Consider the following 72,089-nt stretch of genomic DNA (forward strand, 5'->3'; position numbering starts at 1 on the left):
AACTTTTTTAATTTATCAATATCTCATTCATTTGAAGGGCCCCGCCAGGGGCACCTTCATAAAAAAATGTATATAATTAAGGTCTCCACCTAGCTAGTCGAAAAAAAAAATTAAAAAAAATCACTGATGACGTGGCAGTGGACTTTTGTTTTTTGAATTTTTTTTTTGACTAGCTAGGAAGAGACTAGTTTTATATACATTTTTTACATTGGGTACCCACTAGTTTGATATTTAGATTAGCCAAAATATGATAAATTAAGGAAGTTCTCACGGTTCTCATTTTAAGAAGTTCTCACTGGAGTAACCCTCTATATATATATATATATATATATATATATATATATATATATATATATATATATATATATATATATATATATATCACGTTGCCTGTTGCTAACTGAATGTGCTTTACCTGCACCATAGTGTATATGTTAATCAAAGACATAATGCATTCACTTCTAATATTTTAGTTCAGCATTGATGCACAATCACAAGTGATATTAACATATTATCATTGCAAAAAATCTCTAATTGAGCATACAATTTGTTGTTTTCTCTTTTAACATTACAATCTAAGAGGCAGGTGATCTATTTTGATAACGATAAACCGTGTCAGTCATGCAACTCCCACCATCCATGACCAGGTTCGGATCAAGACAAATGGGATATTGACTTGGCAAAGTGTTGCAGCATTAAGTATATACGACCTGCCAAAGAATTTTAACAGTTCTTTCTTGTTCATAAATGTAGCAGCCACTCTTGAACATGTCCAATAAGCTTAACGAACTTAATAAGTACGTGGGTCGACCAAACTCTAGCTGCAACATAGTGTCCAAGCCAAAAGGCAGCTGAAACTTCCTAGGCATCATTAGAAGATGAACAAAGCATGTAGCAGGTTTTATGGGCAAAATAAGATGTAAAGTTAAAAAGGATATTATTTTAGTGATGTGACTCAATTTAAACCTTTTATATGTTGTTTGTAATTTAGAGTATATAAGGAATCGCTCTATGCCGAGGATCAAGGGCTCACTTCTCTTCTTTCTGCTATACGAATAAATAATTTGATTTTGATTTTATAACTAATCTAAATATTAATCTAATAAAAATTATTTTAAAAGTAATTAAATAAAAATGTTGGAAAGCATGAAGATCAACCCCTAAATGACACAATTCTGAATTCTTTGATATGTTAAAGAAAGATACTTATAAAGAACTTGTCATGGACTGCATAGACACAAAATCCGCTATTCGCATAATCTCATGGACCACATAAAAAGCTAAAACGAATTACACACTTATACAATTAATCCCAAGGACCACATAGAAAGATTAATTGACTTTGAAGATATAACAATCACATAACATATTGGGATGTCCGCATACCCTAGTTAATTCAAGCATCTTTACAAGCATTGACGTATATATAAGCAGAATCAAAACATATCTCCATAACTCAAAACTATATAATTATAATAAGGTTCAGGGTTACAAAACAGCCCTCCAACAATAGAGGTTTAGCCAACCATAATCAACATAATACAAGTAAGAACCACGAAGAGATTATGATACAACGCAAAGCATAGAAGTTGAAGAATTATCCCTATGTTGTTGAACTTGCAATCTCCAAGCACAAGTTCCTTCTCCTCCTCCTCTTGGCTTCTCCTCTTGGTGGCTCTCTCATGGCCCTAAATCTCAAATATTGTTGAAGTAATGCCCAAAATAACAGAGTTGGAAAAAATGGCCACAAATACCAGTTAGAGACGCTTAGCGTTTTCAATTTTGGGATGAAAACGCTAGATAGTGTGGCGTTTTGCTGGAACAGCAAAACGCTACACCGTGTAGCGTCTATTAGGGTTAACCTAATTAGACACTACACGATGTAGCGTTCTAATTAGGGTTAACCTAATTGATGCTTTCTGTTAGGGTAACCTAACAGAACGCTACATCATCTAGCGTTTTTGGTAAATAACCAAGACGCTAGACGATGTAGTGTTACTAAATGGTATTTGGGGGTCATTTTTCTGAATCTGCGTATTTAGGGCATTAATGATGAATATACGGGTATTCAGGGTCAACACCCTCCCGATAATATGCATGTAATATCTTATCTAGTAATAACCTAATATAAAGTGTTTAATTCCAATAGTAACATACAAAGAAATTCCAAAACTAAATAGGTTTCCAAAGTCAAAATTTGTAGTTGACTTCCTCCTTTGTTCCTAGGCTGTTTAGTTGGCTTTTTGGTACTCGGGCTCAATAAGAATAACAGAAAATTAAAATATCTTTGTGTGGGCTGTTGAATCGCCCAAATCCGACTTCTAGAACTCAGGATATGGCCCAAACAATAATTATTGCACGGTGAGCCAACAAATCTGAATTTTCTTCTAATTTATCCTAAATCCTTTCCAATTCAGAATTCCTTGCTCCGTACAATAAAATATTAAATCTAGTCAATAAATATCAAAATAAGTGCAAATCATAACTAATATGGAATAATAATCATCTAAAAAATATATATAGATATTTACTCTATCAGTTAATTTTTCAGATTTAACAAAATACAAACGAGATGCTAGTTTTCCTGAACAGTAACACTTTAAATCTCACCCTAGTTCAAAGTAGGAGCAACCCAGAGCCTGAGTGAATCAAAAATGTGAGGGGCATATCACATCGAGTCGTCATCATATTGCACACGTATTTGCCACACGGGGAAGCAAAAACCTAGATCTGCGGTTTTTCAATGACCATTAATGCAGTTTGCAGCAATTCTCTAGCCTTCCTATCTGGCGTACATCCGGCTGACTCCATTTCTTTATATATCAAAGGTACCTGACGGCAATCAAGAGAGTATAAACCTTTTAGCACAGACAGCCAAAGAAAAGAATATGCAGGGTTGCATGTCGGTGGCATATCTCTCGTAGAATATTAACCCGGTATGGTGTTGTATAATCAGTCCCTTTCAAATGCACACAATAATGTATATTTTATTTATTGATACATCGATTTTATGAATTAATGGAGTTCTATACAGTGAATATTGTGATCTACGTCACTTAGAGTATCAGACTCAGAAATTTTTCAAAGTATCAGATACAAGCTAAGATATTGCATACCTTATCGAACTTTTTTGACCTTATAAATGCCTTCATAAGTGTAGTGAAGGTAACCACATCTGGACTAATACCCTTTAAAATTAGTTAAAGCTAGTTAGTAGGATGAAATTACACACACACACAACATACGCCTAAATGAGAATTTCCTACACTTTCTTTGATATGTTGATAAACTGACAGTGCCTCCAAATGCCTTTGAGCAATAGCAAACGCATTGATCAAGACGTTTAGCATGATAAGGTTCGGTTCAATTCCTTCTGCTTCCATGAGCTTAAGAACCTTAACTGTCTGCTTACATAATCCCTGGGAAATAAAGAACAAGATGAAGCATATTTCAGGGAAAAGGAGGCAATCAAATATTTTTAAGATGGGATGCATAACATTACTAGTTCATGATTGTCTAAAACTTCGGATGAATTTGATTGCATACCATTCTATTAGCTGAAGCATTGTTTTAAATGCAATGAAGTAATCAACTTGAAAATTTTAACTTCATCAGCAGAACAAAATTCTTTCCTAGTAATAGCTCAGAAAGTATCTCATTTTTTTTAAAAATTTAAATGTAGAGGAATATGAATTCCGAACAAATAGTATAGAACCGAGACCTATGACCTATTCCGCAAAATATTTCGGAAGTTCCAAACAGTTAAAACTCAAAAAAACACATCTTGTAGTCTAGGATATATGGCTATAATCAAGACTAATTTGAGCTTAAAATTTTGTTCAAGTTTGACTTGTTACAACTTACAAAACGAGCTATTTACCAGACACTTGTTTGATTTGTAAATAAGTTCTGTCCCCGAGCAACTCGTGTGCGTGCTCATTTATATCTTTCATAAACTGTCTTGATGAGTATAATATTCAGGAGGATTTTCTTAAATTTGTTCGCAAGCTTATAGAGAGGTTTTTGTGAACAGCTTACTATGTTCATGAGTTCGGAAACTAAGCAAAAAAAAAAAAGTTTTTAAACATCAATACATTAATGAATTTCGATCTTTAGAACTCACCATATGTATTTGAGTGCAGAGAATACTCAAATCAAATGTTCATACATGTAAGCACTAATGGTATTCTATCTGGTCCAATATAAATAATTTTTTAAGGATTTGTTTTTTTTTAATTATAAACAGGCATTTTGTTGTTCATAGGAGATATTAAAAGCTCAATGATTTCTTGGTTGGTGCACATCACTATAAGCAAATACAGATTTTAATGTGGGTAGTCCTATAAGTTATTACAATTATATTTGTTTACAATCTATAAGTTGGTGAGATATTGGTCTGTGTGCAAAACTCTAAACATGCTATAATTGAAAAACAGGGAGCATTCAAATACGAGACTAAAAATCATGTGCTCAAGATTGTTTGAGCATTCCAAAACAACCACTATGTTTAAGGCTATATGGTTTGACGAGCCCAAGATCATTTATATTCGGGGCCACAAAATTGTGCTCAAGCTGGGGTTAGTTATAAATGAGCCAATCTATATCGAGGCAAACACTGTAACACTCATGAATGAATTGAAACTTATTTCTGGAGGAAGACATGCTAGACCAGAGAGTTAAAAAATTCTACCTTATGCTTAAATTGTTATCAATAAATAATAAAAACTGAATAGTTATCATGATGTGACACACACATACCCAAAACAGGGGATCCAGGAGATGGGGATTTCTAGAGAAAAGGATAATGGTATTCACAAAATTCTGCGAATGCATGTAAACTCAGCAATTAATATGAAAAGAATGCAGTTAATATGAAAAGAGTGATAATACTTTACCTGTTGTGCATAGGCATTTGCTAGCACACAAAACAGGCTAGCCGAAAGTTGTACACCTTCGGACCTTAAAGCATTTATACACTCTTCTGCATCCTGAAATCTACCATACTGCCCATAAATATCAACTAGAACTGCATATACAGCTCCACTTCTTTGATGTCCCCAACCTTTCAGTTTCTCAAAGTTTTTCTTTATAACGTCCCATTTACCCTGCTCCCCCAAACAACTTATTATTGTGACGAAGATCTTTACATCAGGATATAGCCCTTGCTGCTGCATTTTAGTAAACAACTCGAGAGCATTAGAAACTTTGCCATGCTTGCAATGCCACTGGATCAAAGAATTCCATGTCGTGATGTCTGGACTTATTCCTTCTTGTTGCATTTTATCAAACACTTCTAAAGCTTCTCCTAGCTCACCAAATTTCCCTAATGTATCAATAATACTATTATAAATCCGCTTATCAGGCACTAACCCAATTTCTCTCATCTCTCTCACAATACCTAAAGCTTTGTTCCACATCCCATTGTCCCTATAAAGGCCAATAACCTTGCTACAAACAAATGAATCAAGGCGAAAACCCTCGCGCTTCATCATAGCAATGACTGACCATGTATCTTCCAACCGCCCCGCAGAAACATAATAATCAAGAAGGATCTCGTATGTTTCCCGATTTTTCTTCAAATTGAAATAATCCATTTGCAATAAAAGCTGATATGCCAGTCCTAAAAGACCTTTCCTCAAGAAACTTGAAAGTAACAAATTACACAATTTACGTCTAGGCTTGAACCCAATTTGTAACATTTCTTGAAAGATTGCCTCAGCTTCGCAGGTTCTGCCATGACTTGCAAGACTAGTTACCAAGCAAGAATACGTTACGGAGTTTGGACGAAAGCCTAAAGCTTCCATCTCCGAAACAACATTCATAGCATCATCAACATCCCCTTCTTTACAAAAGGTGCATATCAAGTCATTATATAATTCAAAAGACATTTCCATCGTATTGGTGTCATACTTAAAATTCTCAATGGCATTATAACAGCTGCTTGTACTAAAATCTTCAAATGTTTTCGGAATAATGGAACAGCAAGAAACATTCGATTTCTTAAATTTTAGGTGGGCATAGTAACAGTAGGCTCTAAAACAAGCAGCAGACAAATGGGCAGGAGGATAAAGATACGGATTCAAGCCTAAAGACAACCTCAGATTCATAGTACCAAGATGCAAGAACCTGGGATTTGCTGTCGCACCATAATCAAAGCAAAAAATAAACAAATAAAAACAATCCCAAATAGCTAGCACAAGATTGAAGAAGACATATAAACACAATATTATTATTATTCACCTGAACATTTGCGCCTTGAAATTATAATTTGATTGTGCAGAATTGAAGATTAGTTGTAAGTATCTATGTATCCAATTCCACGGCGCAGAAATTTAACTAATCCCCTTCGGCTCTTACTGCACAAGTAGCTGCTCTGTTTCACTTTCATCTCCTTGCTCTTATATCAAAACGGCACTCTAAATGTTATATAAGAGAAAAATAGACAAAATTGATATTTTGTTTTGTTTTCAAGTCAATTATATTTTTATATCTTCAGTATTAAATAGTTCAAAATAACTACTAGCAAGAATAATTATATTATTGAGTAGTTTGAAAATCAATTATTTTCTTCAAATATTAGGTGTTGAATAATTTATAATTTATAAATATAATATTCATATTAAAAGATACGAGTCTAGGTTCTATGGAGACTATAAAATCTTGGAGTATTGGAGTCCAAGATCTCTACTGTCCATTTAATTGTCATCCAATGGTTGACATGTTTTGACATTTTGTTTAGTATATCTACATATACATATTTTACGGTATTATATACATATAGGTTGTTGGCAATCACATCTAAACTTAAATCACAAAACTAAATCACAGGCTTTCGGTTACGTTATACAATCATGTATAGCTCGCAACATGTTACTTCGTTGAGTGCTCATGTTTTTTATTTTGTCCTGTATTTTTATCATGTTCTGCACTTTATCTTGTATTTCCAAAAAATGTGTGTTTTCTGTAATTTTCCGCCCATATTAGTGTTTGATGTCAGTAAATCATCAGCAGCTTATTTAGTGAACACGTATGATTATCTTGCTGAACGAATATACCTCTAGTCAGTTCATAGTACATCAACTCTCTTAATTAGCACTCTTGTGCTAAATAATGAACTTTCTTAGATTTAGACTCAAACTATCCCTCACAAGCATTCCGATAATTTAATTACAGATATTTCATTATTTTAACTATTTTAAGAAATTCGAAGTACATACAGGAATTCATGTTCTGCATATGACAACTAAGTCTTGCATTCTTCAAGCCAAACTTTTTGAGTGCTTTCAATTTCTCGGGAAGAACAATGTCCTTCATTTGCTGCTTAAAAGATAAATATTGTTCTCGATGTAACAATTAACTGGTTAATCAAAGTGCGGGATATGCTTGCACTTAATCACAATTTAAGTCACGTATGTACTTTTTTTTTGTTATAGGTATACTTCAGTTTTTCAATAAAAAAACAAATAATCTTAATTAATTTTTAATCCTGACCATTGATTGATATATCTTGATTGATATATCTTTTTAATGGTGGATGTTCTGGTCTCTAAAGACTCCAAATTTTGGGGTCTCCATAGAACTCAACTCGACTTTTCTAACATACATATATCACCGAAACAAAACTGAATACAAAAATAAGCCAGAAGCTGACTTAAAGTCAGAAGTCAGTTTGTACTTTTTTCAGTGACTAATTATTTTTTTGATAAAAAATATTCCTAAATCATAACTTATTCATAAATCATTTTTATTATTATTATTATTATTATAATTTTAATAAATCATAAGTCATTAATAAATCAAAATTACTCAAACAGACATTTTAAACTCTCAGTTTATCAAATAAGTCGGGTTAAGTCATAAGTCACGTTAAGTCCTAAGTCATAATCTCAGCCAAACAAACTACCAGTATATGTATAAAAACTAAAATCAGACGGCATTTTTACAAAATAAGAAATAATGCAAAGATTTATGAATTAGAATTGTTAAAAAAATCTTTGTTTCACGTTAATATAAAATCCACATGTATACATATCACCCAATTTAGTGGAATTAGATAGCTGCCTGCCATTCCTTACGCCATCAATCTAAATGCAAAATTATTAAAATAGAATGTCTGAAATCCGAGGAGAACAAACAAACTAGTCTGATGAAACAATGGCTTAAATCAACTACTGTATCACATTATGTTACAAGCTATTAGAGATTTGATCAGAATTTACATCTGTCAAAACCGACGTACCATCAGTATGTAGTGAAAATGATTCAGCTAACCGCACAGCATCTTGAACCCTCAGACGGGTTCCCTGCTGTCCAACAACTACAGAGGCGACCCTAGCCGCTAGAGTTCCCATGCCTTTTACATCTGACAAACCACGTAATATACCATATAGGATACCTGAAGCATATGCATCACCAGCACCACAAGTATCCACTGGCACGCATGGAGAATAAGGAGGTATACATACAGCTTCCCCTTTTACACCAATGTAAGAACCTCTTGGACCATCTGTAACGGATACTAGTGGGATAAAGTGACTAAGGTATCTCGTCGAAGTTATAGGGCTTTCCTCCGAGGAGAAATGACACAAAGCCCTTGCTTCATCACTATTTGTGAAGACGATATCCGCATAATTTTCAATGATTTCCCTTCAAAAGAAAATATAAAATTTTAAGGTGCAGGGTAATGTAAAAGTTCACTATTTAATCATCTTGAAATTCCGTTTTACAATACTGTACACTAGGTTCTGAGATTATCTATGCTAGGTTTCTTTCACATCCTATGAGTTATGAGAAGTCGCAGGTTTTCTGTAGTTACTTTTCTTATTTTAGATGATATAGTCTGCAACCCCAATTGAACTGTGGAGCATATATAAAATTCTAGATCTTACATAAAATGTTATCAACATAATAGGAATTTTTTTAAAATCCGATAGAAAATTATGATAGAAAATTTTATTAGGATTGAAAATTTAGCTTTGTGTAGGCAAGAAATCTAGGTGCATGCTTGTGCAGAATAATCAAGATGGTAAAGCATAGCATATATGTATGTAAGAACTTCACCAGAAATTATCATAATGTATGTATGTATGTAAAAACTTCACCAGAAATTATCATAATGTCTCTCAATGCAGGAGACATCTGATGCTGTGACAGCAACAATCACACCACTTCTCCGAGCAAGTTCACATGCTTTGGTAATTGTCTTAATCGTGTCAGGAAGTTCGAATAGATATCCTTCAACTACTAATATATTTGTTTTGGAAATTATGCTAGCCAAGCAGGGATCGTAATCAATCCTTGAAGATGTCCCCTGACATCACAAAGTAGGAAAACCTTATCATGGTTGCATCCCAAAATTTAAGAGCCAAAAATTGAGTATCAGGAACAAAAGAAGAAATAAAATAGTACTACCTCCGTCCCCTTTTACATGTCCATTTCGACTTTTGACCAGTCAAATTGAATATATTTTGACTGATATTTTCATGTATCATATAATTGAAAAAAACAATAAAAATTATATCATTAGAAAGTATATCTAGTCTATTTTCATATACAACTTTCAGATTTCAAAAATAATGATTAGATAATTTATAATGTTTAGTCAAAAATTGGTCAATTTGACTCCTTCAAAACCAAAATGGACATGTAAAGGGGACGAAGGGAGTAGCACTCAGGAATGGATAACTACAACATTTCTAGAATTCAAGAAATCCAGGATAGGGCTATTGCAAGAAGAAGAGCAGCTAAATAACATATACTTAAAATGAAAATTCACAGAGATTAAAAAGTAGTATTTTGAGTTTTCATCAGCAGAACGCATCAATATCGCCAGCGTAAATAGCAATTTTTTGACTAATAAGCAATCCAGTACGTAGAGGCCGTAGTTTCCACATACACATAAACATTGGGTTATATATCAAACTAACCACCCATTACATCAAAATGTCTCACTTTACCCACCCATCTCATCGGAGACTCGTTTAAGCCACTATAAACCAAATATATATCATTTTACTCACATCCCTATTTATACCTATTTACTTAATCATTTATAAAAAATCAACCGTTTGTTTTTTTACTACAAAACCACCTTGAGTACCTTCATAATTGTCTCTATCATTTATCAAAATAATTTAAAAATTTCCAAGGCAACATACTTAGGGTGACCACATAAATATATATATTTATTTCTAAATATTTTTTTTAATAAATAGCTATGTTGCTTTATTAATTTCCAAATTATTTTGATAAATACTAGAGACAATTATGAAGGTACTAGAGGTGGTTTTGTAGCAAAAAAACAAATGATTAATTTTTGATAAATGATTAAATAAAAAAGTATGAATAGTATTGTGGGTAAAATAATATATATTTTGTTTACGGTGGCTCAAACGAGTCCCCGATGGGATGGGTGGGTAAAGTGAGACATTTTGACGTAATGGGTGGCCAGTTTGATATAAAACCCCATAAACATTTCAGTTGCTACTACGATTCTCTAATAGCTTATCACTCGCATGAATTTACACAGTGAAGTGATAAAGTTATCTTCCCTCTTGATATCCTGAAACATAAGAGTCCCATATATTTTTTTTTCTTCAAATTACTAACTATAGCACAACGTAAACAACCAAACTTGGGTATAACTGAGAGCAATATTAAACGTACCTAGTTCCACATATAATACTACTTGTACTTGACAATGAATGCCCAAGTAGCATAACTTATATTCCCTCCGTCACACCATCTGTTTACATTTAAGTGGGGCGCTAAGTTTAAGGAAATTTTGTGAAGTGGTGAGAAAAGTAAAAGAAGTGGGTAAAGTGGTGGAATCCATTTATATTTCATGGATAGATTTGTAGAAGTGGATGTAAGGAAAAAAGGGTGAGTAATTTTTATATTACAAAAGTTTAGTAGTTTTGGATAATTTTGAATTGTAAAGAATTGAGAGAGACGTCTGAAAAAGGGAAATGTCGAGAAATGGTCGGGACAAAGGGAGTATTAATTAATTTTTTAAAGCAGTTATGAGTACTGAACAACATGAAGCTTTCAAGTGAATAACATCAGGAGGGTAAAACCAATAAAACTAATACCACTTGGAAGTAACAAAATCACATTTTTACCTGATATGCAAGCATTGTCCGCTGAGCATCAGGAGTTGTAAGAACTATAACCGTCCCTGTTGTGCCATCTTTAACTGCTTCAGACAGAAAATTTACATTTGCCCGACGCAGTTTTGTTCTGCAAAATACATTTGAAGTTGAAACTCAAAAAAACTTGCAATGGTGTACATATTTTTTAATTACATGTATAAAAGTATATTTCAGATTAGATAATTTTAGAAATCATGAAGACAAAATCTACAATGTAAGCAATGAGCTAGCTATGCAAGAGGTCACAGAAACCTTAATTAAAGACATAATTCAAGCACAACTTTCTAGTGCAAACCAAGTTCCTTTCCTTCAATAAAATGAAGAAAAATACAAGAGTTACCTGTAAAATCCACCAAGTGGGTCGCTTCCAACACTGCCTGCCATGGCTACATTCAAAGGAGGCCCCCCAATTGGTTGACCACCAAGCCTGGCCAACGCGACTAGGCTGTTAGAAAGAGATCCACCAGCTGCAGCTTTATAGCTGCATCCATCCATTGCACGCAATACCCTTCCTCTCTCTTCATGATTAACGAGCTTTCTAGTACCCTTCTCAATCCCCAGTCTCTCCAAAAATTCATCATCAACCATGCCAGAAAAATCTACCTACGAGGTTGTAAAACATAAATTTTGTGATGATTAAATGAAGAGTGGATAGTAATCTTGCTGAGAAGTTAAATATTCCTATAGGTATGCCATATAACCTAGTGGCAGTACATTACAAAGAAAGAAAATGGTATATGTGTATAATACTGTCACCACATTCTTTGTGATTTCAGGTTCACATAAGAAGGCATGAGAAAATCCAAAGTCTTGTTGATCTAAAAATATAAGTTATTAGTTAAATATAGTATACAATTTAGTTAAGTATTTCTCATAACACCTTAAGGTCTGGAGACAATTGGTTTACCTAACATGTTATTAGAGCTCGGTTCAGGGAGGGATCCCAGGCTCAAGTTCCCCCACCCCCAGTTATTTATATTTAATTGCTTTTTAGTGCTGTGTGTATAGCTGTCCACTCACAGGGGAGTGTTCAATATAGTGCATTCTAATTAAGGCATCTTACTAACAGCTTAGGGTTTCTGGAGAATTGGTCAATTAGAATTACAAAGAAGGAAAAATGAACCTTGTTATACACCGTGACTCACCGGTAAGTATGACTATCATATACACAATCTACATAAAAATGTGTGAATATTTATACATGACTATATATATATGTGGCTTCAAGTTTCTAAAGGCCTCCATTAAAATCATTTTGTCGATGCGTCTCAAATCCATCTTATACAATCATTTAATTGACAATTCAACCTTACTGATGTGGATATTACATAAAAATATATCTTGAAAACAATTTAGTGGCATGGGTCACTCATTTCTTAATATTATATATATAGATATACATCTCTACGTTGAGTTAAACAGGAAAAATAATATTGTCATAAATCAATACTTTACTTATTAAAGACGCATGAAATTCATTATACAACGATATTTCGCCAAAATCCTCACATCTGTACAATCTGATCATCATAATTAATACATACCATAAAATTATCATCAAATAATCATCGTACGCGGCATTAATACAAAAATTAATTTCCCATATATATAATGTCTCCACTCTGACTTTTTCAAACTTAGCTACAATTCAAATTTCTAATTATTTTGGTGTTATTTAATATACTATGAAGTAGAGATGCACAACAGCCAGTTATGTCGGGCCTTCCGGGAAATTTTCCGGCTTTTTGTGCATCTCTTCTACTAAGTATAATTTTTTTTTATATGATACCAAACAATATAAATTTTCCAACTACATTGTACCATATTTGTAAAAACACTGTTATAACTTATATGTACAAACTTTATTACCTTGACTCTTCGATTTTGGCCTTATGCTCGGGTCGATCAGACATGACGTAGGTGTGGGTACTAGGTATAGGATATGAGTCGATCTTTTATATGAAAACGAGAGACTTCATCTCGCAACAACATAAGTTCAAAATATATAAAAGGCCTTATGACAACTTATTCGTAGAGAGGTCCAGAGAAGTCCATGGAGAAGTTCGTCTTCATTACTTGGATATGACACATAGAATCATGTTTATAAGTTTAATCGGTAGAAGACAGTACTCACACTACTTTTTACTCCCTTCGTCTCATCCGAGTTTTCACACTTCCTTTTTGGAATGTCCTTCTCAATTTTACACTTCACCACTTTCTAAAAGTAGTAGATCTTTATAATACAAAAACTAATCCGCCCACTATTTTCATCTACTTTTTCTAATTTATCAATTAAATATTAACGAGTCCCAACATTTTATTCGCTTTTTTACTCCTTAACACTACTTTAAACATTCTTTTAAACATTTGTGCTCATCTCTAATATAAAGAATTTATGTGAGTAGTAAAACAACATTGTGATTTGGATTCTATCTCAATAAAGTGATACATCAATAAGAAATTATATATTCATCCACTTTTTCTAATCTATCAATTAAATATTAATGAATGAGTCCCAACACTTTACCCGCTTTTCTTACTTCTTCACACTACTTTAAACATTTTTTTTTAACATTTGTGCCCAACACCAATGTAAAGAATTTGGATGAGTAGTAGGAAAACAACATTGTGATTTGGATTTTATCTCAATGAAGTGATATATCAATAAGAAATTAATTCAATAATCACTTTTGTTTTACAAAAATATTATGGAAAAGAGCGAAATCCTATCCTTTTTGGTAAATTTAAATAAAAGTCATTTTGTTGCAGCCATAATTTATAATCAATTTCTTCATAAATGTAAGTTAACACTAAAACAGAATATATTCTGCCACGTGATATATTCTGTCATGTGTCGCTTCTCTCTTTTCCTCATATTCCTCGGCATTCATTTCTTTGCATGTTTTAAATGATATAAATTTTCATTTATTTTTATAATGGATATTTAAAATATGTTTATGAATAAATACATTTATTTTAACAAATACAAGTGAACATACTAAAAGTTTTTAACATGTTTATAGTATAACATTAAAATGTGTTAAAGTGTAGTTATTCACAATACTTTCTAGTTTCTATAATAAAAAAAATAATATACTACTTTTAGTCAGATTACTAAAATAATAAATAAATAACTTTAACCAAAAAAAAATTTGAATTAAGAAAGATATAGTAAATTATGAATATTATTACATAATATATATTATTAACATAATTATATTTGTTTATATTGTATTCAATCATTTTTTGATTAAAGATATAACATCAACCAATGTTTTGGAGCTAATCTACTAGCAATATAAAATAACTATTTCTTACTCTTTTATTCTTCGACCCACGGCCCCCCCGAACTTACGAGGCATAATGGCATGGAATTTAAACGTTATAGCAATTTCAATAGCTGTGTATGGTTTCTCTTTATTTTCCCAGTAGTCATTGAATATACAAGCAACGCCCCTTCTCACACAATGCCTTTTATCTAAAACAATTTAGCACCTATGACTATTTTAACTAAAGTCTCAGTATCCCCTATGACCTTTTTAACTGAAGTCTTTCACTTGTCTTTCCATAGACTGATAAACAAAGATAATATGGACTTTTAAAGGTTTTTTAACTAAAGAGAGTCTAAGTTATCAAAGAATAATTATTAAGCAGGTGGCACCTAATAAATCAGTATGGTTACCACTTACCAGATACTATATGAATCAAGTTAAAACAAACATATGCTAAAGATTATAGACAGCAACTTATGATGTGTTTGTTTTTAAGTTGATAAATATACAATATTAATACAAATTCATTGTGTACAGATATTAGAATTCATATATGAGTTGTCCATCGCACGAGCATGAGCTGGTCTTCATTAAGTGAGAGATCCATTAATAAAACCCATTATGTTTTTTGTGCCGAATTTACGTCTTGGCGATGATAAAGAACTGATAATTCTTCCAGAGTTTGATAATCACAAGTTCTATGACTTGTTTATTTGATTTTTTTTTTTTCATTTATATGGTCGATTTTAATGAGATACTTGTTTGAAAAAGTTTGCAGAAAACTGAAAAGAAGTTTGAATTGCAGAGATAAATTGAAGCTTCAATTGAAAGCTTAAGAAGAGAAATTAAAAATTGTTAAACAATGAGAGTAAATTGCTTTCTTATCATGTTTTTGGAGATTTTTGAGCTCACGTGATAAAGCACATGGAAAAGCCCAAATTGCAGATTAATCTAAATATGTAAATTGTTTACCTAACGAAAAAAGGGCTTTTTTCAAAAATACCCAAGGTACAATTTATTTACTTTTTAAATTAGGGCGCAACTTGAAAAGCAACTGCTTTTTAACCGGTGTTGCAACGTCATATGCAACTTTGACCGATTTCAGAAAATAAAGGTGAAAACATGGGTATTTTTGCCAAAAAAAACAAAAGCTTTATACCCTGTATATAATCTGAGTCACTAGTCAAACCAGCTAGCTGAAAGACAATGTTCTTCATGACCAATAACTACTAACCAATAATCAAGTGACTAACTAAACTCTAATCAGCTAACCGAAACATATATACGAATAACGACATGTTCATAGCACGAGTAATTTCCAGTATGGTATAATCAAATGGCATTATCATTACAAGTGCTTATGAAAATGTTTGGTTCAATTTTGGCAAAAATAGAAGGCTACTCAGAGTAACTCTGAGAGCCTCTAAGTGTAATCCTAAATAATATTATAAACAGCATTAATACGTAGCAATAAGGAACCAATAGAGGGGGTGAATGAGAATACCATAGCTTGGCCGAGACCTAACACATCCCAGCGGTCAGGCAAGCGGGAATTCCACGTGTTGGCGGTGTCGGCAACATACTCCACCACTCCTTGTCCATCTTCGTCATCGTCATCGCTATCGTGGGATAGTTGTTGCTCATTGCTGCAATTACACGGAAAAGAAGAAGAGAGGGGTTTGTTCAAGGTAAAATTGAAATGGATTGGGGAATGGAATTGGCGGTGATTGAATATAGTGAGTGGTTGATGCCAACAGGGGGAAGAAGAACAAGTCGTGATTGGTGGACCAACGGGAGAGAGTCGAGGAGAGAGAGGAGGAGAGAGGAGAGATAAATACACCATTCTCTCTCCGAGAGACCAAATTGATATATAGATAGATAGATTGATTGATTGCAAAACCTCCCTCCCACCCCGCCTATACAATCTCTCTCTCTCTCTCTGGTTGTTATCTCTTTCGTTCCGCTGTTCTTCTCCGACGGATAATTACTTGTTCGCTTTCCTCCCGGAAAGAAGATATATGTAATGTAATAATAGTAAGAGATAAAAGAATTAGAACCAAGGCATCTATCTACGTGTTTCATGCCTCATCCATACCTAGCGCCGGCATGTTTTAACACTCTCTCCTTTTACCTTTTCTACCTCTTCCGATCTGCACTTATTTTTTTCATTTACATTAACTAGTTGAAAATCCGCACGTTGCGGCGGCCTATAAAATTATATTAATGATTCAATATTAATATTTGTAGAATGCAATAATTTTGTGGCTATTTATAAAAAGTATATTAATGATTAAAAATTAATATTTGTAGGATAAAATAAATTTTATATTATAAAAATCTTGATGTAGTACCAATACTAATACATAAAATTGCAAAATTGGACTATAATTCATGGTGAAAAAAATGAAAAATATTCTACACATAATTAACAATAAAGCACGACGAATCTTAATTTTATTTGTGTTTTTTTTAAAAAGTAATCATGTTCTTACATTGTCACATTCCTCCAATTTTTTTTTGGATTGATTGTGCACAAAAACATCTAACTTAAAACCGTGAGATAGCGGTCTATAACTACCTTTGCTTGTAACAACCTTTATTTTTTAATACCTTATGAACAGTCTTCACTTAAAAATTGCTTGAATGGAGCAAATAGATATGAATAATATTTTCCTATGTACAAAGTAAATCATATAAAAATTAACAATAACAAACATGTTCGATGAACAAAACAAATATTATAATAGAATAACCAACAAACATACATAACTAATAGTTAATTTATTGATATCATCCATTAATATCATGTCAAGACTATATTCTTCTCCCGTGTTTGGATTTGTCGACTCCCACATAACGGTCTATAACTACCTTTGCTTGCAACAACCTTTATTTTTTTATAATACCGTATAAACAGCCTTCACTTATTGTTGCAGAAGAACGTCATCACCGATCTAGAAGTTGAGCAAGAGAACTATCACCACAGAGAGGTGAGAGGTAGGGTTGTGGTGTTGAGAGAGTAGGTCGTGTTTAGATGATCCAAAACCCTACAATCTATAGGGGTATTTATAAGTGTAGAAAGACTTGTGTGCTACTCTTTACCATAATTAAAAAATCTGAAATAAAATTTGATTAAAACTTTCAAGCTGTTATATTCCATAAATAATCTGAAACAAAATCAGATTCTGAAACTTGTTTCTAATATATCCTAAAGTAAAAAAGGTAGTTCTAATTTTTGATATTTTTCATCCAAAAATTCCAGAAAATTAGAAAAATAGAACGGAACGATGTGAGAGGCGCCACCTACACGCCCCTCGCTTCTCCTTTATATAAGTATATTTCTATAGGGGTATTTATAAGTGTAGAAAGACTTGTGTGCTACTCTTTACCATAATTAAAAAATCTGAAATAAAATTGGGAAAATAGATTTTTTTGCCACCCAACTTATTATTTGTTTAGAAACCTACCACTGAACTATAATTTTTTTCTTTTTTGCCACTAATATTAGGTTCGGATTTTTTTTTTGTCACTAACGTTAGGTTCGGATTTGATTATTAACACTATGTTACTCTTTTAAGAGTTAATTGCATTTGACACCCCTTTAATTTCAGCATGTTGCACATTGCACCTAATATTTTTGGAATAAACACTATGCAGCCCCTTATTTTTAACCCGTAGACACTTTGCACTCTTTCCGTTATCTTCTGCTGTTACCGTTAACTTTTGAAGGGGCATTTTGGGAAATGCCCTAAATGTGTCATAGGTAGTTTATCTTAGAGGACGAGAGTACGGATTTTTTTACTCAGAAAGGAAATCTCAAAATTAACTTATGGAACTATATTTATAAAAAGTGGGAACCTTAAAATACGTGACAAGTAGTGGTAAAGAACTATAAAGTCAAGTGATACCATATATTTGTGGAGTCTTAAAATAATTCATAAAACTAAATTTTTTAGGTTTTTAAAATACCTGTTAAACTCTCATACTTCAAGGTAAACTAGCTAAGGAACACATAGATGACTGTATATAATGTTATAGCACATATCATATCACCTTAATATTGCAGACTACCACTATATTTTTATAATGCTAAAAAAATGACATATTGTTAATAATCAAATTAAAACATAACGTCAGTGACAAGAAAAAATCCAACGTTTTCTTAAGGAAAAAAAACCAACATTAAATTTTATTCAGAAAAAACAAAATAAAATAATTTTTGAAATTTTTTGGAGTCTCAAAATGGGTGTCCAACTCTGGTCCTCCAAGGTAAACTACCTGGGACACAACATAAAGATATAGACACTTATCAGATCGTCATTATATTGCAGACTAACACTATATTTTAATAATACTAAAAAAATAACATAGTGTTAATAATCAAATCCGAACCTAATGTTAGTGACAAAAAAAAGTCCGAACCTAACATTAGGGACAAAAAAGAAAAAAATTATAGTTCAGTGGTAGATTTCTAAACAAATAATAAGTTGGGTGGCAAAAAAATCTATTTTCCCAATAAAATTTGATTAAAACTTTCAAGCTGCTATATTCCATAAATAATCTGAAACAAAATCAGATTCTGAGCTACTATATTCCATAAATAATCTGGAGGATGCGGGCGTCTCTAGAATTGCTCGATTCAGTCTTCTGATTTTTCTTGAATTTCGGAGAGAAAATATAGTTATAATTCAAAAAATCAGGTTCAAAAATTCTAAAAGTGATACAATTCTTTTCTTATTGAATTCTAAAAATGATACAATTCTTTTCCTTTTTATTTAGTATTTCTTATTAAATTCTAAACATGACACAATTTTTTTCTTATTTAGTAATAATCCTAAAACAAATAGGATTATATTTAAAAAATCAGGTTCAAGGATTTCAAAAGTTAATACAATTCTTTTCTTTTTGGATTTTAAAAATAATACAATTCTTTTCTTATTTAAGAATCCTAAAAAGAGTAGGATTATATTTATTTAAACTAACAAACATAGATAAAATACAATTTATATTTAAGATTTGTAAGGTAATACGTACAAATTTTATTTTCAATTTAGTCTTATAATTTTTTTTTAAAATTTTGTATAGAAAATAAAGATTGTAAAGATAATAATCATTAAAAAAAACTAATAGCAAAAAAATTAGAAACACAAAAGAATAATAATTTTTAAGTAATAAATAGGAATCATAAAATAAATATAATTAACAAAAAAATAGGATATATAAAATAGGAATCATATATTGATTTTATAAAAATGTAAATGATTCTTGATTAGTATTTTGTTTGACGGGCACAGACGCGGCCCAAACCAATTTTTATCTAAATAATAATAAATTTTCTATTAGTATTATATTTGACCTAAAAGTGGCTAATATATTTTTTTTCAATGTTATGATATTTTTTTGTTAAAACGGTACCACAGTTCAAAATAATTTTTATCCAATTATAATTATAATTTAAAAAATCAAGCTGAAAGATTCCAAAAATTAATATAATCCTTTTTTTTTCTGAATTCTAAATGCAATTTTTTTCTTATTTAAGATTGCCAAAAGGAATAGGATTATATTTATTTAAAATAATAATCATAGATAAAATACAATTTATATTTAAGATTTGTAAGGTAATACGTACAATTTTTATTTCCAATTTAGTTTTATAATTTTCTTAAATTTCGAATAAAAAATAAACGATTGTAAAGATAATAATCATTAAAAAACTAATAGCAAAAAATTAGAACCATAAAAGAATAATAATTTTAAATTAATAAATGGGAATCATAAAATAAAAATAATTAACAAATAAAATAGGAATCATATATTTATTTTATGATAACGTAAATGATTCTCGATTAGTATTGTGTTTGACGGGCACGGGAGGCGGCCCAAACTAATTTTTATCTAAATAATAATAATTTTTTTATTAGTATTATGTTTGACGGAAAAGTGGCTAAAATAATTATTTATTTATTTTATAATATATATTTTTGTTAAGACGGGACCACAGTTCAAAATACTTTTTATCCAATTATAATCTTTAATTTTATCATAATTAGAATAGTTATTATTAGTATTGTGTTTGACAGTAAGGCGACTCAAACTAATATCTAAATTATAATGTTTTGTTATTGGTTTCGTGTTTGACAAGAGAGCGGCTCAAACTAATTTTGATCTAAATTAAAATATTTAATTTCATCCTAAAAATAATAATTATGAATTAATATTGTTTTTGATGGGAGTAGTGTTCGAACTAATTTTATTATTAGTATTGTGTTTGACAAGATGACCACTTCAACAAATTTTCATACTAATTATAATATTTTTTATTTGTGATATGTTTAACGGGAAGATAACTCAAAATAATTTTTATGCTATTATAATACTGATTCATATCAAAATTTATCACGCGGCCGCCGCGAAGCGCGGCTTTTTTCACTAGTTATAAATAAGGAGCAGATAATTTCAATACTTTTACTCAAAGCAGTCTTCTTTCAAGTCCGACAGTATTTTTTCTTTCAAGACAGAAAATAAACAAAATTAAACAAACACCGTCTCTAAAGCACTCTCTTTAGGGTTTGGTAGACATAATTACTCTCTTTAGGGTTTGAATAAAAACAAAGAAGAAACTGACGGGATTTATAATTAAATCATTCAAGTCGAGATATGAGACTACATTGATACCAGAACGGACACGAGAAATAATCATAAAATTGGATACGAAAGCGGATATGAGGATTTGTGGATAATCAAATTATTATACAATTTCCTTGGTAAAACTTCAACTTTTCAGGCTAGGTCTCACCAGAGAGAAGTTCAGGAAAATTCCCCAAAGGAATACACTCCAGCAACTGGAAAGAATCTATATTTCCAAGGGAGCTGAGTCCTGGGATCACAAGAATAATAAATTAATGCAGGCGCACTGGAAGTGCATTTGCTTTAAACAGGGCCGGCTCTATGTATAGGCCATTTAGGCGACCGCCTAAGGCCCCCAAATTTTTAAGGCCCAAAAATTTAAAATTATCTATTATAGGCATCTATATGTGTGAAAAAAACTGAAAATTGAAAATTAATATATAAATCTGGTAAAAAATTGTGATATAAATAATAATTTATATATGATCGTTGTTTTTTTATAAAAATAAATAATTATAGTTGTATTTATTTTTTGTGCTCACATAACGATTTGTCTATTTATATCTATAACCTAATAAATGTCAATCAATAATTATTTTTTTGGAAATGTAATCTAAATAGAGGTCACAATTATCATAAAATGAGATATTGAACATTATATGTATTTTTATATCAATTCATTTTTATTTGAATTCATTTGATTTCTAAACTCTTCTTTTATGCTAACTTTTAGTTTTAATAGTACACTCCTGTACACTAAAATTTTCAAATAATAATAAATTATTTGGTAATAAAGTATAGATTAAAATCATTTAAATACCAAACCAAACCAAACAAACCCAGTATATCCCGCTTAGAGCAGGGTCTGGGGAGGGTAAACTGTACGCAGACCATGCCCCTACTCATTTAGAGTAAGGAGGCTGTTTCCGTGAGACCCCCGGCTTAGTGCAAGACAAAGTTTTGTGTGAAATATAAGTAGATTGTACCTTGGCCCATGATTGCTAACACATGGGACTCACCTCCATCGGCAATGCATCTGTGCATGAATGATCTGAGCCGTTGCACCTGCGCCTTGTCCTAAAAGCATAACACCAGAACACTCAAAACCCCTGTAAGCCACTAAACCGAGTCTCAACTACTCTAATACGCCTTCGCCAATCATTCTTATCTAATGTCATATCTCCCGTTAGATTTAGGGCTCCCAAGTCCAAACTCAATTGATCAGACCACGTCCGACGGGGCCGACCTCTCTTTCTCTTTCCCCGAACCGATATGCGTTCAACCCTTCGAACCGGGGCTGAGTTACATTTACGCCGAACATGTCCATACCAACGTAAACGCCCCTCCCTTATTTTCTTAGAGATAGACTCAACCCCTAAAAGGCGTCTAAAAGTAACATTCGGTATATGATCTGTCATAGTCTTACCACAAATCCAACGCAACATACGCAATTCTGCTGTCTCTAGGCGACGTTCCTGAGCCTTTCTCAATGGCCAACACTCAGAACCATATAGTAATGACGGTCTGATTGCCACTCGATAAAATTTACCCTTAAACTTCAAAGGTACACTTTTATCACACAACACACCAGAAGCAGCCCTCCAACGAAGCCATCCCGTCAAAATACGATGAGTCACATCCGCTGAAATATCACCATTACTTTGAATGATAGAACCCAAGTATTTAAATGTATTTGTTTGTGGTACACGGGCTTGCCCGATACATACAACTACATCCTCCTCATGAACCTCCTCACTGAAATTGGCACATAAGTACTCAGTTTTAGAACGGCTCAGACGCAACCCATAACCCTCCAGCGATGTACGCCACCGTTCTAGGTTTATATTAACATCGTTTCGAGACTCAGCGATTAATACAATATCATCGGCAAAAAGCATACACCAAGGTATAGGAGCCTGAATATCACGAGTAATCACATCCAAAACCATTATAAAAAGCAAAGGACTTAATACCGACCCTTGATGAAGCCCTACCTCAACTGGAAAATACTGAGTATCCCCAACAGGTGTCCGAACACATGTTCCCGCCGCTGAATACATATCCTGTATGGTTCGAATATACACCGCTGGAACCCCGCGCGCTGCTAAACATCTCCAAAGAACAGCCCGTGGTACACTGTCATAAGCCTTTTCAAGATCTATAAATACCATATGAAGATCCTTACGACGCTCTCGATATTTCTCCATAAGACAACGAATGAGATAAATTGCTTCAATGGTTGACCTCCCAGGCATAAAACCAAATTGATTCTCCGAAATGGAAACAATTCTTCTAATCCTGCACTCAATAACTCGTTCCCATAGTTTCATTGTATGACTAAGCAACTTAATACCACGATAATTACTACAACTTTGAGCATCACCTTTATTTTTATATATGGGGACAACAACACTCAACCGCCACTCACTCGGCATCCTGGATGTCCGAAAAATAACATTAAAAAGAGCCGTCAACCAGCGTACACCCTGTTCCGACAAGCACTGCCACACCTCAATCGGAATCTCATCTAACCCAACTGTCTTACCTTTACCCATCATGCTTAAGGCTGCGCGTACCTCTGCCACAGTAATATCTTGACTCGCACCAGCATCACCGTCAGGAACATGAACAATCTCTTGGTCAAATACAATCTCCCTTCCTCGGGCTGCATTAAATAACTCCGAAAAATACCTACCCCATCTCGCTGTAATATCCCCATCATGAAGTAAAACACGATCATCCTCATCCTTGATATATCGAATCGAACAGATATCTTGACGTCTCTTGTTACGTGCCTTTGCAAGTTTAAAAATACCATTCACTCCCTCCTTAGTACCTAGACGCCTATACATTTCCTTATACGCCTTAGCTTTTGCTTCCGCGACTGCCTGTTTAGCCATTCTTTTCGCAACTTTAAATATTAATATTAAATTTAAAATATCTATTATTTAAAGATATTTTATTTACCTGAAAATAATAAGCATCTTCATACTAAACTATACATATACTTTATATTTTTATAATAGAAATACTAATATAAAGTAACATAATTTTTACGTAATGATGTTATATAAATTAACATTTAAATATACAACATGAAATAATGTGTTGGCCGCTTATAGAAAAAGTATTTTGAGATCGTTTCCTTCTCAAGAAAAAATAATACGAAGAGATTGTAATGTTTAAATGATGTATTAATATTTTTATTAATATAAAATTTATTTTTCAAAGAATTAAGGCCTCATTTTAATTTTCGCCTAAGGCCCCAAAAGATCTTGAGCCGGCCCTGGCTTTAAACTGAGCAACCATGCAAGTCTCTGAACAAACGGACACATCGGAGCATCTCCAAAGTTGGCACCCTTGAGGGATGCCAATTTTGCCGCATAATTGAATACAATTGTTTTTATGTTCTCTGTCTTATAATACATCATTCTTAACACTTTTTAGAAAAACTGATATATCAAGTTGGCACCCATACCACTTCACAAATTAAAGCACTCAAACAACATCACTACACTCTGACCAAATGCTAACAAGAGACGTACTTTGTCATGTCATGTGACATTGACATCACTCTTGGCACCCATTGTTGGAGAGTTGCAATTAATCCTGTTGCTTATAATACATGATGATCGTGAGAGTAATTGCGTCATGTATTACTTCTGACATGAAAGTCATTCCCTATTCCAACCTATATAACATCATTTTCCTATATTGTTCAAAACTGTTTAAGTTACATATATATTCTGTATAGACCCAATTATATATAGTTTAAGAGTTTATAAGGATCATCTTCATATTAAATTAATTAGAGTTCGCTTTTCTTATTTAAGCTGCAAATATATTCCGCATAGACACAATTATATACAATTTAAAAGCTAAGAATCATATTCGTATTGAATAAGACATTTGAGCCATGTTTGTTCGAAAGATTTATACTCTCGGAATATCTACATTATTTCCTTCATATTTAAGAGATTATAATCCCGCAATCATATTTTTGATGCAATTTCATAAAAGATATTATAATACCATAAAAATAGACTAAAACAATGATTGAAATATAAACTCATGAGATTATGTGGCCAATTTGATAACCTTATTTTTTAGAAAAAGAATTTATTTCCGGAGAAAAATACATAAAACTCTATTTTTTTTGAAACAAATCATTATTGTTTGGTTAAATAACGAATATAAAACACCTTTTTAACATTTATATTTTAAAAAAATTCTAAAAATTAAGATAAATAATATAATGATGTGGGTATTATAACCCTTCCAAATAAACATGATCTTAAAGCAAATAAATTATCATGGACAACATTCTTGGAATTACGTGAATAAATGAGGAGCAAATTATTTCAATGCTTTTACCTAAAGCAGTCTTCTTTCAGGTCCAACATTACTTTTTTTTTTCTTTAAAGCATTTTCAAGTAACTTGTAAAAAAATCTCAATAAAATACTTTAACTACAGCATGGTGTTTGGATTTTGGGATACATGATGAATCAAATGAAAAGAAAAGAACGAAGAATATGATCTGTAAAGTAAAGGTGAACTCAGTCGTAAGAATTTACTTTGGATTTTTGCTTTTGTTTTTGAGAAGCGAACAGTGAAATTGGCTTGTTTAAATTGTGTAGTGCTGAGACATAAAGAAGTGCTCATTTCTCTTTCAAAAATTGTTCTAAAAATCCACTGATGGCAACAACTAGTGAGCTTTATAATCTTAGTCATCATGAGTTTGTTCATGTTAGCCATCATCATCCATTGATACTCATCGATGATTTCGACAGTAGTCGCGTTGCAGCACCACTCGTGTGCTGTATATGCGAAACTCCGATAATAGGAGTCTCTCCTGCATACACATGCTCTCTTAAGCATTCTCCTTGTTCTTTTTTCCTGCACAAAAGATGTGCAGAATCATCACCCAAACGTATCGTACACCATATGCATCCACAACACCAGCTTGACCTCTTTGAACGTAGTTATTACCTCAGAGAAATCAAGGGCAGAGTTTGCATTGAGCTTGCCGATGTCTATTGTGCAGCTTGTACCCGCCAGATCTATCCAGACATTCTGGCTTACAATTGTAGATTATGTGAGTTGGATTGGGTAAGACAAGAATCTGCAACAATTGTAGATCCATTTGCATTGTGCGCAAGATGTGCTTTGATGGAGTCGGTGCTGGATCACGAGGGACACCACCACTCGCTAACATTACTGCACAGGACAGCTTGTTTCTCGTGTGATGCTTGTGGAATTAAAGCTGAAGAATTTGGTTCTTATATATGTCATTCTTGTCACTTCTGGATCCACAGCAGCTGCGCTGCATACCCTCGCACCATCAAACTCCGAATTCACGAGGACGATACTCTGCAGCTCATTTATTCTATTCCAGAAATGTACAGGAGATTCATTAGGCATTGCCCCATCTGCAGCCAAGGGCTCGAGCCAAAGAACTGGGCCTATTTCTGTGAGGAGTCGGGATATTTTGTTCACATCAAGTGTGCTGCTGAATTATTAGCGTAAGCTCTACATTCTCTATGCTTTAGTATATGATATCTTTTAAGCACTTAATGTATTTTTCTCTGTATTTAATTCACACCATCTCATGTTCTAATGGACGCATAGACTTGTTTTAAGTATTCTCATTCATATTTCCTTGTTACAGGTCAGGGAAAAATGTGATTGAAACTGAAGATGATAATGAGCAAACATATTCTGATCTGTTGCAATTTCCACTCCCAAGAATAGAATCTTTGGTGCAGAATTTAATAGCAGCTCACCGATCAGGCAAATGGACTCATCAAAGGAACGCAATAGAAGATGAAGTTGATAAGTTGTTTCTTTTTGAAGAACTTGAAGATGCTGATCATAACAGTGATGATGATGACAATGATACTAACAATCTTATTGATAATGGCAAGGAGAGTCCACTAATCAATCACCGGAGTACTCATCCAGAGCGTAAGTTGTTTCTTTTGGAAGAACTTGAAGATGCTGATCATAAAAGTGATGATGATGATGAGACGGACACTAACAATCATATTGATGATGGCAAGGAAAGTCCCCTAATCAATCACCGGAGTCATCCAGAGCATAAGTTGTTTCTTTTGGAAGAACTTGAAGATGCTGATCATAACAGTGATAATGATGAGAGGGATACTGACGACCGTATTGATGAGATGTTGGTGTGTGATGGATGTGTCCAACCAATCTCAACAGCTTCGAATAAACGTTACTATGGCTGCATCGGATGCAATTATTTCCTCCACACTACTTGTGCCAATCACTTGCCCTTGCAGTCCCGTCCAGGAGATTGTCCACAGGATCCTCAACACATATTAAAGCTTCATAATTACAATACTAGTCCATTAGAAACTACTCTCTGCTGTCGATGCAATGCACGTACCAATGGATTCACATATCGCTGCTCCCCATGTAAGAATTCTATTTGCATTTCCTGTTATCTAACACCTCACAAAATTAAACATGAGTATCATAAGCACCCCTTAGTTCAGCGTGAAGCCACGTGGAACAAAACTTGCAACGCTTGTTTACAGAAAAGAAGCGTTGAGTACGGATGTGAAAGTTGCAGTGACATCCAGATTCATCTAAGTTGCGCTGTGTCATTCCCAAAAACAATACATCACAGATGGGATTCTCATTCTATTTCGTTGATATATCCTCCAATATATTACAAGGGCTTAAGATACTGTGAGAAATGCGAGCTGGAAGTAAATCCAGAAGCCTGGTTGTATCGTTGCAGCGAATGTGATCAATTTTTTCATCCCTTATGCATTCGACAACCTCATCTGAAGCTCGGCCATACGATAGATCCATCAATTACTCATACTTTTCACCCGCACCCCTTAACGTTAAAGATGATATACAAAAACAGGTATCCTCAACGTCTACATAAATCTTTGTCCTGTAGAGAAAGAATTTGTTTAGGGAACATTCTTGATGAACCTCAACAACTAGTCTTAGAATGTGCTGGTTGTAATTATATAATGTGTCTATATTGTTCCTCCCGGCAAATCAGTTTAAAGCCTTTAAAACTATGAAAAGAACTCATCCGGTGTTCTTGAGCCTGGAGTCATGGAATCAAATGGAGTGCGCAGAATGTTCGAACCTCGAGTTGTTGATTTCCTTGTGCATCTTTACAAGTTCTTTGTCCTTATTGCTTTAGAGGTATTCAATTACGATTTTAAAGATTTTTTTTTTTCATTTTGAAATCCGGGTGTATTCAACTCATATTTTAAAATATGTATCAGAATCTTGGGGTATTCAATTAGGATTTTACTTTGGATTTTTGTTTTTATTTTTGAGAAGCGAACAGTGAAATTGGCTTGTTTAAATTGTGTAGTGCTGATACAGAAACAAGTGCTCATTTCTCTTTCGAAAATTGTTTAGACTTGAGTTGCTTAGAAATCATCTTGTAGTAGCATTGCGGAATCCGAGATCTTTTATTTTAGTCATGATCATCCACTGATGCTCTTCGAAAATTTCGACAAGTAGTAGCATTGCAGCACCAGTTGTGTGCTGTATATGCAAAACTCCGATAATAGGACTCTCTCCTGCATACACATGCTCTCTTGATCAGCTTGTTCATTTCTCCTGCACAAAGGATGTGCAGAATCACCCGATTATATCATACACCATATGCATCCACAACACCTGCAGCTTGAGCTTTGTAATTATTATTATTACATGAGTCTTGTGTCTGTTGGTATCGCTTGTGCAGCTTGTACCCGCGTGATCAATAAAGATATATATATGGGCTTACAGTTGTACATTGTGTCAGTTGTATAGGCACTACAATAAAACAGGGCAAAACCGACCGACAAGATATAGTTCGGGATAAAACCGACGGGCAAAAGTCGGTCGGTTTTAACAAGAACGACTTCGTTCTGCCTTGCTGGCAAGACTTCGACTTATTTTAACCGACCGAAAAGAGCTTGGTCGGTTTTAGAGCCGACCAATATATCTGTCGATTACGTGTTTGTGTAATTTTAATCAATTTTTTAATAAATTGTTAGACAAAACGATGTTGTTTTCTTTCTAAAAGGCAAAACTGACTATTCGTCGGTCAGTTTGAACCCTATTTTATAAATTTAAACATGTTTATTTATTTGGAAAATGGATTAAATATACTCATCACGTAATGGGTTACAATACAAAAGAACCCATCCTCTCCTGTCCTAAACCCGACTAGCTCAATTAAACCGACCATATATGTTCGGTTTATTATGCTCGAAAAAAATTTGACCATTTTTGGTCAAACATTTTAACCAACCGACAGTGGTCGGTTATAGTTACATACGTGGCACTTGCGTTCACATGACACCTGATGGCAATGGAGGGCTCGAACCAGCAAGTTGCGTTGAAACTGACAAAACCGACCACCTCTGTGGTCGGTTTTAAACCCTAAACACGAACAATCTGTCAAAACCGACAATCATTGTTGGTCGGTTCTAGGTCTAAAACCGATTGTTTTTCGACTTAATTAACCGACCGTATTTTACGGTCGACTTTATCTAGTTTCTTTGTAGTGAGGGTAAGACAAGAATCTTTCAAAACTCCATTTGCATTGTAGGCAAGATGTGTGTGATGGAGTCAGAGGAAATCCACGCAAGGCCAGGTTACCCACATACTAGCACTACAAGAAAAACAGGCTCAGACAACACCTTTCAGACAACGCTACGAAAAAAAACCGTTGCAAAAAAGAAACACACAACGGTCGTTTTCTGGACCTCAACTAACCATTGTCTAAACGAGGATCATACTACTGTTTTTAAAAGCGTTGTTAAAAAGTATGCCAGAAAGTGTGCTTGACACAACAGTTTATAAAGACCATTGTTTTTTAGACATTCACACAACGGTGTGTAAAACTGTTGTTAAAAAATATACAACGGGTTTCCTAAACCATTGTAATTAGAAAAGTCATACAACAGGGACGAGTAACCGTTGTTATGTAATAAACAACGGTTGGGGAAACAGTTGTGTTTTCAGATATTACACAATACTCTGTTGAACCGTTGTAAAGAGTTTACAACGGTTTATAATTCTATTGTGTATTCTTTGTTAGACAACCTTTCTTGGTAGCATTGTTCTTTAGACCTCACACAATAGTTTATCTTATATTATGTCTTGTCTTTGATTTGTTAAGACATGTGCTTTTTCGTAAAACCGTTGTCTATATCACTGTAAATTTTTAAAAAAGATGAGCAGAAAGAGTGAAGCCCCTGCATTACCAAACAACTACCAAAACAATAAAGAGTAAATTTTGACCATCATCAAACTTTCAAAATTTCACATAAAAACAACAATCAAACCGAAGACCAAATATTTGAATTGTGCATTACAACAATGTGAAATATGTTAAAAAAAGGCATCATTCTAGTTGAATTCGTTCATCTACATCACGCATGTAACTAGCATCCTCGTGCAAATCATCATCTGGTAAATCGGGCATAAAAAACTCAGACTCAAGCTCAACTTCAACGGATCCTTCATTTTCATCTTCAATATCATCGTAGTGTTTTCTCTCGGGAAACTTCAATACCACTGACCATGATTTCTCGAGGGGGTCATCAATATAACAAACCTGCTTAACATGTGTTGCTAATACAAATGGATCATTCAAAAAACCAGACTTGTTCAAATTGACTAATACATATCCTAGTTCATCAGTCTTGATCCCTCTATTCATATCAACCCATTTGCATAAAAAAAGAGGGATCCTAAAGCTGTTATAGTCCAACTCCCATATATTATTTATAACTCCATTGTATGTATGTGACGTATGATTAATATTTCTGTCAGTAGCTTGCACAACCATTGTTTCAGCATCTACACACACTCCACTACATTGAACTTGACGTGCATCATCCCGAGACTTGGTGCTAAATGGAACCCCATGTACCTTATAACCACTGAATGTAGGCACATCGCTGTTAGGCCCATCTGCAATCCATCTTATCTCGTGTGGTATCTCCTTCCCATCTAGTAAATCTGATGCAATCTGTACAAAAATAAAGATACATACAATTTGAACGTTTATAATAATAGATGTAAATGGTTGAATATAAACAATAAAGCATTCATAATACCTTTTCTTTAAACCATTTCGGAAAAGTTTCATTTTGCTTGTTCTTTAACCACATATCATCATTTCCATGTTCTGGGAATTCGTCCATCAAGAATGACATGTGTTCACTATAATTAAAACAATGACATAAAAATTAGGATAGCTTTGTAATTGATATTTTACTTCTTATATGATGATATTAAAAACAACTTACTCAAAATATGGCACAACATCCGTGCTATTTTGTAGGACGCACAAATGTGCAAGGTTTAAATCTTTGATGCTCGGGGTGATCATTGTGGCACCAGATAGTGGTCTGCAAATTAAATCCTTTGTACGCCTTCCATTTTCTGGAACTCCGACAGTTGCTTCTTCAAAATTAACTAAACACTCAACTGCCTCCTCTGCAATATATGCCTCTGCAATACAACCCTCTGGCCGAGCCCTGTTTCTTACATATCCTTTGAATGTTTTCATGTATCTTTCGAATGGATACATCCACCTAAGGAAAATTGGTCCGCACAGCTCAACCTCTCGCACAAGATGAATTGAAAGGTGAATCATTATGTCAAACAAGGAAGGGGGGAAATATTTTTCAAGTTGGCATATTGTTATAACCAATTGAGACTGCATTTTCTCCAATTTATCAACTTCAATGACTTTACTACAAATAGCCTTAAAGAAGAGACAAAATCTAATAACAGTGTCCCTGACCTTCTTATGCAGTGATGACCGAATCGCAATTGGGAGTAAGTGATGTAAAATCATATGGCAGTCATGAGATTTCATTTTGGTGAGTCGGAGAGTTTCCATTGATACTAGACTTCTAATATTAGAACAAAATCCATCAGGCAACTTCGTTCCTAAAAATGATGAGCAAACAATTTTCTTTTCCTGATGGGTCAAATTCCAAGATGCCAAAGGCAATTTCTCCTTTTTCCCTGCCGTTTCTGGCCTGAGATTCAATCTTATTCCCATTGCAGCCATGTCAAGACGAACAGATTCCTTATCTTTTGTCTTTTTTGGTATATTGAGCAAAGTACCTAATAAAGCTTCACATACGTTTTTCTCGATATGCATGACATCGAGAATATGCCTCACCGGCAAGAACTTCCAGTACTCGAGTTGGAAAAAAATAGAATGCTTCTTCCAAACAGGACGAGGATCATTTTTATTTCGCTTTCGTTTTCGTTGTGTCTTACCATAGACATGGCCTCGCAAATGTTGTACTCTTTCAAAAACTTCCTCCCCTGTTAAAGGAATAGGTGCAGAACCTTTTTCAACCGTGTTATCAAACGCTGCTTTCTGTTTTCGATATGGGTGGTCACGTGGTAACCACCTTCGATGCCTCATAACCACTGTCTTCTTGTAATTAGGAAGCCTTGTAGCTTTTGTCTCATCAACACATACCACACAACCGTTATAGCCTTTGACAATGTTGCCCGATAAGCTACCAAATGCTGGATAGTCGCTGATTGTCCACAATAATATGCCCCTGAGTAGGAAAGACTCCTGCTTGTATGCATCATACACTTGCTTTCCATGCCATAATTTCTGCAGATCTTCTATTAGTGGTTGAAGAAATACATCAATGTCATTTCCGGGCTGATTTGGTCCGGATATCAGTAGACATAGCATTATATACTTTCTTTTCATACAAATCCACGGTGGAAGATTGTAAATTGATAGCAAAACAGGCCAACAAGAGTGATCGGTACCTTTGCCGTGGAAAGGATTAAAACCATCAGATGATAAAGCCAACCGAAGGTTTCTAGGTTCAGAAGCAAATTCAGGCCACTTCTCATCGACGTCCTTCCATGTTTTTGAATCTGCAGGATGACGTATTTTATTATCCTTCACTCTCTCTGTGTGGTGCCAGGTTAGGTCCTTTGCCGTTTGAGGTGAATTAAACAAATTTCTCAATCGTGGCAATAACGGAAAATACCAAAGAACCTTGGCTGGAATGCCTTCAATGTCCTCTCCTTTTTTGTTCTTCTTCCATCTTGAGGCATGACAAATGCGGCAACTAGACTCATCTTCATCTATATCACCACGATATAAAAGGCAGTCATTCGGACACACATGTATTTTTTCGTACTCCATTCCTAAAGAACACAAGGCCTTCTTAGCTTCACCAAAGGAAGAAGGAAGAGAGTTACCTTCTGGAAGCATAGTGCCAACCAGAAGTAGGAGTTCAGAGAAACAATTATCGGACATCTCGAATTTTGCTTTCAAGTTATATAACTTCACTAAAGCTGTCATCTTGGTAAACCCTTCACATCCTGAATACAGAGGTTCATTTTCAGATTGTAGATGCCTTAACAAATCTGAGGAATCCAGGGAAAGATCATCGTCTCCATCTGTTTTGATGGGGATTTGTTCCACAGATTGTGAACTATCAGTATGTTCAGTGGCCATTGGACTTTGGTCTGTATCATTCTCTCCATGCCAAATCCAACATGTGTAGGTCTCATCAATACCATTCTGAAAAAGATGATCTTTCACCATTTGAGCGTTCCATGATTTACTGTGTGCACATTTTATACAAGGACAACTAATTTTGTTTGCATCACACCCATTTTGTACTGCAAAATTCAACAATTCATTCACACCCAATTGAAACTCCCGTGTTCTCCTATCAGCCCTCAACCATGATCTATCCATATTTGAGAACAGCCAACAAACCTAACAATTGAATAATAAAACATATGTTATAAACCTGAACAACATGTCATTCGTATATAAATTCTGTTTAAATTGAGTTATAAACAAATCAAACTAGTACAAATAGGAGAACAACAAGAATTCGAGAATCTACTACATGTATTCAAAAATGCCAAAATGCAACTGATTCTAGAGGAACTCAAATAGAACTGATGCCTCACTGAAGTAGAACATGTGGTTTGAATGCTTAAGTTTGAATCTCCAAGATACACAAAACCCCCAAGATACACAAAACCCACAAACCCCCAAGATACACAAAACCCACAAACCCCCAAGATACAAAAAACGCACACACCCACAAGATACACACAACCCACAAACCACAAACAAGAATGCATAAAGTTTGAATCTAACACTACATACTACAATTCCTGGACAGCAGAGAGAAATAATTGATAATAGAGACATGAACAACAAGAATGATTTGAATATAAGAGAGCAAATAGATACAAAATCCACAATCAAGAGAATTGAGCCTTTATACACAATAGGATGATAACGTTTGTAATTTGGGGGAAATGCTAAGAACCCTAAAAACAAACTCGTTTGAAGAATACCTCAGCTCTTCTTGGAGATGAAAGCGAGCGCTGCTTGTAGTGACGAGGGCAGCTAATCTTTGTCGAGGAAATCCAGAATGAAGAAGCAATTAAGAATGAAGTTATAGTTCGGACAAAGATTCATCTATGATTCGTTCATTTCAATTTGTTAATATCGTAACAATCTTTCGTTAATAACGTAGCAATCTTTCGTTTAAATTCGTTAAAATTGTAACAATCTTTCGTTAAAATTGTTAATATTATATTTTTGGTTCGTTCATTTAAATTTGTTAATATCGTAACAATCTTTCGTTAAAATTCGTTAATATTATATTTTTGGTCGTTAAAATTCTACAACAAAGGTCGAGAAACTCTTGTATCAATATTTATAGGACAATAGTTTACTGCAAATAGGATGATAAGCCATTGTATTAACTAGTGTTAAACAACGGTTTATTCACTAAAGATTGCTAACGTATTGTGTAACTAACTTTCCAACAACGGTTTTGGGGGGAAAATCCGTTGTTGGTAATAGAACAACGGTTTACGATCTATAAACCATTGTGCTAATGATTATAAGGCAACAGTTTCACCTTTGCACTAATTAAGCACAAACTTTTGACACCGATTATAAAAATAAATATTTAATCACTATATATATATATGTATAACCTATAATACCTATCTAATGAGAAATATTATTTGTACCCATGTACAACTATAAATAACTTATAATATCTTTTGAGAGTGATATTGTAGATATCTGATAACAACACAGTGACTAGCCGGGATATGTACTTACAACATATGTTATACTCACCAGATATATTTAGATGTTGATTCGTATATTTACATATATACCACATATGTTATACTCACCGGATATATTTAGATGTTGATTGGCATATATCTACATATATACTACATAAGTTGAAAGCACCTTGTACTGATCATACGAAGATTCGTATCCATTCATGTATTTAATTTATCACATATTTAGACTATTTGTTAAAAACTGAAAATATTTAGGTTTAGGCCCACATGTGTCATCTTTTTTTCTTTACTCATTTCAACATTTTTCTCTAAAAATATTAAATATAAATTATTTAAAAAAATAATACTACTTATTGAACGATTATTATTTAATTATCGACTCAATAATAATATATTTGAACTAAAAATATTATATTTTTCTTACAACAATTTCTTAATTAAATAGATTAGTCTCATATATATTATTTATACTTATACAAATTTTATATTTCCAATTCACCATTTTATACTAAAAACAATATAATTCCCCCAAAATATTTTAGGTGAAAAACTGGATTCTCACCCTTTCCAAGTGAAATATTTTGAAAATGGAGCCCTTTTTCCCCTCTTTGGACACAGCTTTTACCCGATTCTTTCCCCCCTTTTAGTCGACACCTCACTTTTCTCTCTGAACTTTCTCTCACCCGAACCCTTCTTGTCTCCAAACCCTCTTCCCTCTCATTGCGCGCTCTTGGGTTCCAAGGTCGTCTTCCCCTCTCTAGCATCTCTCATTTAAGGTAATCTCCCTCTCTCTAGCATCTCTCATGTTATAGTCTCAATTCATTTTTGATTGTTAATTTGATTGCATGACTATATGATTATGTTGTTTCTTTAGTCTCTATATTAAGGTAATCGAACTCATGATATGATTTTGTATCATAAACCCTGATTGTTGATGAAGGAATCTCTCTCATACCATTTGCATGCAACTTATGTAACTGCCATATATAAGTGGGTTTTATGTGTTTTTCGATTTGGGCCTTTTTGATATGATTTAGGTATTTTATTAAGGTAATCGAACTCATGATATGATTTTGTATCATAAATCCTAATTTTTGATGTGGGTGTTTTCGAAATGGGTATTTTTGATTTGGGTGTTTTTGACATGGGTGCTACATTTTATTGTATGATCCATGGTTATGATTAATGATTTGTTAATATCAGAGTATCTTGTGTTCGATATGGGTATTTTATTAAGGTAATCGAACTCATGATATGATTTTGTATCATAAACCCTAGCTAATTTTTGATGTGGGTGTTTTCGGAATGGGTATTTTTGATTTGGGTGTTTTTGACATGGGTGCTACATTTTATTGTATGATCCATGCTTATGATTAATGATTTGTTAATATCAGAGTATTTTGTGTTCGATATGGGTATTTTTTATATGATTTTTTTATTTGGGTGTTTTTGATATGATTTCTTATCTGGGTGTTTAATTTATTTTATGATGCATGTTTAAGATTAATGATTTGTAATATTACAGACTTCTTATGGCGCCTTCGAAAAAAACAAAAAGACAAAATCAGCTCCTAATCAAGGGGCGGCCATGTTACTAATGAGGGCTCTAAAAAGGAATCAGTCGGTGGAGATACAAACTCCACCAAAACCTAGCGGAAGCACCTCTTCCCCTGTTTCAGTTAAAAAGCAAGCCATTTCGAGTAACCTGAAAAAGCAATTGAGTAAGAAGAGAAAGCGAGTGACTGAGAAGCCGACAGCAAAGAAGAAAGAAGGACTTCAGCTTTTGAAACGTGGGCCTGTTTCAATGCATAGAATTGTGAGACGAAAGATTTCGGGTGTCAAGCTTGAGGTGTTATTCAATGCAAAAGGTGAGCCGTACGGCGCTGCAGCTACAGAGATGCAATCATATATTGGGGTTCTAGCAAAAACCAAGGCTCCAATATACTATGCCACATGGAAGTTGGTTCCGCTGGAAAAGAAAAAAAAGATATGGGATTGTGTGAAGGTACAAAATTTCACATCACTGAGTAATTATACACTAATTCAATATATATACAAATGTAGTTACTCACAACTTTTACAAATGCTTACGCGTGTAGATGGCGTTCGAAGTTCCTGAATCAGCACAAAAGTTAGTGCTGAGATCTGCATGCCAGAAGTGGAGGGAGTTCAAAAGCAAATTAACAACTAAATATATTCTTGCTCATGCTGATCAACCTCACCTGCTGAAGCATCCTCCAGCAGATTATTCTTTTATTGAGAAGGCTCATTGGGATAAGTTTGTTGCTATGCGTACAACACCGGAATTTCTTGTAATTAAATTTCTTTCCTTGTCTATTTCTTACAATTCTGTGGTATTATATTTATGTACTGTAACATATTTTATTGCTAACATTGTGGTGTTTTTACGTAGGCAATCCATGAAAAACACTCAAACATAAGACAATTGAATAAATATACTCACCGTATGTCTCGCAAAGGTTATGCAAACCTAGAACAAGAAATGGTTAGTGCTCAAGAAACATGCTACTATTTTGTTTTGTAATTAAATTATTAGTAATCTCACTCTTGTCAAACATGCTTCTTAATGCAGGCTGAAGATGATCCTACCATGGAGATTGATCGATCGGACACTTGGGTCAAAGCTCGACAGGATGAAAATGGAAATTATCTCGATGATGATGTTAAAACAATTGCTGAAAATATTGTAAGTTATTCATTTCAGTTTGAAGGAAACATAGGAAACAGGAAAAATTTAATTAGTTATATATTATTTAACTCTATTTTTTATGTTATGTCCATTTTGTAGGCGAAGATGAAACAGGCGGTTTGTGAAGGAAAAGTGGAGGTTTCTGGGGTTGATGATGTTTTGACCAAAGTGCTTGGTAATCCGGAACACAAAGGACGAGTACGTGGGCAAGGGGTTCATGTGAAACAGTCAACCTACTTTAATCTTCCAAGACCAAAGAAAAAAAGGACCATGGATGAGAAGATACAAGAAAGTGTTCAGAAGTTTGTGGCAGAGGAGACAGAAAAGATTGTGAAGCAACGAGATGCATTCTGGATGGCTGAGATAGAGAAGTTAAAAGGAAGTTTAAGTGAAAAGATTACAAGGGCAGAAGGTAGTCCTATGATTGATTCACAACAAGGGAGCTGTTCCAAGGGTGCACAAGGTATTTTGAAGGAGTTAGATGTGTCTGGCTGTGTCAAGAAAAAATTGGATCTTGTCGAAGATCAAAATGTAGATGAAAAGAATGAGAAAGTTGAGGATGTTGTACCAATTGGTGGTGGGGATAATGAAATTGAGATATTGTTGGAAAAGAGTGTGAAGGATGATTTAGGTTGTTCAGAGTGGCTTCTGGCTGTTGGGAACACGAGCAATGTTGTTGCTTATGCAACAATGGAAACAGATGTGCCAAGTGGGAACCAAATTCTTCATGGAGTCCCAGTGGCAAAAGAAAATGCACGAGTGTCAATCACGCGTGTAATCCAAGGATCTGCTGCAATTCCTTTCCCAATCCAGGATGAAATCACAACTGTGGAACAAGCAGTTGGAACCTATATAGCTTGGCCAAGAGAGCTTATACTTGAAGTAAAAACATCTGTTTCTCCAGTAGAACCAACTAAAAAGGTTACATTTTTCTAATTTATAATTTTGTAAAAGAAGTCCTGTTTTGTATATATGCTTGTACCTTAAATTTGCTGGCTAATTTTTTATTTTCAGGGTGTTAAGAAAAATGGTGCAAAAAAGATGAAGAATGTCAAGGACTGTGTTGAGTATGTGGTTGAAATGGATGCAAATTACCCTCCTTCTTTAAAGCGTTTGTGGCTTTGGGCAAAGGGTACCCTAGTTGACGGAGAGACAGCGCCTTTTGAGTTGTCTGCAGAAGCTTTTGGATCTACGAAAAAACAACGTCTCTTTCTCTCAGACGTTTATGCTCTATGCACGAGAGGTGAAATATCAGCCTCGATCATCTGCATCTACATTCAGTAAGTATCAAAATTAATTTGCCTTGTCAGTTATGTTTATATACGAGCTATGTGTTAACCAATGCTATATTTTATATACAGTTTATTGCAAGAAAATTTGAAAAGGAACAAGATGACAGATCTGATAGCTTTCGTTGATCCTAGCATAATTGGCGCTACAAATTGTGGTTCTTGTGCAGACAGGTCACGTGCCCTTTCTTTTAGGTTCAGAACTGCCAAGAAAGGACAATACTTTCTACTGCCGTTTCACCATGGGTTTGTATTTTATTTTATTTTTGACCTCCTATATTAGTATTTAAACAGCCTATTACAATTAATTATAACATAAATCTTTTTGTTTGACTTGTAATTGTAATACATCAATATGCATTTCTGTATTTTTCATTTATGTTGTATTCATGATTTTACTAGGAACCATTGGGTTTTGAGTGTTGTCAATCCAGAGGCACAAGTTGTTTACCACTTGGACCCTTTGAAGCGGAGAATTGCAAGTCCAGAATGGATGGAAGTGGTTGACAAGTGAGTAACACATAAGAACTTAATTTATTTAACATTCACATTTGCAATTGGACAAGTGATTTCTAATGTCTATATTTGTTATTTTATTGAAGTGCCATTAAAATTTATAAGGACAAGGCGAAGAAGATGCTGAAGAAGAAAATAATCTGGGAGAATCTCGTGGTATGTTTTTTCATAGCATCTATGTTATGAGTTCTTATTTATATCAGGGTACATGTAAATATTTAATTCAATATTTTTCAGGGAGTTCCGGTCCAGAATGGAAGCAAGGACTGTGGAATATATGTCATGCTCTATATGAAGGAGATATGTGAGGACAGGGAACTTGACTTCTGCTCAAAGGTAAATTGATAACTACTTCGATTTATGCATGGCAGACTTGTTCTTTCTTTGTTCTCTTCCAGTGAAAACTCACTTTAACTTAAATTGATTCTTTTTCAGTGGCTCCGTAGGGGAAACAACACTTTCAACGATGATGATGTTAATGACATTAAGAATTCTTGGGCAAAATTCTTCCTTAAGCACCACACCTAGGGTGTTTGACTCTTCTGTTTTATGGATATGGTTAATTTGGGATAATTTGGTGGGTTTTTGAGGGATTTAGTACATATTTATCTAAGTTCTTTTTTGGGAACCAGTTCAGAGGAATATTTTCTAGAAATGGGTGGTTTTGTTGGTGGATATTTATGATGTTTTGGGTGGTTGAATTGGCGGTTTGATGGGGTGATATTTTATATGAACTGGATGGATGTTTTTAGTATACTGTTGTTGGTTATGGTTCAATATATTGATGTTGGATATGGTAATTATATTGATGTTGGTTAAGCTTGTAATTCTGCCGTTTCGATTTAAATAGGTTTGCTAAAACAATTGTTTGATCTTTTGTTAGGCAATGAGTTCACATTCAGGTTTCTTGTTACAATATGTATGAGACAATAGTTTGGTTCCAAAAGGTGTTAACAAATGATTGTACAAACAAATAATACACAACTCCTTTTAACAACAAAACCATACAGTAATATAGCCTACACACAACTGTTAGTTAAAAAAGAAACCATTGGCAAAATACAATGTTCACAACTCTTTAAGAAATAACTACCGTTGTCCCACATTATTCTCACAACGCTTCTCCAAAGAAAACAATTGAATATGTAAAAGCAAGACTACACTTTATTTTAGAGAAACCATTGTATGTAAGGCAAATCAACACTTGTTGATAACCTATAGACTATTGTGTGTAAGGCAGATTAACAATTGTTGATAACCTATAGACCATTGTGTGTAAACGAGATCAACAATTGTGTGATAATCTATAGACTGTTGGCTAATAAGATACCTTACAATAGTCCATAATACGACACAGTTGTCTTATCAAAATCTTTACAATGGGTAGGATCCTAGAAACCGTGGAATATATTAGAGCAAGACAACAATTTATTTGACAGAAACCATTGTCATAAGGCTAATCAGAACTTGTAGATGACCTTTACTCCCTTGAGTAGTACCTTGTTTAACAATTGTCCATTGTACAAAACCATTGTAATTTCAGAAACTGGGCAATTTTTATGATACCATAAACTGTTGACTAAACTGAAGCAAGACAACACGTCCACTTAAAGACACTGTTGTGGAAAAGAAGATTAACAACAGGTTATCACCTAACAAACACTTGACTAATCACTTGTTTTACAATAGGTAAGCGATCATAAACAATTGTCTCATCCAGCATTCTCACAACATTTTGTAAAGAGTATCCTCTTGTCTTAGCCAGAGACAGACAACGATCGCGTACCGTTATCTCATCCTAGGACCAGACGGCATCTCAATACTCAACGGTATTTGAGGATTTCAGACAACGGGCAAAAACCCTTGTCTGATTCATTTTTTCTTGTAGTGTAGAAAGCAGATATTCTTCGGTCACCCGCGGCACCGCGCACTCGTTTTGAGAGATTCTTGGTTGGATGGTCAAACTTTTAAATCATCTCAAACCCCTAATTTTATTCCAAACCTCTAACTTTCAAACAGGTCCAATAATTTTGGATTTGGATGACCTGCACAGGTCACGGGAGAGATCACCAGATATAAATCAAAAGGTGAAACCCTGTATGATTTATGCAGCAAATGAAAAACAGGTCAACTCGCAAGTATGAATGGTTTATTCAATGATGTATAGAATGATGAAAAGACCCTTTAAAAAAAAATATCTTAATTGGTGCGTATGTGATTCATGTATTTAACAGTATAGATGAGAGAGGTTTCAAAAATAAAAAAAACAGTGTAGATGAGAGAAGACATAATATATAGCTGACGCTACGTATTTCTTATAGATCATCGTAAAATTAAAAATGTACTAACACATTACTAATGAAATAATTGTTAATGGAATTATCAATTTAAATCATAAGTTAGCAAATTTTCAATTGTTCGCTCATCATTATAATAAATTAGTTGATAAGCCGCGCGTTGCGGCGGCCTATAAAATACCTAAAATTAGTTCATAACACATTGTAAATTTGGTGGTACTTACATAGGTATAAGAATTATTAATATAATAATAAAATATTTTGGATTAACTTTTAAATTGATCCAATATATATAGGGAAAATATATTTTTTTGTCACTCAACTTATTATATTTTTAGAAACTTGCCACTCAATTAATTTTTTTCCCATTTTACTCACTAATGTAAGGTTTGGATTTGTTTTTAGTCACTAACTTATGTTCGGATATGATTATTAACATTACCATATCTTTTTATAGTATCATTAGTACATATTGATAGTATATAATATTTTGATGATGTAACGTATGTTTATATCTTTACATATATCAATAATAATATAAAATGATCCGATAAAATATTAAAATTAGGAAAAATCATAATTAGGATTCTAGAATTTCATTAAATCATCAATGACTTCAAACAATTCATCCACCCTGATAAGATAAAGTCTGATAAGATAAAGTCTAATTGAGCGATATGATGCATCATCATTCACTATTAAAGTTTTAATCGACTAGTTCAACCTAAGATCTCTCTTAAATTTATTTTTAGAAATTTTAATAACTTTATCTTATTATAATTTTCATGATAAAGATAAATAAATAGAGAGAAAAACTTAATCTTCGATAATTGTCCTCTATAATGCATCATTTTAGGTTATTATTAGTACCTCCGTCCTTCTCATTTGTTTATAGAGTTCTACTACTTAACTTGTACATTAAGACTCTTATAAAACATAGTTTCATAGTTTATTTTTGAGATTTTTTTGTGTATAAAAATTTAAACACTCGGAAGAAAAAAATAAAATAATTTATAAAACTACATCTTTTTGAAGCTGTAAAATACGTGTCAAACTCTTATCATAATTTACGTGTATAAATTTATATTCATTTTTTCACCATGAATTATAATCCAATTTTGTAATTTTATATATTATTATTGGTAAGATTTCTATAATATAAAATTTATTTTGTCCTACAAATCTTAAATTTGAAACATTAATATACTTTTTATAAACAGCCACAAAATTATTTATTCTGCAAATATTAATATTGAATCATTAATATAATTTGTATAGACCGCCGCAACGCGCGGCTTCTCAACTAGTTTATATATAATTATATACAAGGTGGTATGCTTGGTAGAAGAGGTTTCTAATTTATTATGATATCTTTAATCTTTAATTGTATCAAATAATATCTGCCCTGGCCAGGGATATTTTTAATTAATTATTTGAATTAATTAGAGGATGTCATTGTCTGAAAAAAATTAATTTTTTGACTACTCAATTATAAAAACAAAATCGATCAAACACTTCAATAAAAATAGATCTAACATTTATATCAACTAAACACAACCTCCTTTCTCTCAATACCACAACCCTACCCCTCTCTCTCGTGATAGTTCTCTTGCTTGATTTCTAACTCGGTGGTGCCGTTTTCCTACAACAATAAGTGAAGGTTGTTTATATATATATATATATATATATATATATATATATATATATATATATATATATAGTATTAAAAAAATAAAAGTTGTTGCAAGCAAATGTAGTTATAAACCGCTATGTGGGAGTCGACAAATTCAAACACGGGAGTCTTGACATGATATTGATGAATGATATCAATTAATAATTATTAGTGATGTATGTTTGTTGGTTATTCTTTTATAATATAATATTTGTTTTGTTTATCGGATATGTTTGTTGTTGTTAATTTTTATATGATTTACTCTGTATACAAGAAAATATGGTGAAGAAGCGAGGAACGTATAGGTGGCGCCTCTCACATCGCTCTGTTCTATTTTTCTAATTTTCTAGAATTTTTGGATGAAAAATATCAAAAATTAGAACTACCTTTTTTAGTTTCGGGTATATTAGAAGCAAGTTTCAAAATATAATTTTGTTTCAGATTATTTATGGAATATAATAGCTTGAAAGTTTTACTCTGATTTTGTTTCAGATTATTTAATTATGAGAAAGAGTAGCACACAAGTCTCTCTACATCTATAAATACCCCTGTAGATGGTAGGGTTCCTCTCTCTCAATACTACAACCTCACGGATTTAAGTTACATGTTTTTGTGCACAATCAATCAAAAAAAATTGGAGGAAGGTGACAATGTAAAAACATGATTAATTTTCAAAAAATAAAAATAAAATTAAGATTCGTCGTGTTTTAAATTGTTAATTACGTGTATAAATTTATTTTCATTTTTTCACCATATATTATAGTCCAATTTTGCAATTTTATATATTAGTATTGATATTACATCAAGATTTTTATAATATAAAATTTATTTTATCCTACAAATATTAAATTTGAAACATTAATATACTTTTTATAGACAGACACAAAATTATTTTATTTTAAAAATATTAATATTGAATCATTAATATAATTTTTATAGGCCGCCGCAAATAACTATCACCAGAGAAAGGTAGGGTTGTGGTATTGAGAGAGAGGGAGTTGTGTTTAGATGATCCAAAACCGTACAACTAACAGGGGTATTTATAGGTGCAGAGAGACTTGTGTGCTATTCTTTCCCATAATTAAATAATCTGAAACAAAATCAGATTAAATTTTCAAGCTCCTATATTCTATAAATAATTTGAAACAAAATCAGATTCTGAAACTTGCTTAATATACCCGAAACTCATCAATATAATGTCAATATTATATTCTTTTCCCGTGTTTGGATTTGTCGACTCCAATATAACGATCTATACCTACCTTTGCTTGCAACAACCTTTGTTTTTTTAATACTGTATAAACAGCCTTCACTTATCGTTGCAGAAGAACGGCACCTCCGAGTTAGAAATCGAGCAAGAGAAAGATAGTTCTGATTTTTGATATTTTTCAGAAAATTAGAAAAATAGAACGGAGCGATGTGAGAGGCGCCACCTACACGCCCCTCGCTTTTCCTTTAAAAATCGAGTAAGAGAACTATCACTAGAAAGAGGTATGTTTGTGGTATTGTAAGAGGAGGTTGTGTTTAGATGATCCAAAACCCTAAGTTCTAAACGTGTAGTTTCGGGTATATTAGAAGCAAGTTTCGGAATCTGATTTTGTTTTAAATTATTTACGGAATATAGTAGCTTGAAAATTTTAATCTGATTTTGTTTCAGATTATTTAATTATGGAAAAGAGTAGCACACAAGTCTCTCTACGCCTATAAATACCCCTATTGGTCGGATATCTGAGATTACAACGAACAATTCGATTAAGTTCTGAATAATCAGGGTGTTCTTCTTCTTTTTTACCAAAAAAATCCGAACTAAAGAATTTGTGTCTCACTTGATCATTAGTTACCGAGAGGTTCAATTCAAAATTCAAGAAAATTATAAGACTGAATCGAACTATTATCGAGATTGGTTGTAAGTTTATGCATGCATATTATCGAATTGCTACCTCCTTGATCTTTATGGAACCACGTGAGTTTACCGCTACGAACCTGCTTAGACACTTTGATATTCCGAAAGATGCTGGTTTTTAATTTTTAGATATATGATTTGAGAAAAAGTAATAAAATAAGATTATAAATTTTATAACTTTTGAAAGTAAGAATTATTTTTTTAACTATATTTGTTCAATAATTGCTATTTTGAATAAATAGGATCCTACTCTTTTATGATTTCTACATAAATAAAAGAAATGTACTATCTTTGCAATATTTTTATCTATACAATACTTGAACATGATTTTTAGGTTATAATTTTATTTTCAATTTAAAATTTAATTAAGAAAATTATAAGACTAAATTCATTAATTCTACACACAAGTCTCTCTGCACCTATAAATACACATATAGATCGTAGGGTTTTAGATCATCTAAATGCAACCTCCTCTCTCTCTCTCTCAATACCACAACCCCACCTCTCTCTCTCTGATGATAGTTCTCTTGCTCGATTTCTAACTTGGTGGTGCCGTTCTTCTGCAACGATAAGTGAAGACTATTTATACAGTATTATCAAAGGTAGTTATAGACCGTCATGTGAGAGTCGACAAATCCAAATACGGAAAAAAATATAGTGTTGACACGATATTGATGGATGATATCAATAAATTAACTATTAATGATGTATGTTTGTTGGTTATTCTTTTATAATATTTGTTTTGTTCATCGGACATGTTTGTCGTTAATTTTTATATGATATATGATTTACTTTGTATACGAGAAAAAATTATTCATGCATTATCTGTTTGCTCCGTTCAAACAACTTTTAAATGAATGTTGTTTATACAGTATTAAAAAATAAAGGTTGTTACAAGCAACGGTAGTTATAGACCACTATCTCGCGGATTTAAGTTAGATGTTTTTGTGCACAATCAATTCAAAAAAAATTTGGAGGAGGGTGACAATGTGGTAACATGATTACTTTTCAAAAAAAAATAAAAAAAATTAAGATTCGTCATACACTTTAAATTGTTAATTACGTGTATAAATTTATTTTCATTTTTTCACCATGAATTATAGTCCAATTTTGCAATTTTATATATTATTAATGGTATTACATCAAGATTTTTATAATATAAAATTTATCTTATCCTACAAATATTAATTTTGAATCATTAATATACTTTTCATAGACAGCCACAAAATTATTTTATTCTACAAATATTAATATTAAATTATTAATATAATTTTTATAGGCCGCCGCAACGCGCGGCTTCTCAACTAGTTTTGATCAATTTGACCGACACAAAACGACGGAGGGATTTTCTTTTCGGTTAACTGAGCTTACTAATAGTTGTATTCAGTTGCATATGGTTGCATTCAGTTGATTCTATTGTAATCTAATGGCCCCGCCAGGGGCACACCATACATCTGTTGTTACTTACAGTTTTCAGTTGCATTTAGTTGCAACTGAGGTTGCAACAATAAACATGTCTGATGAACAAAACAAATATTATATAAAAATAACCAACAAACATACATCACTAATAGTTAATTTATTGCTATCATCCATCAATATCATGTCAAGACTATATCTATATTCTTTTCTCGTAGGGTTGTGGTATTGAAAGAGAGGAGGTTATGTTTAGATTATCCAAAACCCTACCATCTATAGGGGTATTTATAGTTGCAGAGAGACTTGTGTGCTACTCTTTCTCATAATTAAATAATCTGAAACAAAATCAGATTGAAATTGAAACCGAGGAGGTTGTATTTAGATGATCCAAAACCCTACAATCTATAGGGGTATTTATAGGTGCAGAGATTAAAACTTTCAAGCTGTTATATTCCATAAATAATCTGAAACAAAATCAGATTCTGAGCTACTATATTCCATAAATAATCTGAAACAAAATCAGATTCTGAAACTTGTTTCTAATATATCCTAAAGTAAAAAAGATAGTTCTAATTTTTGATATTTTTCATCCAAAAATTCCAGAAAATTAGAAAAATAGAACGGAACGATGTGAGAGGCGCCACCTACACGCCCCTCGCTTCTCCTTTATATAAGTATATTTCTATAGGGGTATTTATAAGTGTAGAAAGACTTGTGTGCTACTCTTTACCATAATTAAAAAATCTGAAATAAAATTTGATTAAAACTTTCAAGCTGCTATATTACATAAATAATCTGAAACAAAATCAGATTCTGAGCTACTATATTCCATAAATAATCTGAAACAAAATCAGATTCTGAAACTTGTTTCTAATATATCCTAAAGTAAAAAAGGTAGTTCTAATTTTGTGGCTGTTTATAAAAAGTATATTAATGATTAAAAATTAATATTTGTAGGATAAAATAAATTTTATATTATAAAAATCTTGATGTAATACCAATACTAATACATAAAATTGCAAAATTGGACTATAATTCATGGTGAAAAAAATGAAAAATATTCTACACATAATTAACAATAAAGCACGACGAATCTTAATTTTATTTGTGTTTTTTTTTAAAAAGTAATCATGTTCTTACATTGTCACATTCCTCCAATTTTTTTTTGGATTGATTGTGCACAAAAACATCTAACTTAAAACCGTGAGATAGCGGTCTATAACTACCTTTGCTTGTAACAACCTTTATTTTTTAATACCTTATGAACAGTCTTCACTTAAAAATTGCTTGAATGGAGCAAATAGATATGAATAATATTTTCCTATGTACAAAGTAAATCATATAAAAATTAACAATAACAAACATGTTCGATGAACAAAACAAATATTATAATAGAATAACCAACAAACATACATAACTAATAGTTAATTTATTGATATCATCCATTAATATCATGTCAAGACTATATTCTTCTCCCGTGTTTGGATTTGTCGACTCCCACATAACGGTCTATAACTACCTTTGCTTGCAACAACCTTTATTTTTTTATAATACCGTATAAACAGCCTTCACTTATTGTTGCAGAAGAACGTCACCACCGATCTAGAAGTTGAGCAAGAGAACTATCACCACAGAGAGGTGAGAGGTAGGGTTGTGGTGTTGAGAGAGTAGGTCGTGTTTAGATGATCCAAAACCCTACAATCTATAGGGGTATTTATAAGTGTTAAAAGACTTGTGTGCTACTCTTTACCATAATTAAAAAATCTGAAATAAAATTTGATTAAAACTTTCAAGCTGTTATATTCCATAAATAATCTGAAACAAAATCAGATTCTGAAACTTGTTTCTAATATATCCTAAAGTAAAAAAGGTAGTTCTAATTTTTGATATTTTTCATCCAAAAATTCCAGAAAATTAGAAAAATAGAACGGAACGATGTGAGAGGCGCCACCTACACGCCCCTCGCTTCTCCTTTATATAAGTATATTGATTTTTTTTTAACATCACTTTCTCGTAAATCTTCCTTCTACTCTAATCACATGTCCACTATTATGTATTATTATTTATTATCAAAAAAAATCTGTTATTTAATTTTTCTTATTAATAATCATAATTGTCCAAAATATTTCATCTTGAAAACATAAACTAAAGATATGTCGTATAAAATTAATCTTAAAAATATAAATAATGAACTACATTATACTGAAATTTGAAATCGGTCATTAATTTAAAATATTCCTTTTTCAAAATTCGGACATTTAAATCTATATCTATATCTATATAATCCTAATTCCTAAATACGAAGAATTTGACAAAAGATAGAAATACCCTTTCCTATTTTATTTGCAAAGCACAACTCAGGGACAAAACTGTATTTTCTTTATATTTCCGGGTACACCCATTCAATCTGGATCAAACCCGTACCCGGTTTACATATGTTTTGTATGCTGTTCCGGGTCAACCCGTTTCTAACCGGATTTGAAAATCGATCTACTCTACACCATCAGAATCAGTTATCAATCTCTTCCTACAATTCAGTTGTGCTATTTGAATATGCCTAATATCAAACTGCTTGCGATTTGAATATGCCTACTTTCAAACTGCTTAGTTTTCTGCTGTCATTATTCTCGTTGTTCTTCAAGCAAATCCTGTAGTCTGTGTTCATCGCAGGGTTTCCTCCTATATGGATTCATCTGGTACGTAAGATTACATTTGCTCTCTTCGAATTTATGTTTTGAATATGTGAAAAGGTCTTCATTTTTCATCCACCGTGAGTTTTCGTAGAGATTTTTTGCCATGCCTGCTTGCTTTGATTTTTATACCAGCCCAGATTGCAGCAAGACCGGCCTCCCTCCGCTTCGTAATCCTGACAAGAATAGGTCGATGGGATGTGAGGATTTTATTCTAGATTAAATTTATTCTGATTTTTATTATAATTTGTCATGTATGATTTCTGACTTATGGTTAGTATAATTGAGACGTCATAAAGTATTTGTTAGAATGCTTGAACCAAAATGTTTGTTTTTTGTTTTTTTGTATTGTTTCATCCATTAATACCTTTTCTAATTCTAAGATGTTAATATCTCCGGGTTCTATATGTGTTTCCGATTAGTGTTGAAAAAAATCAATGACACATAGGTACCGGGAAACAATTTCATAATTGATTTTTGCATTACAGTGTAATTTTCGGACGTATTTATTTTCAAAATGCAGCAATCTTGATCTTGCTTTCTAAAAAGTCTTGGACATGATCATATTATTGCATTTGTTTCTAATTAGTGTTGATGATTTTCTGATGAGAAATGAGTATTCTTACATTTGTTCTGTGTGTGATGCTTCTTTTAAGAAGTAAAGTGTGATACTTCTTTCGGGAAGGAAAGCTAAACCAATTGTTTAGCTGGTCGGGATCCCCAACAGTAGAACGTATGAACTTTGAACGTGTTTGAATACTCATACTCATCCTGATGTGTGAAACTGTTTTGATGACTCTGATGAAACATTGATTTGGTTCACCAAATTTTGTAAATAAAACTCAGTTGAATCGTACGTATATGATTGCTGAGCTTTATGAGCTCATCCTTTTTTATGTATTAACTTTACAAGGAAAAATTCTGGAGAAAAATATTCAGGCAAGGGTAAAAATGTGAGGAACCGAAGTTTCGAACTTGGTTGGATTTGCGAGTAGAAGTATTATGTAATCGACAGAAGTATTTTAAATGTGTATTTTGTATTAGATTCGTGTTCTGAACTTTTAGAGGATTGATGTAAGACAAAATATGCCTTTAAGTTATATTAAGTTTGAGATTATGAGGAGATATTTCGGTGTGTTCAGTAGAATGGCACCCCCAGGTCGGGTTGTCGAGGTCATCCCGGACTGGGGGCGTCACAATAACAACTAGAATATGAAAATGTTGTTGTACATTAAAGCTGCTAATCCTTTATGGGATCGTTTCGTTCATGGGTATCTGGATCAGGTATGGGGTTTTGTCCATTCCAAACCCATACCTCGTGTTTGGTTGAAGAAAATAAAATCTCAAACTCATACCTTAAACCCCCAAGGTATGGGTTTTTGATACCCAGATAGGAAGGTGGGTATGAGATGCAGGTATGAGAGTGCATTCAATTTTGATTGTTTTGTCTCTATTTAAGTAAAGAAATATTAATGTTTTATACAATATTAAATCAATGATGCAAAAATATATAACAATAATAATATTATTACTATTTTTAATTAACATAAATTAATAATTTATTTTTTACTAAAAATGTATATATTGATTCCAGCACTCAACCAAACACATAATATCAAATATGATACCTCAAACCCATAACAGCTTAACACGATTCCTCATTCCAACCTCATACCACTCCTCGAACCAAACAATCCATATATGTTAGGATTCTAGAGAATGGACCACATGTGCCAATGAAGATAATTACTAAATCCGTTGAAAATGAAGTTCTCATACTTAGGAACTGTTAGTAATGAAAAGAACGAATTCATTAAAACCGACAAAAAGTACATTGAAAACGACAAGAATTCATTGCTAAATGAACAAAATAATGTCTCACCTCTGTCAGGAAAATGTGGGATGTTATTGAAGCATTGATGAAGGGATCCGAAAAAGTGAAGGAGAACATATATGATCCGCTTATCTCCAAATACGAAGCATTCAAAGTTAGACCTGGTGAGACCATCTCCTAAATCTACGAGAGGTTCATGCTGTTGTTAAATAAACTGACTCTACATGGTAAAACATATCCTCAAAAGGAGATATACAAAAAGTTCTCGTTTGTGATGCCACCACATCTAGTAAACAAGACTAAGACCATCCCTGAAAAAAGCGATTTTAGAACTATGACCCTGGAAAGATTGTTCGGAAAACTGAGGACGCGCGTTTGAGATGGAACTTGAACAAAGAAAGATTATATATGGAGGTAGGTCACTAGAAGCCAAGCATACGACCATGCAAAAGACTGTCGTTTGGCTGGACTTAAAAGAAGTGACTTATTGCTTAAAATAAAGAAGTAGATTATAAGTGAAAAGTTGGTTTGGACTTATAAGTTATTAAAAGTGTTTGGATATAAATTGATTATAAGTGATAGAAGAAGCTAAATCTCCAAAATAAGCTAGGTTTCCTAACTTTTTTTTGGGGCTTTTAAGCTTCAATATAAATGCTTCTCATAATTAGCCAAACACCTCCATTTAAGCAGAAGTCGACTTCTATGTCAAAAAAGCCCAGAAGTCCCTTTGCCAAATCTCTTCTAGATGATGAACCATACTTTGATAATCAAGAACTGATTGACCATGGCCAGAATGATTATTCTTCTGCTAAGAGTGATTATTCGTCGTTCAAATCTAACTACACCCCTACAAAGCCTGAGATTATCGAGGCTGAAATTGATGAAGTATTTATGGATCCGGAGGATGAGTTTTACACTCTAAATGAGCTTGAACAGTTGGAAGATAAGTCAATGGCTTATATGGCTGCTAGTTTCAAGCATATAAAGTTCAAAAAGAACCCCTAGTATGAGAAAGCATTAAAATTACAAGCATTGCAAAAAAAAATATATCAAGATATCATCAATGCCATAGGCCTAGTCAAGATTTTTAAGCAAGGACTCCAAGAAATGAGAGATTTCGCGTGGAAATATTTGTTTGTTGAAGTGTCTTCTTTTTGTGAAAAAAAATAGTATCAATGTCCCAAAGATGCATGGATGACGAATATGTGGATAAAGAAAGATCACGAATAAGAAATTCACAAAATGTAATGAACTTGCATCATTATAAAGTGGAGTTCTTTTATACTATCTTTGACATGCCACCTTAAGAACTAAACAACAGTTATACAGAGACAAATTCAGAGTTACTTCTTTGCATTGCTTGCTTAAATCCTATGAACTCTTTCACGGCATCTGATTAGCAAAAGCTGATTCGACTTGCTTAATTTTATCCACACGAATTTTAAAGGGTTCAAATTGCTATACTTGAAAGTCAACTAGAAACTTGTATTTTTGATATAAGATCTTACAGCCGGTTCTCAAAAGTTCAAGGCATTGGAGATTTTTCCAAGACTTCAGTTAAAACAAGAAAAAATGTTTTGTATCATCTAGTTTATTTGTTAGTGAAATTAGTTCTAATTTTGCCGGTTGCAACCACATCGGTAGAACGGGTATTTTCGGCTATAAATTTGGTGAAGAGTAGACTACGTAATCGTTTAAGAGATGTTTTTTTTAAATCATTGCTTAATTACGTACATTGAGGGGGAAATTTTTGATAGCATGGATAATGAAAAAATCATTCAACCCTGTCAAAATATGAAGTTTTATAAGTATATATAATCGTTTTTAACGAAGGTAATGAGGTGCGATATACAATTATCTCTATATTTATAAATTGGGCTTGTCTAACCTGTGCCCTCAGGGCACAGGTTTAGAACATTTATTGGCCCTAGTTTTCTGTAGATTATGCAATACAGCACAACAACGCATTGACTACAAACTAGAAAATTTAAATGCTTATATTTACCAAGTTAATTTGATATTTTATCTATTCATGTATTGTATTATATAATTCTAGTCAATTATATTTTTTAATATTGTTAAAATTATTTGTGGGATGAAATCAATTAAAAGTTTTTATATAAAATATGACAAAAATAATAAATCTATGTTCTCACATTTTTTTTGAAATAAAATAATATATTATTAATAAATATAAAATTTGAAAGATAAATCAAAAATAGATGTATAGATAATATTTAATAAAGTTTTGAATGTTTTTGTATATACATCGACAACTATGCAAACTAGAGAGTTGTTAATCACATTAATTATGACTTATCATGTGCCCCAAGGGCACAGGTTAGACATTCTGTTATAAATTTCTTTAAAAAGTATGTTAAATACCACATTTGTATTTTGAAAATTGTTTTTCTATTTCTAAAAAAAATGTAATATTTTAATTACGAAGTCAAAAATACACAACATTTTTTAGTGGGAGAAATTGGGCGTAAGCTGCTCATCTATTCTGAGTCGTAGCACGAGAAATTAGGCGTCCGCTTCTCGTCTTTTACTCAAACAAGTAACAAGCATTGATTATGATAGCAGCCAGTAAAGTCGGTGTCCGTGCGTGCATGCATGCCTTGTTCACATATGGATGCTCTTTCTCGAAGAGCATCGTCCTGCAATGTGGTCTCACGCTCAACAAATATTGAACTCTTTTTTAAGTATGCTACTCCAACACGAAGGTAAGGTAAGAAGATTCCACACAAATTGGACCCCAAATATTGCATTCAATATTAGGCAAACCTCGTTGGTTGCTTAAACTCTAAGCTCTTTACAATATCATATTAAATTTATACCAGAATACAGACTTTTCGGTTCTCTCCTACTCGTTTTGCAATTCTTTATCCTGTACTCCTAGGTTGGAATATTAATACATCAATTTTGGCATCTTCGAGATTTAGTAAGAGTTCCTTTTTGCAAACCAAAATGCTGGGGGCTCTGCTTCAAAAACTTATACTGTTTTATCATAATTGAGATTGATATGTATTTACATCAGTTTCAACGATTAAAATCTTTTCATTCACCTAGGTACTATTTTGGGAACTGATTCGGACATCGAGTCCTCTCTTTTCACAAATCACCGGGTAATTTTTTGAAAACAGATTCATATATATTGAGTCTTCTCTTTTCACGAATCATCGAGTAATTTTTTGGAAACAGATTCGGATACAGAGAATTAATCTTTTCAAAAAATCACCCGCGTAATTAAGCATCTTGTGATCTTATCACACGGAGGAATATAAAGGAATATTACTTTGGTAGTTCACACGTTAAATTTATTTCACACACCCGGACGGCTGCTCTATATCTTAATACACCCGAAGTTTATTGATTAAATTATTTTGGAAATCAGACGCGTTTGTTATAAAAGGGGTTTAGATCTAGGCTTGGAAGAATCAGGCTCAGCGATCCCATGAGTGAAAGAACAATGTCTGATGGGAAGAAGATTCGTATTGGATATGCTCTGAGGCCCCGGACATCCGAATGCCTGATCAAACAATCTCTCCTTGATCATGCCAACAATCAAGGAATCCAGCTTGTTCCGATCCACGCAACTCAGCCGCTGATCCAACAAGGCCCTTTCGATGCCATCATTCACAAACTCTACGACGAGGAATGGAACCGAATGCTCACCACTTTCTCCGCGGAAAACCCTGACGTAGTCATAGTGGATTCGCCCTCTGCTGTCGAGAAGCTTCACAACAGAGTCTCGATGCTCGAAGCTGTAGGCCGAATGAACAACAGAGCGAACACCACAACTCCCGTGACCATTCCCGAACAGGTCGTGGTCCACGACTCCATTCTGTTGTCTGATTTATCTGTTTTCCAGGCTTTAAAATTCCCCGTCATAGCCAAGCCGTTGCTGGCCAATGCAAGCTCCAATTCCCACCAGATGTCGCTCGTGTTCAACAACAACGGACTCAAGGAGCTCGAGGCCCCGGTCATACTGCAGCAATTTGTGAACCACGGCGGGGTGATTTTCAAGGTCTATGTAGCAGGAAAGCACGTAAAATGTGTGCTCAGAAACTCGCTTCCAGATATATCTCAAGAGAAGCTCAACAATTCTACTGGAAATGTGATGCCTTTCTCGCAGATATCAAATCTCTGCCCTAATTTAAGCGGTGAAGTGGAAATGCCTGCGAAAGGCTTGGTGGAACAGGTCGGGCAGGGGCTAAGGCAGGCATTGAACCTGAATCTGTTTAATTTCGACTTGATCAGGGACTCTGCACATAAAGATCGTTATTTTGTGATCGATATCAATTACTTTCCAGGCTACGAAAAACTGCCGTCTTATGAGGCTCTTTTAACAGATTTCTTCAAGGACTTGATCACCAACATTCACCATGCTCCTTTCAAGGGAAGCAGCGAGCCAGCGCTGTTTGCCGATGCTGCTGAACCTGCTGTTCTATGCCAACCTTAGTTACATCCAATCTTTTGGTGTTTTTTTTTTGTTTTTTTTTTATTTCAGTTTACAGGCCAAAAGTTTGTTATGGTCATTTTGGCAAATTCAGGAGTCATGAGAAACTGCTCAAGGCCGTTGATTAATAATATTAGCTTGATTTTAAATTTATATTCAGTTTTATTTTTTAACAAAATTCATTTGATAGAATTTATATTTTTTTCTCTTCATTTGTATTTTTGACAATTTTTACGTGAAAATTTGCTCCAATGGTTAACATCCAAAATCGTCATTAAATTAAAAAAGTATAAGTATAATAAGATATGAAACTATATGTGATATATACATATTTTTATATTTTAGGAGGGTGCCAAACGTTGACAACTTTCATTGGCACTTCTTCGACTCTGATGGAGAGCCACCAAGAGTGTCATGCCACATCATGTCATATGGCATTTTAGCATTCTTTTTGGCACTCATATTGGAGTTGCTTTAAGAAGTCAATTTCTACTTTTCTTGACTCGTTTGTGTAAAAAGTCAGAAACACTTATAAACTGAAAATGCTAGTTTTTGTTTCAGGGTTTCCACTTATTTCTGAAACAGTTTTATCATTTATAAATTTTAATTTAGTCTTTACTTTCGGTCCACTTCTTTACTTTAAGTAAGAAGTACTTTCTTAAAATTTACCAAACGGCCCCATATATAATTTTCAAAATCTGAATAAGTTATTTAGAGTATTTTTTTGATAAAATAGAATATTTTATATTTCACAAAATATATATTTTATATAATTTTAGGTACATTATATATTCAAATTTTATTGAAAATTCGATCAATTTGATGTGATAATAATTAAAGTTATAATTTGAAACGAAGAAAATATCAATTTAAGCAGTTATTCGTTATTTAAGTATTGTCAGCATTGATTCTATAATACAAGGCATTGACTTTGTTTTATACTTGTTTCTCGTAAAAGTCTGCTTTCAAGTGGATTTTAATATAATGACAAAATAAATATTTCTATCGACTTCATATGGAATATATATGCATACCACTGAGCAACCCATGTGTATGTCGATCCATTTTCTATGGGCGGGGGACAGAGACGACGGAGACGGGAGAGGGGTGCTTTTCTCGAAGCTCGTGTGGATAAACAATACACTGCTCGATCTGTGATGTACTGTATCTGGAAGAGGACCATTTTAGCCGAGTACATTTTATATTTTAAAATACGAATTTTCTTCTTTAAAAAAATGAATTTTATAGTGTCACAAAATCTTTTTTGTTAGTTGGTGAATGTTTATTCGCTCTCATCTTATTAATAATTAGAGAATATGTCCGTGCTTCGCCACGATGAATTGAAATTTTAGATTAAATCTGGATTTATAATTATATTGAAGTAATTGGTTCCCGAATATACTTCAATATTATGCATATAGTTTGAAGCATAAAAAATTTATATTACAACATCTACATTTAATTGAAAATGTATAAAATCTATTATATATCTAATAGAGCAACCATGAGTAATTTTATTGATATTACAATCTTACCCCTATTTAATTATAGGCATTAATATCTCGTATTTATAACACACACTTAATTTTAATAATTACTTTATTTTTTTGTCATAATAATGATTACTTTATCAATATCTCATATTTATAACACACACTTAATTCTAATTAATGACTACTTTATTAAATTATTATCTTTCATAATTACATATTAATAAGTCACATTCATCATTATATGGAAGGGAAAAAAAAAAAAGAACGACCAAGTCAATTGATAGTTAATAAAAAAAACTGATTTTTATCTTCTTTTTTTTTTGTTATATGAAGTATAAATACCGGACTCTGAAATAAAATTATGATTTCCAAGAGCATATCATATAATTATAATTTTATAAACAAGTCTTTTTACTCTAATAACTGGAATAATGGTACGTAGTTCTGATTGAATCGCTTCTGGATGTTTTTAGTTATTCGAAAAAATTCATCTATACATAATCACCGCATGAAAATAAGCAAATATATAAATTCTCATATAATTAATCTCAAATTAATCATATTAATAAATAAAAAATAATAAATTTCTAACACCAGCATTATATACGAAAGAGTATATTGTACCTTGTATTCCCAGACTTTTGCTAATTAGCAAATCAGACCCCACATTTTTAAACGTGAAAGTTTGTAACCCTAAGTTTCATTTAGTTTTCGGTTTGTAATAACCCTAACCCACACATCCGTTAAAAACAGCCGTTAACTTTATCCATTTGAGAGATAACAATGTGTATATTAATTTTTAACAGCTACTTTACCCCATGTAATCCCACAAAATTTATGTATTATATTTTGAAATTAATTATGAATACACATAACGATGTAAAACAATTTAAAATAAATTTTAAAATATGTATCTAAATTCAGAATCTGAAAATTTATTTATTTTTACATAAATGATGTAACTTATTTTAAAATTTTAAAATAAATACATATTTTAAATTTATTTTAAATTTTTTACATCGTCGTATGTGTTCAGAAATGATTTCAAAATAATATATAAATTTTGAGGGGTCACAAGGGATAAAGTAGCTGTTAGAAACTAATATACACACTGTTATCTCTCAAACAGTTAAAGTTAACGGCTGTTTTTAACGGATGTTTGGGTCAGGGTTACAAATCGAAATCTAAATGAAATTTAAGATTACAAACTATCACGTTTCAAAATGTAAGGTATGATTTGCTAATGAACCAAAGTCTGGGGTTACAAAGTGCAATATACTGTATACGAAATTATTATAGTGATGAAATCAATATCCTCCAACTTATGTATACTATATAATATTATAATAGTTATTTGTTAGCAACCTAACGAAGATTACTTATATAAAATAAATGTGCAAAAATCGTATCTGATTCGGCAAGAATCTCATTTTTTTTATATCAAATTTTCAATAATTTTGGGTGAGTGATAATTTCATTATAAAATAATATTTTAAATCGTGTATTTTTTTTCGTATTTGTATTTTAATAAATATCATAAAAGTGAAGATATGTGTACATATATACATCATAATATGACTTAAATAACAAATAAATATTAATTTTAAATTACTTTTATAGTATAGATAATATTAATTTAAAAAAGATGAAAAAAAAATATAAAATATATTAAAATATTAATCGAAAGCAACCCGTGCTTTGCACGGGTTAGAAAGCTAGTTATAATAATATTCTTAAATAGAGTAGTTGAGACTGACTCGAAACATGAGTTTTTATATTATTAACTATGTCGTGTACCTAGATTTCGACGCTTATCCAACTAATCTAAGTTAGGCATGCCTGTAAGTAGAAACACAAAAATACCCGTGTCATTTATAAGCACCTAAAAATCACTTAGTTTCATAACAAATAACAAATAGGATTAAAGTGTGAATAACTGAACACAGACGGGAAACAAGTTGTTTCGCAAACGCCAGTGTTCATATCAACCATGTATTTGTACTAGAATGATGCACAATATTCAGGAATTTAGGATCAGTAAAAATCCAAGTTCAGATTTTGATCGGTAAATAATAGAGATTGCAAAAGAAAGTGAAGTGATATCACCAAAAAAAAAGGTACCAGGTTCGACCTATAATTATTAAATCGTACTGCTTTAGTTCCAAGCATTTTGTTGCAGTTGTAGGTGGAAAAAATTCAAACAAACCAATAAAGTACATTAAAGAAGAGTTGTACAATGTCGCTCAAAGACATTTCAGATAGTAGTAGTAATTGATAATCAGGAAACCAGCAGTGCAACATCTGCAAGGTATGAAAGGCATAAATCAAGGAAACGTGAACTGGCTTCAAGGCTTCTGCGATACAGAGAAAAAAATATTGTTGAGATACATGAATCACACGTACCTTCTGGAATAATGATGCTGGTAATTAGAATAGTTGAACTCACCATCTTAATTTTTTTTCGTGCATGACTTTTCAGAAACAGGTGTTTCACCACTCTAAATAATTTCAACAGCTTTCCTCCATAAAATTTGATTTAATTTGAAAGTTAGTCAATTACTTTGATTCAAACTGGCTAAACATCTCGAAGACTGAATAATTTATAAGACTTACGTCATCAAACCTGGAATTGGTAAGATTAATAGCTGAACTATCGAAGCTCGTCGATCCATCAAAAACATAGTCAAAATCATCCGTCGCAAGGAAGATATTGTTGTTGAGCAAAACATTATCAGACATGATCTGAACTTTTAAAGTCACCGATTTTCCAAAAAATCTTTAATCTTAGAAGGAAAGATATCACCTAAGCTTGCATGTATACATTGTGGGACAACATATAATCCACTAATAAATGAAGCTATGAATCATGTAATAATCATCTGTAGTGAATACGAGAGGTAGGAGAGAGGGGGAGGGGGAGAGACATCGGAACGAAATCCGACCAGCGACGACGAGAGGCAGGAGAGAGATGAGAGAGGGAGGGAGTGGGGTAAAATGGTACTTCCATTAATAAATTAAATAATAGAGAATATGAATTTAGAAAGATATTTTAGATATTTGATGATATCAGGCTTAACTGCTTTGATGAGTTACAGGTAATGCATGTTAGACTTCAACTGGGAGTCAGAGATTGCTGAAGACAAGGAGAAATCAGAGTTTATTCAAGGAAGAAATTTCTCAGAGTTTATAGGTGGGTGATTTTCAAGAGCGAATCTGGATGATTTAAAGCAGATATATTCTATAGAGATACGACAGTTCAGGAGTTTAGGAAGATTAGTATAGGAATCTCTGACTGATATCTTTTAGAAATAAAATTAGTATTATATCAATTATTAGATATCATCTAACTGTGTACTATATAAACATAACTTCGTTTTACACCACTGTGTTATTAAATATTGACAATATTGTTCTTTGTAACCTTGCAACTCTTAGTGATAAACATACATCACTAAGAGAGTAGTTGTTCTTCTACTGTATCAGTTTTTATATATTGAATAAAAGCTGATTTTTATTTTATATTGTACTCTAAGTTCGATTTGAATGTATCCAACTATACTCAACCCCTCTTCTATAGTGATTCTAGACCTAACAATTGGTATCAGAGCCAATCTGTTATAATACAACAGTTAAGATCTAAAAAGATATATAATCACGACTGAGAAAACACAAAATCCAACAACCAGTAGATACGAATCTACTATACTATTCCTATATTAAAGGCATCTGAATATCCTACTTGGAAAGTGAAAATGGATATGTTCTGAAAGCTACAGATCCATCCATCAATGCTTCAACAGCATCTCACATTTGCTTTGCAGATTTCAAGCTCAGTATCAGGTGGGACACTGTTTTGTTCATTGCCTCGACTATGATGAGTTGCAGATTATAGTCATGGGCAATGTATTCCTTGTCGGTTTTAGTGAATTATCTCTTTTTCTTTGGAACAGATTTCTGATGTGTGTGAACTCCGTTTTCATCAGATTCAGGTATAATCTTCATTTGTACATGTGGAGCATTTTTTAAAATCCTAATGTGCAGGGGATTAGTAGCTCTCACATAAAAGATCATCTTCATTTTCCAATTTCTATAGTCATCCTTTTCGAATAGAGGTACCTTGATTCCTAAAATGTGTGTAGACATATTTTTCGATTAAGTGTAGAAATAGCTTTATGGCTATTATGGATCTCAAATCTGTATGTCGATCAACGTAGCTTTGATACCAATTGTTAGGTCCAAATAGACGTATAAGAGGGGGTTTGAATATGTCTTTACCAAATTATCCATTTCGTTCAATTCAATTTGATTTACGACATGTTCATTATAGTTTGTATTCAATCAAAATGAATAAACTAGTAAGTTCGGGGTAATTTATCGTTCGATATATTAATTTGGAGGGTACTATAAATCCAACTCGTAAGTCGGCTACAAGACTAAGTGTTACACTCTATAGAAATACTCTCGTCTAGTCTATTGATTAACTGTCTTAGCTCTTAGAGGATATGTGTGTAAAGTATGTGCACAATACAATGTTTGTAGTTGCTTAACTTAAAAAATGAAGTTGGCTTCTCTATTTACAGGCTTCTCTATTTATAGGCTTCATATTTAACAATGGTTAGGAGGACATGGTTCTTCAAGTTTCTTCACTGTATATGGCTATGCATTGCTTCACCTAATTCCTTACACATGGATTTAATTGTGTGGATACATTTAACTTAGCATTCTCATTAATTTACACCACCTGGCGCCTCATACATGGTAGAGTATGAGAAAAGCGTCAAGTCTTGTCTTTACTTAGCCAAATCTCCTCTTTGACACCACATGGCGCCTCATACATAGGTTTGTATGTCGCAAGCGCCAGGTGCTGCCTTGCCTTAGCCAAATATCCTTCAAGCCATCATCTGACGATTCTCCAAGACAAGCACAGTATAGTATAGGCACCAGGTCCTCCATATACTTAGAATTTCATCAGCCACGCTCACCTGGCACCACATATAGGTGTTTGTATGTGACAAGTGCCAGGTACTTCCATACTTATCCATTTTGACATCTAAAACACACTTGGTGCCTCTATAGTCTATGCATAAGAAACTTCACTGTATAGACGCTAGGTGCCTTAGCACTTGGAAATATTGACACGGTCTTCAATTTGCATCACAGAACTAAACACACACACACACACACACACACACAGAGATATATATATATATATATATATGGACATTTATATATGTATCCGTGCATGATATTATGATGCTGCTTTTTAATTTGTCTTTGTGAAACAACTATCAATCAATATGGAACATAGAAGTCAAAATCTAGATTAATTTAATTCTAGTTTAATTTTATGTTAAATACTAGATTTATGTTTCTTCCTTATTTTTATTGTGATAGAAATGCACTTGCCCGCAATGAGATAAAACAATACTACGAGGAGTTTCTTTCATTCAAAAAACTTATTATTTAACCGAAAAACATGAAAATGTCTCCGGAAGTTTAGACAATAATACTTAATGTCCGAAAAGAGAAACGTCTCAACTTGTAAGATCACGCTACATGAAACAAAAAACAATCCATTAATAACAAGAAACATAATTATAAATTAATTATTAAAATAGTAAACTTCTTCAAAAGAAGGTAGTTGGATGAAATAATAAATATAAAATAATCCGTCAAAAATAAAAGATAAATATAAAAAACAAAAATATATATAACCAAAGGGAGACCCTTTGGCTAGATATATAACATGCTAAATAATTACTAAGAATATAATTAATAAGTACTAAAATATAAATATTAAAATAAAACTTTGATATTCAAAATAATGTCAAAAATTTTAAGTAACAAGTTAAATACAATAAACAAGCCAACAAAATGGCACAAAATTGCCGCTACTAGGCCAAGAATGTACGCCATCAATCATGGCCACCCATAAATGGTACATAGATTTAAATGCATTCATTTACAAGATTCAAAATTCAAATCACCCATAACTGGTGCAAATGGATTTAAATGCATTCATTTACAAGATTAAAAATTCAAATTCAAGACTGTAGGAAAATTCTTTTAAACTTACAAATATAACTGACAATTTAATGTCTTCACTAAAAAAAACATTAAAACTTCATTTAAAGCTAATTAAATATTATCACTAAATGAAATTGAATTCCAATTCAGAATACTGACTTATTGTCGATCAAGTAATAAATAAAAAGATATAGGTGCATTCAAAATCAATTCAAAATCAAAATCAGATTTTGAATGCACCTATATCTCTTTATTTATTACTTGATTGACAATAAGTCAGTTTTCTAAATTGGAATTCAATATCATTTAGTGATAAAATTTTATTTGCTTTAAATAAGGTTCTAATGTTTTTTAGAGAAGACATTAAATTGTAAGTTTTATCTTGGAAGTTTAAAAGAATTTTCCTTCAGTTTTGAATTTGAATTTTGAATCTTGTAAATGAATGCATTTAAATCTATTTGTAACATTTATGGGTGATTTGAATTTTGAATCTTGTAAATTAATGCATTTAAATTTATGTACAATTTATGGGTGGCCATGATTGATGGCGTATATTCTTGGCCTTGTAGGGGGCAATTTGGTGACATTTTGTTGGCTTGTTTATTATATTCAATTTATTACCTAAAATGTTAGATATTATTTTGAATATCAAAGTTTTATTTTAATATTTATATTTTAGTACTTATTAATTATATTCTTAGTAATTTTTTAGCTTGTTATATATCTAGCTAAAGGGTCTCCCTTTGGTTGGATATTTTTTTTATCTCCTTTTTTTGACAAATTATTTTATATTTATTATTTCATCCAACTACCTTCTTTTGACGAACTATAATGTTTTTAGTAATGAAATTTATTATTATTTTTCTTATTATTAATGGATTATTTTTGTTTCAGATAGCGTGATCTTACAAGTTGGACGTTCTTTTTTCGGACATTAAGTTTTATTGTCTAAACTTCCGGAGACATTTCATGTCTTTCGTTTAGATAATAAGTTTTTTGAATGAAAGAAACTCCTCAGAATAGAATTGATTATTATCCGACTTCAGTATATTTTGTTGGGAAAAAAATTGTACAAATATAAAAGTGAGAAGCTATAGATATAATTAGTTATTGATTAAAAAGACTAGTAATATTATAAGAGATTGTTATCTTCTTCTTTTTTTGAGATATATCTAAATCATTCTTTTGTGTTGCATAAAATAGTTATATAATATTTAGAAAGGTGGAGCCACCTAGACATATTAAATTTCGGGAAGTATTTTTCAAGCTAAGGACATCAGGCAAATTTCACTATCTCTGCCTTGACGTGAAATTTACGTGCTTATTTCATAATTTTGTGAAATGTGTTGATTGTGAAGATATTACATTTCGTACCATTGTGAATCGAGAAAATATCTCCTATTTCTGTTAAAAAAAACACAAGATAAACTCAAACTTGCAACAAGATTAATACATCCTTAGTTAAAATTTACGTATTCAAAGATTTATACCTTTACCATGGGGTCAATTCACATGGTACTTACCTTACTTGACAAACCACACATAAGAGATATGTCGAGATGCTCTTTGAATGAATTTCTGTTTTGCATTGTCCTTCGTCTCATAATCGGATAAAAGATCAACTAGAGAATCTCGAATATTACAGCTCAGACTCGGCAAAGTTATCACCTAAACTTAGAAACTCGCACGGTTGAGCAACTCGGTGTCTCGTTGACATTGAGAGCTTCCCCCAAAAACAATACATGCCCACGATTCAAAAGCAATTAACGAGAATTAACCATTAAAAGAAAAAAGAGTAACGGGAATTAACCATTAAAATATACTCAATCATGAGAAAATCTATCAAAAATAGTTAGTACGAGTATGCGATGGAAGAATAATATACCTTTGATGATGAGATGCATCTAGTAGAGAGCAAAAGTCATCAACGTCCATTTGAGCGATCCTCTTGTAGCACCAATCTTTTGTGGTGTTCTCTCCAACCAATGTATCTTGTGCGATTCACGAAGTTGAGATCTTTTGACAGATACGATAGAATATGAAGCAGATCATCTTGAGTAACAAGCAGATACTGAGAAGGCGAAAGATTAAACAAACCAATCCCATCTATCCGAAAGCCACAACAAAACCGAAGCCCCGTGTAGCACAACCAAAATAACCGACGCCCCCTGATCATAACTAAAATCCGCCCTGCCCACCACATTAACATTTTAGGCCGCCCTAAAAACCCCAACCCCCATCACAACCCTCGCCATCTCCTCTCGGTCACTCTGCGCCCCCCTAAAACCAGATGAATCAAGTAGTGGATCCTGGGATGGTAGACAGCGAAGAGGAGTTTGAGGATCCGAGCAGAGTCGCCTTTGGAGCCAGAAATGAAGCGAGAGGGGTTGGGGGCAGTGCCGGCCCTGGTCCAGTGCAACTAGTGCTCCAGCACTGGGCCCATTGGATCAGGAGGCCCAAACCAGTTTTAAGTCTATGTATATGTTAGTATACGTCTATACATGCAATTTACAAGGCTGTTTTTAACTTTGATAGAACTCAACGCACAGGCCACTGCTTTTGATAGAACTCAACGCACAGGCCACTGCTGCAGTAACGATCATTCGATCAAATCAATTACATAATCATCTTTTGATTTAATTGTTTATATATTATTCCAAAATTGTAGTAACTATTAACTACTTGTTTCTTCTATATTCATATTAGTAGTGTTGTATAAAAAGGCCCATAAAAAATTTTCACACTAGGCCAACGAAATCTGAGGACCATCCCTGGTCGGGCGCTGGGGGGTGGGGGAGGAAGAGGGGGCCATCACCTTTAAAAAAAAATTAATTACATAAGAAATTGGATAAATCTAGTTCAATATTATGATCACATAGATTACAATATATATATATATATATATATATATATATATATATATATATATATATATATATATATATATATATATATATATATATATATATATATGTATGTGATTAAATTAATTTAATTTTGACATAATTGTGTTTGTCTCCGGTTATAATATAATTATACATGTTTTGTTTAGAATAAATTTTATATGTTATTAACGCTTAATTTTAATATTCTCTTACTGTTATTTTTATATTTCAAACAAAGATACGTAATCAACTAAAGTACTAATATATAATATTATATATCGATCAAATAAAATAATTATATTTCTAAATTAATTTTAATTTTATTTAGTAAGAGCATCTCCAAGAGACTCTTCATTTAGACTCCTAACTTGAGATTTGAGGAGGGAGAGGAAAAATGTTGCTCCCAGAGACTCTTAAGTGACTCTTAAATCTTAAGAGCCTCTTGTTTCTCTCTCCTCTCTCCTCAAAGTTAAGAGTCACCACATGGCTCCTAACTTATTTTTTTACAATAAAAAAATCTTTACCTCCAATTCACCTCCATCTTTCACTCTCTTTTGTTGTAGTGGAGCCCAATATATGAATAAAATATGAAATAGAGAAGAGATGTAGATAGTATTATTGGAGTTTACATTCTTAACTTTGTTCTAAATTACTAAGAGCCCATTTTTATATTATTTTTAGGAGCCAACAAGGAGGCTCTTGGCTCTAATAATTTGTCAAAACCGTCCACTTGGAAGGACTAATCTCCTAGACAGGAATTTTTAAAACAGCTTCAGGAAACTCTCTGCTAGAAAGAGTATCCTCCATTTCCAGAAACTCTCATCTCAGCAAGCAAGTAACAATGTCCGGAGAAGCAAAAAGGTTGCGTATCGGGTATGCACTAGAACCCAAGAAAATCAAGTCTTTCATCACCCCATCTCTACTAACTCACACTCAAAACCAAGGCATCGATCTCGTTCAAATCGATCCTAATAAACCCCTCACTCAACCCTTGGACGCCATCATTCACAAGCTCCACTCCCCTGATTGGGACCAAAAATTACTCCACTTCTCATCACAATTCCCCAATACCCTTGTCATCGATTCCCCTCTAGCTATCCAACGCCTCCGCGATCGAGTCTCGATGCTTGATGTTGTTGCTCAGCTCAATCTCTCCCCCACTCTCACTACTCCCAAACAGGTATACATTGAAAATTCTGAATCCTTACTTGATTGTTTGAGTGATGTTTCCGAAGATTTCAAGTTTCCGGTGATAGCTAAGCCGTTAGTGGCTGATGGGTCGGCTATATCTCATAATATGACACTTGTGTTTAATAGAAATGGGCTTAAGAATCTCCAACCCCCGGTCGTATTGCAAGATTTTGTGAACCATGGGGGTGTTATTTTTAAGGTTTATGTGGTTGGGAAGTATGTTCAATGTGTTAAGAGGAGTTCTTTGCCTGATATATCTGAGGAGGAGATGGGGAATTTGGGGGATGCAATGCCGTTTTCCCAGATATCGAATTTGCATAGTAGTGGATATAAGGCGGGCGTGGGAGATGATGTGGAGATGCCTCCGTTGAGTTTTGTGAATCAAGTTGCGAGTGCTTTGGGAAAGGCGTTGAACTTGAATCTTTTTAATTTTGACATGATTAGGGAGGCTAGTGTGGGACATTGTTCTCGTTATTATGTGATTGATATCAATTACTTCCCTGGATACGCAAAGATGCCGTCTTATGAGTCTGTTATGACTGATTTCTTTAAGGACATCGTGAACCAAAACTCAGTTACAGTCACGGCTAAAGGTCAAGAAAATAACAACCATGAGGTCCCGAGTTGAGGACATTTCAATCTGTTGTTTGACATTCTGGCTGTTGCTAACCCCATAGGTTAAGTAGAAACTGGCTTGCTCTTCCATGAGGAAACACTTCCTCATCTTTTCCTTTCTTGTAAGCTTTGGCTTTTCGGGTTTGTATTAATCGCTGTGACTTACTTAATAATGTTAGCAGAATATGTATGCTCAATACCAGCACTTTTCATCTTACTCAATAATGCCTTTAGATGTTTACGCAGCTTACATGTATGACGTAATTTTGTCATTGATTGTGGAGTAATGTTACCCTTGCTACAGAGTTTTCCTATTTTATATGGCACAAGGCTCCCACCCTCTTAGACCATCTATTTGTAGCATGTGGAAAAATGTCTGCACTAGTATGTAGTTTGGATGTTTTTTCTCTTGTTTCTGTTGTGAATGCTGTAGTTTGGAGGGTCAGTCGATATATTGTAATTTCACTGAAATAATTTTTTAAATTCTTTTTGCGCATTTAGAATGGAAGTAGCTAATCATTTACACATCAAAAACCTCCTCTCGCCTCAATGCTTCTTTACAGATTGAAGGATTAATTCTTTAATATTTGATGGAAAACTTCTGTGCAGATTCTAAATATGAAATGCTCTTTTTCTGGTTCTGCAGGGACATAGTGAGTGAGTAGGACAATTGTGACACTTTCTTGCTGGGTGACATAGTATGTATTATGGTGAATTCCTGGTTTAATGTGCCATTATTGTTGGATATACATAATCTGGTGAGCCAGGAAGAAGTGATTTATTTTGAAGCCCACTTCTAATTACTTTGCTAATTATTGTTGCTGAATCTGGCTAGGAGAAATTTTTGGTCTTGTTTCTTATAGACTTTTTCTCCGATTTCTGTTTATCTTTATTACTTGCTGGAAATTTGTGTAAAGGTTCTCTTCTGAATTAACTTGGAAAATGCCTTGAGACATTATGGGAACTATAATTGCCGTTTTTGTAATTGTTTCTGGAGTATCGCTACAATTACTGTATGTAAAGATGTGACTACATGTTTTTTTTTTTTTTGCTAATTCATAAGACTACATTTGCTGTATCTTGTGCCTGGAGAATTGTAGTAAGAATACAGTGTATCCTAATAATTTTTGTTGTGCATTGGTGTGGCTTGGACTGTGGAGGGTCAATTGAAGTACTGTATTTGACTGAAAACTATTGAAATTGTTTATCAAATTTTGCAGTATAAGAAGCAAATCTATAGAATTTTGATCGCTACGCGTGCCGGGTCCCTCATTACTCGTGAATAATTGCTATTGTGGATGAACTATATTACTATTCTGAACGTGTTAATTATGAAACTTATTATTGAAGTCGACAAAAGATATCAACTTGATAACTAAACTCCACTGGATCTCACTTTTAGTATGAATAATTGCTACCCTGAATGAATTATATTGCTATTTTGAAGGGTTAATTATCTGGTTGGTCACTGAAGTGGGTTTAATGTATCAAGTTGGTCACTGAACTCAAAACGGTATCAAAAACCCTATTCTAAATGGGTTAATTATCAAACTCATTACTGAAGTCGACAAAAATTATTAACTACATCATTAGACTCTACAAGGTCTCACTTGGCTCACTAAACTGATTTGATGGTACCAAAATCATCATCGCCCTTAACTTTTAAAAGAAAACTAAGGGAAAGTTAAATGGGGATTCAACTAGGTGGTGATGTGGCAGAGTAATAAAAAGACTGCACATAAAATAAACAAAGAAAATTAAAACAAAGAAAATCAGAAAGAAAGAAACAGAAAAACTCAATTATAAACTCATTTATAGTTACACTTCTTACACATATGTTGATACATTCATATCGAAGGAGAAGGAGAGGATTCATCCGCAGGAAGAACCCTAATCCTCAAATCAAGCCTAATTAACACTAATCTTCATTTATTTCCAAACATTTATTTCCAAATATTTTGTTACATTCTCCTCATTTATTTTCAAATGCATACATCAGCTAAGATAAAGTTAAGATACAAAACAAACAAATAAAAAATTACATATATTTATTTTCATGTCTTTGTTTGGTACAAATAACCCCAAAAAAATTACAACGATTAACGTTAAACTAAGAAGATTGAAACTAGCCACATATATGTCCTGCCAACTGTCATTGCCTCTTTCATTTGTCATTTCATCTGTGCTTCTGTTAATTTTTTAACGACGAGAATGATTTCAATACTATCAAATCAATTTAGTGAGCCAAATGAGATTCCGTGGAGACCAATGATTTAGTTGATGTCATTTTTCGACGTCATTATAAATTTAATAATTGACCCTATTCTGAACAAATTACATATATCCAGAATAATATTGATTAATATGCTTGATAATACTTTCTATTATATATTGTTGAACATGTCATTATTACTAAATATAAATGAAGAAAAAATTATTAATCAAAATACTGTGTTATCAGTTTTAAAGTTGCGATCTATTCTTCCTTTTGTATAATGTGTTTTATATTTTATATGATACGTTTAAATTTTGGTTTTTTGCATAATGTATTACTTTTTTTAATTTGCAAATAATTGTATTATAGTTCCCCAACTGGACCCGAGTCATATAGTGATAATTTTAAATTTTTTTATAATATACATAAATGTATCTATTTCAATAATATTTACATATTAGCAAAATACAGAAATAAAAATTTAAAATATAGTGACTATGTCCATGGAAGGAAAAAATATGAATAAAATAATAACTTTTTTCCACTTATTTTAAGAAAGTTGCGTGAGTAACGTTAAAAAAACATGTAAATATTGACCTCTTCACTAAAATATCTGAAACAAACATTATTATTAATGCTTTTACTTTTATCTTTGTACTCCAAAAAGGTGATAAATATTGAGTTGGAACCTTTATTCAGTGTTTCATAAGTATGTATCTGATTGGGTGTTAACATTTTATTTAAAAAATATGTTTTGATATATCATTCTCAAAAACAGAAAATATAAATAAATATTTACAATATCTTTTGTTACACCTCGAAATTATTATTAAAAAAACATTCATTTCAATTTTTTAACAAATATGAAGAATATGCTGTATATTGTTAGGTGTTATAATAAATATTTTCATTATATAAATTATTAGCGAATTAGATAAAAACTTTAATTTTCGTAATTGAGATAAGGATTGTAATAAGCATGCCAAAACTTAATCAAATATGACTGAAGTATAATCCCAAAAAAGAGATTATAACAATGGAATAATAATATATCTCTCTTTTTCCCGGTCACTGAAAGCTTGATGTTTTCGTGAGCAAACGTAAATAGCTTGACACTAATTTTCTTGTGCAACGTTTTCCTGAACCTCTGAATTTTTTGTGCTCTGCCCCTTGAATTTTTCTATTGTTTGAACCTTATCCAGCTCAGAATTATTATGACGATCTTACCTAAGTGGGTTAACTCCTTGTTCTTAGAACCCAGCTAATTTTAGTGACTATCAATTACAATTTTTTATTACAAAAGATAGAAAGTTTACACCTCAAACTAAATTCTCTAAACAAATATGATGATAGTAGGCAATCAAGTTCAGTAAAGAAATTAATTATTTTTGAAGATCGTGAGTTGTCAATTTTTCTTGAAAAAAATCAGCCTTATATATACTAGTATTTACGCCCACGTTGCTGAGCCTTGTTTATAACTTCTTTATAAAAATAAATTATTATATCATATTTGGATGATAATTTTAATAAAGTTGAATAATTAATTTGTATATGTAATTTGTCTTTGTTTATTTAATATATAAATGTCACATCCCTTGCATCTCCGGTCTCTACTTTTATCTCCACCTTGATCTTTGCATCATTCAATTGCAAAATGCACAATCAAATTAGATATGCCATCCATTATTGTAAAATTC

At 32.8% G+C, this 72,089-nt stretch overlaps 6 protein-coding genes and 2 long non-coding RNA genes across 9 annotated transcripts in view; 3 read left to right on the forward strand and 5 right to left on the reverse strand.

The window, feature by feature from the left end:
* Positions 1 to 2,492: 2,492 nt before the first annotated feature.
* Positions 2,493 to 6,400, reverse strand: LOC108210674 (pentatricopeptide repeat-containing protein At5g42310, chloroplastic). The gene is made up of 5 exons (XM_017382055.2): positions 6,241 to 6,400; positions 4,896 to 6,136; positions 3,267 to 3,419; positions 3,117 to 3,188; positions 2,493 to 2,832 (listed from the first exon to the last, which is right to left on the reverse strand). Exons 2-5 carry the CDS (start codon positions 6,105 to 6,107, stop codon positions 2,725 to 2,727), a joined length of 1,545 nt encoding a protein of 514 aa, XP_017237544.1. The 5' UTR covers positions 6,108 to 6,136; positions 6,241 to 6,400; the 3' UTR covers positions 2,493 to 2,724.
* A 1,685-nt stretch (positions 6,401 to 8,085) lies between these two features.
* On the reverse strand, positions 8,086 to 16,504 carry LOC108215273 (uncharacterized). Its single transcript, XM_017387697.2, has 5 exons — positions 15,927 to 16,504; positions 11,491 to 11,753; positions 11,121 to 11,238; positions 9,102 to 9,310; positions 8,086 to 8,646 (listed from the first exon to the last, which is right to left on the reverse strand). The coding sequence occupies exons 1-5, from the start codon at positions 16,263 to 16,265 to the stop codon at positions 8,187 to 8,189; spliced, it is 1,389 nt and encodes a 462-aa protein (XP_017243186.1). The 5' UTR covers positions 16,266 to 16,504; the 3' UTR covers positions 8,086 to 8,186.
* A 9,176-nt stretch (positions 16,505 to 25,680) lies between these two features.
* LOC108211932 (uncharacterized) lies at positions 25,681 to 28,370 on the forward strand. Its single transcript, XM_017383651.2, has 2 exons — positions 25,681 to 26,572; positions 26,719 to 28,370. Exons 1-2 carry the CDS (start codon positions 25,746 to 25,748, stop codon positions 28,112 to 28,114), a joined length of 2,223 nt encoding a protein of 740 aa, XP_017239140.1. The 5' UTR covers positions 25,681 to 25,745; the 3' UTR covers positions 28,115 to 28,370.
* A 2,074-nt stretch (positions 28,371 to 30,444) lies between these two features.
* LOC108212454 (uncharacterized) lies at positions 30,445 to 33,804 on the reverse strand. Its single transcript, XM_017384181.2, has 3 exons — positions 31,355 to 33,804; positions 31,163 to 31,268; positions 30,445 to 31,074 (listed from the first exon to the last, which is right to left on the reverse strand). The coding sequence occupies exons 1-3, from the start codon at positions 33,802 to 33,804 to the stop codon at positions 30,445 to 30,447; spliced, it is 3,186 nt and encodes a 1,061-aa protein (XP_017239670.2).
* Positions 33,805 to 54,961: 21,157 nt separating this feature from the next.
* LOC108213312 (inositol-tetrakisphosphate 1-kinase 1) lies at positions 54,962 to 55,969 on the forward strand. Its single transcript, XM_017385095.2, has one exon. The coding sequence runs from the start codon at positions 54,962 to 54,964 to the stop codon at positions 55,967 to 55,969; it is 1,008 nt and encodes a 335-aa protein (XP_017240584.1).
* Positions 55,970 to 59,654: 3,685 nt separating this feature from the next.
* Positions 59,655 to 63,645, reverse strand: LOC108213515 (uncharacterized). Its single transcript, XR_001805296.2, has 2 exons — positions 59,906 to 63,645; positions 59,655 to 59,813 (listed from the first exon to the last, which is right to left on the reverse strand). It is a non-coding gene; the product is annotated as an uncharacterized LOC108213515 (long non-coding RNA).
* A 3,465-nt stretch (positions 63,646 to 67,110) lies between these two features.
* LOC108211360 (inositol-tetrakisphosphate 1-kinase 1) lies at positions 67,111 to 68,961 on the forward strand. Its single transcript, XM_064088790.1, has 2 exons — positions 67,111 to 68,299; positions 68,824 to 68,961. Exon 1 carries the CDS (start codon positions 67,213 to 67,215, stop codon positions 68,188 to 68,190), a length of 978 nt encoding a protein of 325 aa, XP_063944860.1. The 5' UTR covers positions 67,111 to 67,212; the 3' UTR covers positions 68,191 to 68,299; positions 68,824 to 68,961.
* LOC108211423 (uncharacterized) overlaps positions 68,824 to 72,089 on the reverse strand; it is a 6,009-nt gene continuing 2,743 nt past the window's right edge. Inside the window, exon 6 of one of the 2 annotated variants that reach the window (XR_010289697.1) lies at positions 68,824 to 72,024. This is a non-coding gene — a long non-coding RNA (uncharacterized LOC108211423). Of the gene's footprint in view, positions 72,025 to 72,059 lie in introns of those variants that run through there. The other variant, XR_010289696.1, reaches the window with a different exon arrangement.

This window comes from Daucus carota, chromosome 3, assembly GCF_001625215.2.
Source record: "Daucus carota subsp. sativus chromosome 3, DH1 v3.0, whole genome shotgun sequence".
NCBI lineage: Eukaryota > Viridiplantae > Streptophyta > Magnoliopsida > Apiales > Apiaceae > Daucus > Daucus carota.

Coding starts and splice junctions, on each gene's coding strand:
- LOC108210674 (XM_017382055.2), bottom strand. CDS start 6,107: ATGAATCTGAGGTTGTCTTTAGGCTTGAATCCGTATCTTTATCCTCCT. Junction 3,420..4,895: donor CAAATGCCTATGCACAACAG/GTAAAGTATTAT, acceptor TTTATTTCCCAG/GGATTATGTAAGCAGACAGT. Junction 2,833..3,116: donor GGTCAAAAAAGTTCGATAAG/GTATGCAATATC, acceptor GATTGCCGTCAG/GTACCTTTGATATATAAAGA.
- LOC108215273 (XM_017387697.2), bottom strand. CDS start 16,265: ATGGTGTATTTATCTCTCCTCTCTCCTCCTCTCTCTCCTCGACTCTCT. Junction 11,754..15,926: donor TAGGTCTCGGCCAAGCTATG/GTATTCTCATTC, acceptor ACAACCTCGTAG/GTAGATTTTTCTGGCATGGT. Junction 8,647..9,101: donor AGACATTATGATAATTTCTG/GTGAAGTTTTTA, acceptor TTTCTTTTGAAG/GGAAATCATTGAAAATTATG.
- LOC108211932 (XM_017383651.2), top strand. CDS start 25,746: ATGGCAACAACTAGTGAGCTTTATAATCTTAGTCATCATGAGTTTGTT. Junction 26,573..26,718: donor TGTGCTGCTGAATTATTAGC/GTAAGCTCTACA, acceptor TCCTTGTTACAG/GTCAGGGAAAAATGTGATTG.
- LOC108212454 (XM_017384181.2), bottom strand. CDS start 33,804: ATGGATAGATCATGGTTGAGGGCTGATAGGAGAACACGGGAGTTTCAA. Junction 31,269..31,354: donor GATGTTGTGCCATATTTTGA/GTAAGTTGTTTT, acceptor TTTTAATTATAG/TGAACACATGTCATTCTTGA. Junction 31,075..31,162: donor CGAAATGGTTTAAAGAAAAG/GTATTATGAATG, acceptor ATTTTTGTACAG/ATTGCATCAGATTTACTAGA.
- LOC108213312 (XM_017385095.2), top strand. CDS start 54,962: ATGAGTGAAAGAACAATGTCTGATGGGAAGAAGATTCGTATTGGATAT.
- LOC108211360 (XM_064088790.1), top strand. CDS start 67,213: ATGTCCGGAGAAGCAAAAAGGTTGCGTATCGGGTATGCACTAGAACCC.